We start from the raw sequence: 72,089 nt of genomic DNA, 5'->3' as shown, positions 1-72,089 counted from the left end.
GCCTTGCCTTGTTACTTTGGGAGAGTGATCTAAACACTTGGGTTACAATTTGGGTTGGATTTGGTCTCGGTTTTCATGTTGTCTAACCCCTAATCCATTTATTTTGCCTCGAATTTGAGTGTTTTTGTTGTAGGAATCATGGCAAGTTCATCAAATGCACCTACACCAAACAAAAACAATACATTGATGAGATTGCTTCGGGATTTGGAGTTGTCTAGGAAGGAAGCCTTTGAACAATTGAGAAAGGACAAGGAGCAAAGTGACCTAAGAATCCAAGAGCACATTCAAAGGCTTCAAGCTAAGGAGCAAGAAAGAGAGGCTAGGAAAAGAGGGCATTCTAGGCGCAAACCATCACAAGAGAAGCAAACTCCAAAGATTCCTAAGTTCAAAGGAGAAAATGACCCAAACATCTACATTGAGTGGGAACAAAAAGTGGACCAAATTTTTACCATTCATGTAGTTAGTCATCAAAAGCAAGTAGATTTGGTAGTCTTAGAGTTTGAGGATTATGCATGACTTGGTGGCATCAATTATGTATGGACAATATTAACCAAGAGTCACTCGCGACTTCTTGGAGGGACCTTAAAAATTTGATGCGCACTAGATTTGTTCCTTCCTACTATAGGAGGGAGACTCTTTTGAAGCTCCAAAGGCTTCAACAAGGGTCCATGTGTGTGGATGAATATTACAAGTTAATGGAGTCCATGCTTCTAAAAGTAGGACTCCAATTTGAAAGTGAAGAGGAAAAGGTAGCTAGATTTGTGAGTGGGTTAAGGAGGGACATACAAGATTTAGTAGAGTTATATGAGTACCCCTCTCTTGACAAAGTTTTACATTTGGCCATCAAAGTTGAAACTCAATTGCAAAAGAAAAAAGAGGCCAAGAGGAGTGGTTCATACAATGACTACTATTCTAGTACTTGGAAAGATAAAGAAAGAAAACATGATAAATCACCACTCAAGAGTTCCCAAGACCCACCTCTTAGGACTAATTCGTCTAGGTCTTCTAATGAAAATCCTAATTCTTCTCAAGGCACAAGGACAAGTTCTATAAAATGTTTTAAGTGTTTGGGATATGGGCACATGTCTTCAAATTGTCACACCAAAAGAACCATGGCCTTAAACCTTAAAAAAGAAGTAGAGAGTGAATATTCTTCTCCTCCTTCCCCCAAAAGTACTTCTTCCCACACTTCTTCTTCAAGTAAAAGGATTAAACCCCTTGAAGGTGGATTATTAATGATAAGGCACCAATTAAGACAAGTTTCCAAGGAACTTGACCCTTCTCAAAGACAAAACCTCTTTCATTCAAGGTGTCATATCAAAGACAAACTATGTCCCCTCCTCATAGATAATGGAAGTTATGTAAATGTGGCTAGCACAAGGGTTGTGGACAAGCTTGGCTTGAAAACTATCCCTCATGCCAAGCCCTACAAGATATCATGGCTTAAGAAAGAAGACATTAAAGTAACTCAACAAGTCCTCATTAACTTTTCAATTGGAAATTTTAAAGATGAGGTGTTATGTGATGTTGTGCCTATGGAAGAAACTCATATTTTGTTAGGTAGGCCATGGCAATGTGATAGAAAAGTCTTTTATGATGGCCATGCTAACACCTATGCTTTCTCCTTCCAAGGCAAGAAGTTCACACTCCTACCTCTATCACCCAATCAAGCAAATGAGGACCAAAATAAAGTGAAAGATAAGAGAAAAGATGAAAAAGAAAAAGAGCAAGTTACCTCCAAAGTGTTACTTGCCTCTAAAAAAAGCTTTCCAAAGCAAGATGGACATCACCATTCTTTCTTCTCTTGCAAGGCTCAAAAGGAAGACCCAATGCGCAAGCATGAGAAGAAGAATGGTCTAAAAAAGAGGGATGGCCTAACCAAAGCTAGGGGTAGTACCCTTAGAAAAGATGGAACAAGAGCTCATAAAAGGGAGGCGCAAAACCTTCCCCAAATCAAGTCAAGCTCCATCTACAAAGGCTTAAAGAATTTGTGGTCAAATTCTCTCCAAGAAGGGGAGGATGATGAAGGATTGACCCCAACCAAGGATGAAGGCACATGCTTAAGAAGACTAAGCATGTTTAGAAAGGAAGTTCACTAATCCTTCATCCATTTCATTTGTGTTTGTTATTTTTGATTCCCTAAGTTGACTTAGTTGAATCAACTTTAGTTGACTTGTTGACCTTTGACTAGGTTTGACTTGTTGACTATAGTTGACTTGACCTAAGCCAACATGCTAATCTATGTTTATTTGCTTTGTAGGTTAATTAAGAGTGAGAAAGCAATGCTAGGTGGTGCATTATGATTGGGGAGCATAAATGATGTGGATGAGAGAGTAAAGCAAAGGCATAAAGCATAAAGTAAAAGGCATAAAACAAGTGTACCTATGTACCTTTGGTCTCCTTTGTTTTTAGCACACTTTGGCCACTTTTTGGAGACATATGAGACACATTCTTTGTCTCCTTTTGTGCTAGAACGAAATTAGCCTTGCACACACCATAGTTGGCTCTTTTGTCTCTCATTTTTGTAACCTTATTTGACCTAGTTTCTAGAAGCTAGTGTTAGGTTTTTGTAGAGACATCCTTAGGTGTCTTTTATTTGCTTAGAGGCCCTTAAACTCTTCTATATAAGGGGTGCTCCTAGACATGTAAAAGGGTTGAAGATTTTGAAGTAAAAACACTCTTGTGTCTCAACCATTTGTGAGAGTTTCCTCCCTTGGGAGTGAAACTTTTAAGCCTTATCTTGCATAGCAAGTGGCGGCACACATCCACTCATCTTCAAGGTTGCTATGGCTTCTAGCCTAGCCTTGTAGTGGCGTGCTTCTCACATTTTTACCATTTCTTTCCTTTCCATTTTATGTTTTCTTCTTCCTTTAATTGTTCTTGGTTTTCTATGATTTATGTGCTTTCCATTTCCTTTTCATTTTGAATCAATTCATCATCTTCTTCTCTTGAGCTTTGTGAAAGGAACCTTCACATCTAGATAGTTTGCTATCTTAATGTCCAGTGGGGATTTCACTTAGCTTTCTTAATCAACTCACACCATATTCAATAATCTTAAAAAGGAACAAGATAATCCTTCATCACACTTGCCTCATGCTCTCTTTTTGGCTCCAAATACCACATTCTATATCATTTTTCCCTCCATTTTTCTAGACCACTTGGCTCTCCTTTTCTACTATAAATAGAGAGCTTAGGACCCTTGTATTTTTATTCATGAATATAGTAGAGAAACTCTGTTGAGATGACTCCAGACTCTTCTCTTTTTGTGAATCAAGTTAGGCTAGAGTTCTCCTTCTTGGTTTCCTCTAGCCCCCTTCCTTGAGTGTTGGCCCAACCTCACTTGAGAGCTTCTCCAAACACCATTGCAGCACCACTTTTCCTCTTATCTTCTAACTTCCACACCTTCATCCTTCTCCATGGAAGCTTCATCAATTCCGCATAGCTTCTCCTTGGCTTCCTTACTCTTGAAGATGGACTCATCATAGCCCGCTTGCGACTACAACTTCTAAAAAGCCCGGTTTCAATCCAGGGAAGAAAAAGGAAGTGGAAGTGCATGCAACGTCCACAGTACCAAGGTGGGAAAACCAAGCCCATACTCAAAATTATCAACGACAGGTGAATCGACATCCTTATGTGACTCATACAACAGCTGCCACCAATCACAATCTCCACAACAGGGATTCAATTAGTCAGTCACTACACACCTCAAATAACACTTGGAAAACTGAGACTAGCACAAATCTCAACCAGCCTTTGGGGCAAATTGCTAGTCCCAGAAGGAATCAAGAATGGAATTTTGTTCATTTCACTCATATTCCTGTGACTTACACAAAGTTGTTGCCAGATCTACTCTGTAATGCTTTAGTAGCCATTTGCCCGATGAAGCCCTTGCAACCGCCATATCCTAAGAATTTTGATATAAATGTCAAATGTGATTATCACGGAGGAGCCATTGGACACTCTACCGAGAGATGCTTGTCTTTCAAACACAAGGTGCAAGCTCTAATGGACTTAGGGTGGTTAAAATTTCAAGATGATAAACCCAACATCGAGGCCAATCCCCTCTCTAGGCATGGTAATGCTTCAATAAATGCTATTGATCTCAATGGACCCAAGTTGGTAAAGAATGTGAGCAAAATTCGGAGTTCACGAAGGGATATTTTTGAGGTGCTACTAAAAGCAAAATTGTTGGAAGGAGAATATAACTTGAATGAGGCATGAGGTTTCCATCCAAGTGCTAAACACTCCATCGAGTTGTGCAACAAGTTTGAGAACTTTTTGCAAAATCTGATCAATAAGAATTTCGTACAAGTATGTCATGGGGGTAAGGAGGAGGAAGTTTTTGCACAAACTAGTGAGAAATCTGTCATGTCGCCACCAAAGCCATTGATAGTTCATTTCGCTAGATCCACTCTTGCACTAACATCTCCGAAAAGACAATTTGTTGTCATCCTATCACCTTCACCCTCCCATACAAAGTGAGAAGGCGGTCCCTTGGAAATACGGTATACATGTGTTAGGAGAGGGACAACAAACAAAGAATCAATCAGTCGATGGGGAGCCAGTTGGAGAAAATATATCAAGCACTGGAGGAATGACAAGAAGTGGTCGTATCTTCACACCACCCATTTTAAGGAAGGACGTAGTTGGCAACGAGGGAATCACAACAGGAGAAATTAAGGAACTCTTGAAAGAAAAGGACGTGCAAACACAGGAAGGATCTAAAAAAGAGGAAAAGCAAGAAATATCTTATGTAGAGGCTTGTGAGTTTTTAAAGTTCATACAACAAAGTGAGTACAAAGTAGTAGAACAATTCAAACACATGCCTGCTCGGATTTCCCTTTTGGAGTTACTTATGCATTCAATTTCCAATAGAAAGATGTTAATGAAGATACTCAACAAAGCTCATGTGGATCAGAATATTTCCCTAGACAAGTTTGAGGGAATTGTTGGGAATATCACTGTTAATAATTACCTCACCTTTACTGATGACGAGATACCTGCTGAAGGTAGAGGACACAATAAGGCATTGCATATATCTGTGAAATGTTTGGACCATGTCATTGCAAGAATTTTAATTGATAATGGTTCCTCATTAAATGTGATGCCAAGATCGACGCTAGAAAAATTGTCATGTGATGGTATGCACATGGAGCCGAGTGCCATGATTGTAAGGGCTTTCGATGGAAGCAAGAGGGAAGTAATGGGAGAAATAGAGTTTCCAGTTCAAATCGGTCCTTGTATCTTTCAAATAATATTTCAAGTCATGGATATTATTCTAGCTTACAGTTGCTTGTTGGGCCGCCCTTGGATCCACTCTTCAGGTGAGGAGGATCTCCTTGTGAGTGGGCCCTCATTATCTTGTTACATTGAAGCAGTAGAGGAAGCCTTTGAGATAACTTTTCAATCACTAGAAATTATGGTGAACGCATATGTTGAACCATTTTCGATGGTCCCACACATGTCTTGTGCTTCCCTCATGATGGCCAAGGTTATGCTGAAAGAGGGTTACCAATATGGAAAAGGGCTTGGTAAAAATAACCAAGGGCTAACTTTCCCCTTAGAGGTCTTTGAAAACAAGGGTAGATACGGTTTGGGGTACAAGCCTACTAAAGAAGACAAGAGGAGGCTATTAGAAGAGAAGAAGGAGCGAATCTTGGCTCGCGTAGAAGGTCGAGAACGAAAGATAGGGAAGATTCACATTTGCGATATCAAGAAAAGCTTCCGCAATGCTGGATGGGTTAATGTAAGACCCACTAAATTTAAATAATTAAATAAATAATTATTTAATAAATGCGGGTAGGAGAAGCCTTTATGGCATTAAATGTTAACCCTCATGACGTGGAAAAGTGCTAGCTCAAATGGTTGAGAGTACTTTGATTGGGTGAGAGGACTTGGGTTTGAGTCTTATGTATGCCAATTATGTGTTATTTATGTGATTTTATATTTTTATATATATAATCATGTTGGGGAATGATATTATAATTAAATTATATTAGTTAGCATGAAACATGAATGGGCATGATGGTTTGGTATTGACTTGAGATTTTAGGGTTATGGGTTCAAGCCTTGGGGAACCCAAATTGAACTTCATTTTTTGGCTATTTTGGCTTTGGATTGGAATTTGAAGGATTAAAGGAAAACTCTAATGGACATGGCAGCCAAGAGTGGCTGAAAAACAGAAGTTAATTAGGATATTGAATGGTAATTAACTTAGGATTAATGCCATTTTCGTTTTCTCACATTAAACCCACTTTAAGACCATTTTAAAAGGGTATTTTGAGGTAGGAGAGAAGGTTTGGTTGGGCTGTAATTGTGGTTGCAGAAGAGAGCACGAAATTGTGAGTTTTGGTGAGCGTTGAGTGAGGTTGGAGGCTGAGTTGGAAGAAGAGCAAGAAGGCTATTGGCAATCAGGGAGGAAATAGAGAACTTATCAAATTAAGCAAGGAATATAGGTTAGGGGAGTTCTTATTGCTTGTTTTTATTTTGCTATCGTTTGAATATATGATCTAAATCATGATGAAAGAGTAGAACATGTCTATTCTTGATTTTCTTCACGTTTCTGGATTCTCCAGAAACCGCCTGGCGGTAGTTCATGCGCTGCCAAGCGACACATGTGTGTAAGCCCTATTTTTCTGGGTTCCCTTGAACCGCCTAGCAGTTGTGCATGGCCCGCCAAGCGACGCTTCTAGCTTTGGCCAATTTCTGGTTTGTGGTGAATTTTGTGGTATTTGTGATGTTGAAAATAATCATGTATGAGTGCAAAAATGCGTTGAAGGAAGAAAATCTGCTTGTGAATTGAATGGTGTGTGAAATTGGTATGAATTGGGTTTCCATGTGGGGTTGAGGTCTATGGGGTGTGAGATGATGAAATGTTGTGTCGAGTTTGATTTGTTGGATTGCTTATATGGTAATGGTATTGACATAAACTGACTTAGACTCGTGTAATGGAATCACTCATATTTTGATTAAAAATGCAGATTGGAATCGGTAGTACAATTAGGGTGTGGAAGACATGGCAGGTGCGAACAGACCTACGGAGAACCCAATTTTCACACACCGCCTGGCGCCACATCAGACTAGCAGAAGAGTTGTTGTTGGGTGTTCGCATTATGGGAATGGTTGAGCAGGGAATTAAATGCGTTATGGTATATGGTAGACTGGAATTAGTAAGCATGGTAAGGTTAACAGGTTGAATTGTAATGGGGAATGTGAAGTAGAATGGCGTTCACAGTTAATTAAATTGTATGTTAAAAATTGAGAAAAAGATAGGTGTCAAAAGATACGAAATGAGTTGGGTATGAGTATGTGTTAATGGGGAGATATGCATTAAACTAAATAAGGATTGTAGGTAGAAACATAATAAGGACTATATTTATATGGGAACCAGTAATTAGGATATAATATGATGTAATTGGATGATTATGAATTAGTCAAATAGTAAAATGATGAACAGGGAATAAAATGTGTAATTTGATTGTTGTAAATATGATTGTATGAAGAAGATTGATATTTGGAAAGCGGGCGATATTGCATGCTTCACTGTTTGGGTGTGTAAGGGATATGTGCTATAACGAAAATTATTAGTTTCATGAATAGATTATGTGGATGATAAAGTAGTAATAGAACCTTAGTTGGAGTGCCATAATTCTCCTATAAATTGGTGTGTTGTATGATTGAGATCCTTTGTGGATCTGTTTAAGTGCCTATAAACCAGTAGTAGTGCGCTACTGGTATGGCGCCTGGCGGCGTGTGCGAGCTGCCAGGCGAATGGGACACCAACCTGTGACAGTGGTCACAGTGTGAGCAGGGCGCCTGGCGGTAGGGAGGGTTCCGCCAGGCGAAATGGTGCAGTAGAGACCCTGATGGTGCGGTGGCGCCTGGCGGCGCGGGGCAGGTTCGCCACACGGTGGCGGTGAGTGGCGCCCGACAACATGGTGGAGTCCGCCCGGCGGTGACGGTGCAGTGATGATGCTGCATACGCGTGGTGCCTGGCGGTGTGTGATGCTCGCTTAGTGGTCTGGACCGAGTGTTTGCCTGGCAACGTGAGATGTGCACCAAGTGGTTTTGGTTCAGTGATGGTGCGCGAGGAAAGGTTTCTACACAACTTTAGGTGATGTTCATGATGCGAGGCTTTGGCTGGGCGTCCAGTTACGAGTGTAACCCGTATTGGATTAACACGTGACCCCTCTAGGTTGTAGCCTGGTGGTTTAGGAAGTCCAGTGGAGTGTGCGAGTTGTGGCTTGTACGGCGAGGTTCGGGTGATTGCTATCTTCAGAGTATTTTGATAGAGTTTTGGTAGTCTGGAACAGCTACAAACTTTATGTTTGTTTTGGGGAGCTCTACTTGGTGTCACGGTGAGATGTTATGACAAGGTTATTCCCACGTGTGGACTATCAGGTGGTGGCCTGTAGTCGGAGGGGCAAGTAGACACTCGTGCAGCAAAGATCGATCATTATTCTCACCTAAAGGGTATAGAAGTGATAGACGTCTAATGAAAGTATTGGAAGTGGAAAAGTAAGGAAAAAGGGAGAAGAATACTAACCCGAGTTTAAATGTTTTGATGTTGTATTTAATATTTTATTGGTTGGTTTTATTTAAATGAGCTCACCCTATCTGTGTGTGTGGGGCGATGATCATGTAACTTGTTACATGGGAGTAGATGTTGATGCAAGTGAGCGGACAGGTGCATAGAGACGGAGTGGGGATCTCTTGGGGAATTTTCTCACTAGTTTTTTTATTGGACTATGGTGTTATTGTAATAATTTTATAGACCATTTTAATTGCATTACAGTATTAATACGAATTATTTTATCTGTGTTGGCGCATCGAACTTAAGGTTTTAAATATTTCCCGCATTTTGAGAAATTGTTGAATGATAAATGAGGTTGTTTTATTGAATTTTATTTTTGTTTTATTTTAATAAGTAATTTTCGGCTAGGACGTTACATTTAACACTTGTCAGATATCAGCTATCGAGGGTGGAAGTGGATCTGAAAGCTTGAACTTCGTGCGATCTTGTCCTCCAGACGTGCAACTGAACAATTGGGAGATAACAAATTTACTAGTGATGTTTAATTTGGAAAAAATGTAATAGCTTTAGTTTATCCTTTTGCTTTACTCGTAGTTTTAGGATTCAAGACTTTTTTAGATGATCGTTTTTATTTATTCTTTAAGTCTTTTTTTATGCTCAATGTGACAATAAAATCATTTATAATTGGTGTTTTTGTTTGTTTTGTTGTATTTATCCATTTTATAAACTCAAAAATGTAGATATGATGATGGATGTTTTGAAAATGTTAATGTCGATTTTCCTAATTTTGAGCACCCCGTTGATAATATGGAAGGTGATTATGAGGATGAATGGGAACCTTCCCTGAAATGTTGAGATTAGTGAAACAAGAAGCTAAAGAGATAAAACCCCATCAAGAGAATGTTGAAGTGCTCATTTTGGGAGATGTAGGAGAGATAAAAGAAGTGAAAATTGACACTAGTGTAAAGAAACAAATACGGGAACAATTGTGTGCTCTACTAAAGGAGTTCAGGGACGTTTTCGCTTGGTCATATAATGACATGCCAGGACTAGATACTAACATAGTGCAACATAAACTCCCTCTCAAGCCAGAGTGTCCTTCCGTCTTGCAAAAGTTGAGGAGGATGAAACCAGAAATGTCCTTGAAAATTAAAGAAGAAGTAAAAAAGCAATTTGATGTTGGTTTTTTGGTTGTGGCGAGATATCCCCAAAGGGTAGCAAACATTGTACCTGTGCCTAAGAAGGATGGGAAGGTTCGAATGTGCGTTGACTACTGAGACTTGAACCGGGTCAGTCCAAAGGATAATTTTCCATTACCGTATATCGATACATTGGTCGACAATACGGCCAGATTTTCGTTGTTCTCATTTATGGATGGTTTCTCGGGTTATAATCAGATCATGATGAAGGATTCACCCCAACCAAGGATTAAGGCACATGCTTAAGAAGGCTAAGCATGTTTAGAAAGGAAGTTCACTAATTATTCATCCCTTTCATTTGTGTTTGTTATTTTTGATTCCCTAAGTTGACTTAGTTGAATCAACATTAGTTGACTTGTTGACCTTTGACTAGGTTTGACTTGTTGACTATAGTTGACTTGACTTAAGCCAACATGCTAATCTATGTTTATTTGCTTTGTAGGTTAATTAGGAGTAAGAAAGCAATGCTAGGTGGCACATGGTGATTGGGGAGCATAAATGATGTGGAGGAAAGAGTAAAGCAAAGGCATAAAGCATAAAGTAAAAGGCATGAAGCAAGTGTATCTATGTACCTTTGGTCTCCTTTGTTTTTAGCACACTTTGACCACTTTTTGGAGACATATGAGACACATTCTTTGTCTCCTTTTGTGCTAGAACGAAATTAGTCTTGCACACACCATACTTGGCTCTTTTGTCTTTTATTTTTGTAACCTTATTTGACCTAGTTTCTAAAAGCTAGGGTTAGGTTTTTGTAGAGACATCGTTAGGTATCTTTTATTTGCTTAGAGGCCCCTAAACTCTTCTATATAAGGGGTGCTCCTAGACATATAAAAGGGTTGAACATTTTGAAGTAAAAACACTCTTGTGTCTCAACCATTTGTGAGAGTTTCCTCCCTTGGGAGTGAATACTTTTAAGCTTTATCTTGCATAGCAAGTGGCGGCACACATCTACTCATCTTCAAGGTTGGCATGGCTTCTAGCCTAGCCTTGTAGTGGCGTGCTTCTAACATTTTTACCATTTCTTTCCTTTCCATTTTATGTGTTCTTCTTCCTTTAATTATTCTTGGTTTTCTATGGTTTATGTGCTTCCATTTCCTTTTTGTTTTGAATCAATCCATCATCTTCTTCTCTTGAGCTTTGTGAAAGGAACCTTCACATCTAGATAGCTTGCTATCTTAATGTCCAGTGGGGATTTCACTTAGCTTTCTTAATCAACTCACACCATATTCAATAATCTTAAAAGGAACAAGATAATCCTTCATTAGATCAAGATGGCGGCTGAGGATATGGAAAAAACTACCTTTATTACATTGTGGGGAACTTTTTACTATAAGGTGTCAGTCTCAAGAATGCTGGGGCAACTTATCAAAGGGCAATGATAGCTCTTTTTCACGACATGATGCACAAAGAGATTGAAGTTTACGTGGATGATATGATTGCTAAATCTGAATCTGAATAAGAACACCTCGTCAACTTAACAAGATTGTTTGAAAGGTTACAAAAGTTTAAACTCTGATTAAATCTGGCTAAATGCACATTCGGTGTGAAATCAGGAAAGTTATTGGGTTTCATTGTTAGCCAAAAGGGGTTAGAGGTTGATCCTGACAAGATGAGGGCAATAATAGAAATGCCAATTTCCAACACAGAGAAGGAGGTGTGAGGTTTCCTGGGCCGACTAAATTACATTGCTGATTTATCTCCCAGTTAACCGCTACCTGTGAACCGATCTTCAAATTGTTGCGTAAAAATCAAGCTCTATAATGGAACGAGGATTGTCATACTGCTTTTGATAAGATCAAACAATAATTACAAGACCCGCCAGTACTAGGACCACCGGAATCCGGAAGACCCCTTATTCTGTACTTAACTGTATTAGAGGAATCGATGGGTTGTGTGTTGGACCAACACGACCAAATCGGAAGGGCAACCGAGAATGATAAGAGAGCTTTAAGAAGACTGGCTGCTAGTTTCATTTTAAATGGGGATGTCTTATACAAAAGAAATCACGATATGGTTCTCCTAAGATGTGTGGATGCAAAAGAAGCCGAAGTGATATTGAAAGATGTTCATGAGGGCACTTTTGGCACACATATGAATGGGCATTCAATGGCCAGAAAGATTTTGAGGACTGGTTATTTTTGGTTAACCATAGAAAATGATTGTTGCAGGCATGTGAGGAAGTGTGAGAAATGCCAAGTATATGTTGACAATATTAACATGGCACCCACAACCCTAAATGTTTTGACATCACCATGGCCTTTTTCAATGTAGGGAATAGATGTTATTAGAGCCATAGAACCAAAAGCATCAAATGGACATCGCTTCATTTTAGCAAAAAGTATATGTTTTGGTATCGGGGCCCTTTACGTGGTAATGGTCGCCGAATCCTTTAGATGTAGACCCTCTTCTCGTGATTGGTCTAATCTTTCTCAAAAGGTTTTAGTTTGCAAATAGTTTATGACTTTCTGGATCAAGGCCCTCTAGGCCCTCTACGTGGTAATGGTCATTGAATCCTTTGGAAGTGCGGTTGTCGATTTGTGACCTTTGATTTCATGTTTCGCCTTTATTTCTTTTGAAACTGGACGAAATTAGTATCTTTATCTTTACTTATATTTCTTGGAGAATATGAAAATGTAAAATTCTCATATTATCAAGGAAAATCTAAGTAAAGAGGGGCAACTGTCAACACCCAATTTTGTTCGGCTAAATAAATAATAGAATAAATAATAATAATTTGTTCTTTTAAAAAAAAGGTATAAAATATAAAATATAAAATATAAAAAAATAAATAAGTTTTCTCTTTCGTTTTTTTTCTTTTTTTTTCTTTGTCTAAATAATAATAATAACAGGATAATAATAATAATAATAATAAATAAATAAAAAGAAAAATTTTGTTTTAATCTTGTATGTATTTTTTTTTTTTGAGGCTTTGTTTCTATTTTAGCCCAAAATACTCTTTATACCCACACCGTTTTTCTTGCAACTAACGGCAACCCAACATTTAATTTTTGCACCCCCACTCTATGCTTTGTCGTTTCTGCTCTAGATTAAGAAGTTAGTCTAATAATTAGAAACAGAATATGTTCTAATATTTAGAATTATTTACTCTGATTTTGTGCTCTGATTTTATGATACCTCCTTTTCCAAATGAGGAAAATATTAATATGTTTCTCAAGAATATCTTTTTTTGTAATTCTAATTAATCTGTCCTGATCACGTTTGATTTTGTACTCTGATTTTATGACACCTCTTTTTTCCACATAGAGAAAGTAGTAATATAATTCAAAACAATATCTCTTTTACTAATTAGAATCAATTTTGCTGATCACGTTTGATTTTGTGCTCTGATTTAATTCCCATAATGTGATAATATTAAGACCAATTCTTGCTTTTTAAAATTTGTTGTAATTAAGACAAACCTTTATTACGAGAGTACATTAGATTTATAATGTTGTGTATATAAACCCACAAAAAAGGATTCTGGGCATGATTTTTCCCTCTTTGATAACCCTAAACACATCCACCATCTGGGCTCTCTCTCTACCGAGACTTTCACTTTTTACAGCACCGAAAAGTTGGTTCGTGTGTTCAAAATTAGATTTGGGTGTTGGAACCACAGTGCATCGTTTGTGTGGGTCTTCTTTTGCTTGTGAGTGGTTACGAAGTGCATAAGTCAGGTTTTTGTGCCTTATCCCTTTTTATTGTTAATGTCATATCAGTGATGTTATATTTTGTATTGTTGTTTAATTAATCTCCGCATATGGATGTTCTGACTTTTAGTTTTCAATTACTATATTTATTTCGATGTTGCCTGGATGCCTTGGTGTGAATGATTAAATGCCTGATTATTTGTTTGTTTGGGGTATGCTTGTCAAGGTTGAGATATGTGTAAAAAATGAAGATATTTTGGTTATATTGATTGCTGCTTTCTTGGTTTCATTTTTTTCCCCTATTAAAAATGCAAAGCTAATTGGCGATTAATGTCTTCCACATAATTAGGATAATAAGTCATGTTTGTATTTTGATTCTTAGTATGCGTGTATAATTTCTAGACCCATTTGAAAAGCTAACTGTTTTTCTTGGGGTTTAATCTTTTTTTCTTTTTTCGTTTTATATACATAGTTTTTTTTCTTTTCCTTTGCTGAATCCACATAAAATAAAATGATGATAAAAAATAACATTTAAGTGGTAAAGTATATAAAAAAATAGAAATTTACAATTTAAGGAACAAGTTATTTTCTTACTCTAACTATTTGTTCGGCCGCTCGCGCCGCATCATATTTATTTTAAAACTTTTCTTTTTTTTCTAAAAAATGTATATATAAAAAAAACTATAAGGAATATTTTTTTTAGTTTATCCTTAGTGTCTATATGGCCACTCGCGCTACATGACATTCGCTTCTGATATTTCAAAATACTAAAATCATAAGAAGACTTTTACATACAAAAATAATCAAATCAACAAGTTCTCAAAATAATCATAAAGAACTACGTGACCTTGATTCTCCATTATGAATGGAGATACATAGGAACAAACAGTAATCCTTGTCAAGCCCAATAAACAAAAAAAAATCTTTTTTTGTTTCCTTTGTTTTCCTTTGTCATCTCTATTTATTTATTTATTTTTATTTATTTATTTATTTTTATTAATTTATTTTTATTAATTTATTTTTATTAATTTATTAATTATTTTATTTTATTTTATTCATTTATTTTTTTATTTTTTTATTTTTATTTTTTTAAAAAAAATAAACATTTAAAGGAGACCACATCAATTTGTCTTTTAATTAAAGGTATCGTCTTAAGATGGGCGTTGTAGGGTGCTAACTCCTTCCCTACGCGTAATTAACTCCCGTACCCCCAATCTCTGTTTTCGTAGACCTTGCTCCTTTTTATCGTTTTCCATAGTTTCCTATAATAACTATGGTGGCGACTCCAAAACTCTGTGTTTACAAATTTTATTTTTTTGGTTCGTCGTCCCGTCGTGATTTTGGTTGTTACACAAAGAAAACTCAATTTTATCCCAAATCGATATAAAATTTGCCATGTTTCGATAACTAGAGTAAAAGTTATGACTGTATGAAGTTTTACTAAAAACATACACAAATTTTTCACTACAGAAACTAGTACACACTATCACAATGGGCATTGCAAAGAAAATTCAATTTTATCCCAAATCAATACCAAATTTGCCCTATTTTGATAACCAGAGCAAAAGTTATGGTCGTTTGAAGTTTTACTACAAACATACACAAATTTTGATCTACAAACACTACTACACAGTACTATAGTAGGCATTACAAAGAAAATTAAATTTTATCCCAAATCAATAAAAAGTTTGCCCTATTTCGATAACTAGAGCAAACGCTATGGCCGTTTGAAGTTTTACTAAAAACATATACAATTTTTTTACTACAAAGACTACTACACTACCACAGTTGGCATTGCAAAGAAAGTTATATTTTATCCCAAATCGATATAAAATTTGCCTTATTTCGATAATCAGAGCAAAAGTTATCGCCATTTGAAGTTTAGCTAAAACATACACAAATTTTGCACTACAAACACTACTACACACTACCACAGTAGACGTTCAAAGAAAATTCAATTCTACCCCAAATCGATATAAAATTTGTCATGTTTCGAAAACTAGAGTAAGAGTTACGGCTGTTTGAATTTTTACTTAAAACATACACAAATTTTGCGCTATAAACACATTACACACTACCATAGTACGCATTGCAAAGAAAATTAAATTCTATCCCATATCTATATAAATTTTGCCCTGTTTTTATAATCGAATCAAAAGTTATGGTCATTTGAAGTTTTGCTAAAACATACACAAATTTTGCAATACACACACTACTACACTACCACAGTTGGCATTGCAAAGAAAGTTATATTTTATCCCAAATTGATATAAAATTTGCCTTGTTTTTATAATCGGAGCAAAATTTATGGTCGTTTGAAGTTTTGCTAAAACATACACAAACTTTTCAATACAAATACTACTACACACTACCACAATAGGCATTGCAAAGAAAATTAAATTCTATCCCAAATCGATGTGGAATTTGCCTTGCTTCGATAACTAGAGCAAAAGTTATGGCCGTTTGAATTTTTACTATAGCAGACACAAATTTTTCTCTACAGACACTAATACACATTACCATAATAGGCATTGCAAAGAAAATTCAATTATATCCCAAATCCATATAAAATTTGCCCTGTTTCGATAAACAGAGCAAAAGTTGAGGCCGTTTGAAGTTGTACTAAAAACATATACAAATTTTGCACTACAAACACTACTACACTACCATAGTAGGCAGTGCAAAGAAAACTAAATTCTATCCCAAATCGATATAAAATTTGCCCTGTTACGATAATTAGAGTAAAAGTTATAGCCATTTGAAGTTTCACTAAAACATACACAAATTTTGCACTACAAACACTATTACACACTACCACAGTAGGCATTGCAAAGAAAACTCAATTCGATCCCAAATCGATATAAAATTTGTTCTGTTTCAATCACCTGGGCAAAATTTATGGTCGTTTGAAGTTGTACTAATAACATACTCAAACTTTTCACTACAAAAAGTACTATATACTAGCACAATAGACGTTGCGAAGGAAATTCAATTCTATCCCAAATCAATATAAAATTTGCCCTGTTTCAATAACCAGAGCAAAACGTATGGCCGTTTGAAGTTTTACTAAAAACATACACAAATTTTTCACTACAAAAACTACTACACACTACCATAGTAGGTATTGCAAAGACAATTAAATTTTATCCCAATTCGATATAAAATTTGCACTGTTTCGATAACCAGAGTAAAAGTTATGGCCGTTCGAAGTTTTACTAAAAATATACACAAATTTTTCACTACAGAAACTACTACACACTATCACAATGGGCATTGCAAAGAAAATTAAATTCTATCCCAAATCGATACATAATTTGCCCTATTTTGATAACCAGAGCAAAAGTTATAGCCGTTTGAAGTTTTACTAAAAACATACACAAATTTTGCACTACAAACACTATTACACACTACCACAGTAGGCATTGCAAAGAAAACTCAATTCGATCCCAAATCGATATAAAATTGTTCTGTTTCGATCACCTGAGCAAAATTTATGGTCGTTTGAAGTTGTACTAATAACATCAACTTCTTTTATTCATGGTTGTGTGATGTTTTTAGAAAGCATATGTTTTGCAGGTTATTTTTCTTAGTGCTGCTTTAATTTTTCCTTTTTTTTTTGTGCATGGGATTGTTCACGTTGGAAGTGGTCAGTTTCAGGATTTTCGTGTTGGTTGTAGTTTTGATTTGTTCATGTGTGTAGGTGCTGCGAGGTGAAGAGAATGAGTGTTGTGAGTTAGTGGTGTGGCATGTGAATGACATTGTGGTAGAGAATGTAAAGATGGGGTGCATGCATGAGTTAGCGTGGGTTTGGGTTCCATGAGTTGAGGTGTAGGTGAGTGGTGCCTGGGAATATTTGCATTGGTGCAGGGCATGCGTTTCTACATGTTTCCTGGAGGCAAGTTTCGTTTCCAATTTTGGGATGTGGGGGCTGGTGTTTTAATGTGAGGAGTGTAGCTTTGGATGCTTTCATTAATAGTAAAGGCCATGGGTGCTAGTTAGAGAACCATTAATCTTAATGTTAAGCTTCTGTAGTTTTGATGGGACAAGCCTTTTGTGGCGGTGTTTACATTTGCATAAATGCATGGTGTTTCCATTCCTTCTTTTGGCTTAGGTGTAATGCCTTTGGCTTTTCATTTTATCTTGATGCAATACGTATATCACGATTTTGTTTGTGCATTGGTGGGAGGTGGTGTTTAGTTGAGATAAAAATCATGTAGCCATAAATTTTAAGTGGGGCCTTGGTGAGAATTCTTCCAACCATCACGTGCTATAGTTTCCCTAGTTTAGGATAGGTTTTTGTCAATAGAAAAAGAAAGGGTTTCTTTTCATATGTAGTAAGTTGGTAAGAAGACTATGGCCCACATGCAAATGCAATTTCTCTTTCTTAAAACTTTTTGGTGCCTACCACACATAATATTACATGGTTTGTTTATGATTGGTGCATGCTTTATTATAGACACGAGTCCTACTTCTTTTAAGTGGTAGTTTTGTTTTCATTGGACAAAACATATAAACTTACTTTTGTTTCTTCTCAAAAGTCATGCAGTTGTTTCCTTTTCATATGGGTTCACGGGTTCCATTAGAAAGAATGTATTTTTGTTCTTTACTTTATCCATATAAAATGCATGCAAACATATCCTTGTTCACGGTTCTCTTCATGTATGTATAGTATTTTCAATGTTTGGATTCTTTATTTTTGGTTTTTAAAAAAATATGCTCAATGCACAGGAGTTGCATGTCAAGGTATTTTAAATGATGGCCACATTGACTTGCTTCATTCTAGTTAGGAACTTCTAGGTGTAGTTTCACATGCATTTTTCCATATGTTTTCATGGGTTGCATGGTTATAAAGTTTAAGTGGTGGTTTACGGATAGTTACTTGTGTCTGATGTTATGTTGGTGTTTAATGAATGTCGCTTGTAGAGTTTGTTGTATGAATGTATTTTTTGATAAGTTGATGGGTTTATGTTATGGGACTTTATTTTTCAATCATGATGTGATGGTGTGTATTTAGTTCAATATGAAATTCTCATATGTTGAGTGTTAGGAGTGTTTTGCCTTGCTTGAAGAATCTTGAAGGAATTAAATGTTGTGTGAGGTCTTTCGTACCTAGGAACCCAGTGAAGACTATTTCACCTGTGTGAAGTAGTGGAAAGGGGTCCTCTTCGCCTGTGTGAAGCAGTGGTAGATGATTGGTTCGAGTGTTGTACCCTCTCGGTTGTGTGAAGCAGTGTGAAGCAGTGGGGAGGGGAAAGATGTTTCACCTTATTTCGGCTTGTTGTGAGTATAGTGCTGATGTGCGATGCATCGACGTTTTTACTCATGATTCCTTGAGGAATAAGGGAGATAGTCTGGCTGCGATAGTGGGACACATCGAACTATCTGTTCTAGGAAACTAGATGTTGTTATGGGGTGAAAGGCCGCAGAAAACCAAAAATTTATTATAATCACTATGTTTGAAGATTTTAGATGAATGTGATGTTATGTTTGGTTTCGTATGATTGTTTTGATTTTGGGGTTGTGTGGTCAACCCAAGGATTGATTTTGATCATAATGCTTAAGTGTTACTTGAATGCGACGATCAGTATTATTGCAAATGTATTATTTATGAATTTCTTTTATATACCATTGTTTATGGTTAGCTTACCCCTATTTGTTTGTTTGTGTGTTTGTTGCATGTGCGATGATCGTATAATGTGTGTTTTATACGGGAGCATATGTTATTGCAGATTATTTTGGCATGGAGTAAATTGGCGAGAGGCTGAGATGATCTCGGGAGTTTTATAATTTGTTTAGTTGTTTTAAATCAGATACTAAAGTATATGTAATTTTATTTTATTCACATTTGTTATTTGAATATTTTTAGACAAATTGACATTTTGAATTATGTAATTTAAAGGAAATTAAAAGTTTTTTATTAGTACATTTTCAATGATAATCCTTTTTTTGTTAAACGCGCTCGTTTCCTAACTTTCTATGACATCCCAAAATTTGGGGTGTTACACATTGCATAAAAAATTCAATTCTATCCCAAATCGATATAAAATTTGCCCAGTTTCGATAACTAGATGTTATTTTGATTCAGTGGAGTGTTAAGCTTCTTGGGTTGGTTTCCCATTGTAATTTCATTATGGATTTTGAGGTTATAATGAAATAATTTCTTTGTTCTTTTTATTATTGTGATTTTCATACATCTATGTCTTTTGTTTTTGAATCACATAAAAAGTTATGACTTATACATGCTAGCTAATTAACGAAGTGTTTAAATCTATATACATGCTAATCACATGAGTCGAAGAGCTTTTAAATGTAATTAAGACTTTACTTTGATTTTGTTTAGAAACTTTCATGTGATGAAATAAGTTTTTACCAATAATAGAGACTTTACTATGGTTAAATGTACTTACTCTAACTAAAAGTAGTCGAGGCTTTACTTTTATTAATGAAGTTTTTTATTTGGTAAAGAGATAAAAGAATAGACATTATTAGGCATAGTAAAATTTGATTGAGACTCTAATTTGGTTGAATTTACTGTGGATAATCTAAAAGTTCTCACTTTAAATTAAGATTGTACTTTGATTAAAAATGAGAACGCCAACAAATTGATTAAGACTTTACATTTATTAATTTGCAAATCTACAATAATAATTAATTGAGTAATAATCTTTAGATAACCGATGATGAAGCTATTTTGAGAAAGCAGTGCAATTAATCTATTTTCTTTATCATCGTTTTTTTATATCTTTTTATCTTTATCTTCTTCTGTTATTAATCTACTGTGGATAATCTAAAAATTCTCACTTTTAATTAAGATTGTACTTTGATTAAAAATGAGAACGCCAACAAATTGATTAAGACTTTACATTTATTAATTTGCAAATCTACAACAATAATTAATTGAGCAATAATCTTTAGATAACCGATGATGAATCTATTTTGAGAAAGCAGTGCAATTAATCTATTTTCTTTATCATCGTTTTTTTATATCTTTTTATCTTTATCTTCTTCTGTTATTAATCTACTATGGATAATCTAAAAGTTCTCACTTTTAATTAAGATTGTACTTTGATTAAAAATGAGAACGCCAACAAATTGATTAAGACTTTACATTTATTAATTTGCAAATCTACAACAATAATTAATTGAGCAATAATCTTTAGATAACCGATGATGAATCTATTTTGAGAAAGCAGTGCAATTAATCTATTTTCTTTATCATCGTTTTTTTATATCTTTTTATCTTTATCTTCTTCTGTTATTTTTCCCAACTTTGTTTGACTAACTCTTTTATATAGTTTTTATAAGAACTAATTTGCTATAAATCAATTCCGTGTTCGTTGGGAGACGACTAAGGGTTGACTTTACCCATACTAATCTTTTGGCTATTTTCTTAACAATACTGAATTTGTTATTGTTCCTGCGGAGAACAAATAAGAGATGTCAGGCACAAATATCACCTTACCTCAATCCGCAATATCCCTAGTAGGCTCCCTTCCGGCTTGCATGTGTTATCTGTTGGTATCTTGTTTGGACCGACTTGGACCCAAGAGGGGTTACTTGTAGAGAAGACACCAACGCTCAAGTCAGCAAAGAAATCTCAGAAAAGTCAAATCTCGTGATTAAGGGATTAATGAATGCATATCTTTAATTGTTGGGGTCCATGCGTATTTATAATTTATTAATTATGTCTGGCCACGTCATGGGTTGGGCCCTTGTTTGGGCTGCAAGTGGGCCTGAGCCTAGCCCATGCCCCCTAGTTTGATCAATGTGGGCCCTAGGGGCTTTGTTAGTAATGCTTCTAATCCGTCAAGTTCTCGTTTCATTTGCTGAAGTAAGCGGCTTAGGCCGCTTACTTTTGTCCGTTTAGCTTTATCTGGTGATTACTTGCGTCTTTGGGGGTTATGCATGTGGATTTTACGGTTATAGTCATGTTAGGTTTCCTAGGTGCAGTACCGTTATAGATAAGTAGTATTAATTTGATCACTTCACGACAACGTTTTGGATGACCAAAGATAGGTCAATCACACTCCAAATAGCCCTCACAAAAGTGTAACAACAATATGTTCATTCAAATAAGGCGTCCAGTTGAAACTTCCACTAAGACAATTGCACAAACATGTGGATTGCATCCGTTTGAATCACACTCACTAATAGCAAAGACAACATCGAAGGTTATTACTTAGTACACGAAGAGAAACCAATAACACCGAAAGGACTAAAGGCTATATAGTTTCCTCGAATTTAATCTTTGAATCATACCATTCTAATTACTCCCATGCCACAAAATTTTTTTGTTGAAAGTCGTTGAGTCCAAACTAACTTATGTTTCAATACTCTTCATTGAGTCAATAATAACAACACATAGGTTGCAACCAACCAACCAGACCAATTCAAGATAGCACTAAACAAGCCCAGTCTCGACATTACTAGTGTGCGACATCCAAAGAACAAATGCATAACCTATTTTCATTGTGCCACTTCAAGCTTATGGAGAAGTCAAACCACTTGAATCACCCCTTTGTAGTTGTTTGCGTTACACATAAGAAGGGTTTGCACCAATCAACTCCAAATAAAAACCAAGGACTATGCCGCTTTAGACAAAACTACTATAAAAAAATCCCAATCAGACAAAGACGAACAAGAAACAAATGATAGAGATGCATCCAAAAAAATTCTCCGGAAAGGATAACCAAAAATTCGTATTGAAACTTGAAAAATACGAATTGAGCTTTCATTACTAACTAATAGAGGCTTCGTTTACGATTGGGTGTGGATTTCATCTTGCACAGCAATGGATATGAACCCTAGAACGAAAATCAACGTTCGGGAAAATGGAAGACCTCGATTTGGGGATTTGCGAAATGAGAGGAAGTCACGCCACTTTGAGGAAATTCAAAGATAAGTAAGGAAGATCTGCCACTTTGAATCGGAGATTCAAAGATAAGGATTGGTGGTTCCAAAAAGAACCTCGAGACTTGAGAGAAAAAACTCAAATTTTCATTTACTCAAATCCATCTCAAACGTATCTCACAAAGGCTTATATATTATGCTCCAAAATCCCTATGATGGTTCTAGTCATGCCTCCATCATACTCCTTTGATCAAAATGATTAAAAAAGGCATTCGAGTTAGGGAACATGTTTCTTTAAGCTCTTGTTTACTTTGTGTTGAATCCATGTGCTTTTGCAATGCTTCCCTACTAGAGGAAGATGGGAAATGACCTCTTTTGACTCTCCACACAAGTTTTTGGCCTCTAACATTAGTACTTTTTTTGGGGCAGTAGACTTGTGTGTGCTATTTTGATACTTATAACATTAGATCTCCCTTTTGTGTGTGTAGGTGTCATGATTTTTCTTTTTATCTTTATCTTTTTCTCTTTCATTTCTCATTTGCACTTGGTCCTTTTTCACTTCAGAAGGAGTGAAAGGATGAAGTACAAACTTTTTCTTCTTCTGAGTAAATATTATTTCATTAGTATGGCCATTATGTATAGATTTATTTTCAAATATTCAAGGCCTTCACAAGCTTCCATAGGGACTATGTAACAAAGCACAACATCTTTATAAATCCCTATGGAGAACTTGACCTCCACTAGTTGATTAAATACTATGTCCACATCATTATTAATCCATTGAGGTTTGTAAGGTTGGGGATGGGATAAGATACTTAATGCTATCTTTTTAACCAACCTAGTGCTATAGCAATTGCAACATGAGCCACTATCTACAATGAGAAAACATGTATTTTCTAAAACTATACATCTTGTGTGGAAGATGTTCTCTCTTTGAGTTAGTTCTTGTGGACTAGATTGATTGTAAAGAGTTCTTCTTACCATATGAAGATCTCAATTACAAGGGTAGAGATCCTCACTTTTGTTCTCACATTCATCCTTATTCTCACCAAAGCTCTTTTTATCTTGGTTACCATACATATCAACACTCGATTAATATCATGATTATTTTGGTGGGGCATTGGGATAAAACATGACCTCTACCAGGACACCTGAAACACTTTATGTCACTAGTGTGAGTGTGTCCCTCCCTTAGAAGAATCTTCTTCTAACACTTGCCTACCCCTACCCCCCCCCCCCCCCTCCCCGATACTCTCTTGTGGTCTTTCTTAACACTAAAGTTAGAATAGAGATTTTTCAAACCTTTTCTTAAGAGTTGTTACTCTACTTTTATGCAAATTTGCACTAAATCATTCAAGTTTTGGTCTCACAGCAATTCCACCCTATATCTAATCTCAAGATTGATACCACTAAGAAAGTTAGAGATGGTTGTATCTTCTTCCTCTATAATTTCAACCCTCATCATATATAACTCTATTCTTTGTATATACTCCTCTACACTTATGTCTCTTTGTTGGAGTTTTATGCCTTCTTCTCAAGGCACTTCTCAAGTCATCCCAATATTCAACTTGAGGAAACTATTTAGTCTTCTTTCCCTCTCTAAGGATGTCCACCAATACAAGGCATTAATTTGAAAACTTAGGGTGGCTAAGGGAACTTTTCTTTCCTCACTTACTTGGTTCAAAAAAAGAAAAGTTGTTCCACCTTCATCTCCCAATCTATCTAAATAAGTCTCTACATATTCTTTGTTATGGAAATGATGGAGGTTTACTTTAACTTCTTTAGGAGTAGGTTTTTAATGATCATGCTCTCTCATAACTCTTCTTGGTGGAGGAGGTTGATAGTATTGGTAGACAATTTTACTATCCTCTTCATAGTGTGGGAGTTTTGGAGATTTTCTTGGATTGGCTCCTACTCTTAATTTTATTTTGGACTCTTTCTCTTTTTTTTTTGGTTAAAAAGCCTACGTTTTTTTTCTAGGATAGCAAGATGGTCATCTCTTTCTATTTTCTCTTTCTCTTTCAAAATTTCCTCTTACTTCATCCAAATTTTTAGTATTTTAGTTCTTCAGCTAGTTGACTTAAACCTTTTGGTGCCTCCTCACTAGAATCACTATTAATTTGGTAAGAAGGTGCTCTAGATATCTTAAAGGTTTTCTCGATAAAAAGAATAAACCAAACTTGAATTTCAAAAAGAATTCATTAAGAGACTTAACTAGGAAAAAGAAATTCAAGTTCACAAAAAAAATAATAATTACTTAATAACCATCTTTTTCCTAGCCAAAGTTTGCCTATAACAAACGAAAAGCTAGAAAAATAAGTATAAAAAGATAAAAAACAATACATGAAAAATGTACACTATGATCACTACTACCACTTGTTTTTTGTGTGTTTAAGTTGGTTGAAATTGAAATCTTTTTGGTGCAGTAAAAACTATTTTTAAAGTATCTATGTTTTGGCGTTTTGAACAAAAGTGAGTGGCTTAGTGCATCGTTAGTTCATGGCTTGCATAAACAAGAAGCACAAATTGTTTTCGATTTTAGTTCTTAGGCTAGTTGAGTTCCAATTTTTGGTGCCTCCTCACTAGAATTACTACCAATTTGGTAAAAAGGCGCTCTACACATCTTAGAGGGTTTCTAAATGAAAAGCACAAACAAAACTTTAATTTAAAAAGAATTCCTCACCCGACTTAAGGAGGCAAAAGAAACTCAAGTTCACTTCCAATAAAGAGAGGTGACTCACAAATGATTACTTAATAACCACACCTTTCGTAGCCAAATTTTACCTCAAGCCCTCTTTCACCAAACCTTAAGAGTGTGTTTGGATAGAGTATTTTAATGAAGCAATTCATTTTTTTTGAAGAATTTAGATTTCTTTGTAATGAAATGCTTTGTTTGGATAGAGAAATTAAAAAGCATTTCAAATGCAAGCCTTTTTTTTTGAAGGATTTCAATTAGCTAAATTAGTAGAAATTCAAATACCCTCAAAATAGGTTGAATTTGAAATTCTTCTCACTCAACCTCACATTCTAGACGATCCGGACAGGCACGACGACTCGGACGTACCCGACGACACGGACAGGCCCAACGACCCGAACGTCCCGACGACTCGAACGGGCCCGACGACCGGGACGGGCCCGACGACCGGGACAGGCCCGATGACCCGGACGTGCCCGACGACCCGGACGGGTCAGACAACCCGGACAGGCCCGACGAACCGGACAGGTTGACGACGCAAACAGGTCCAATGACCCAGACAGGTCTGACGACCCAAACGATCCAGACGGGCCTGACCTAGACGGGCCAAACAACCCGGACGAGCCCGATGACCCAAACGAGCTTGATGACCCAAACTAGCCCTTCCAAATCGTTGGGCCCGACAACCCGGACGAGCCCGACGACTCGGACGTGCCCAACGACTCGGAAGTGCGGGACAACATGGAGAGGCCTGACGACCCGGACGAGCCTGACGACCCGGACGAGCCTGACGACCCGGACGGACCCAACGACTCGGACGGACCCGACGACCCGGATCGGCCCGACGACCCGGACGGGAACGATGAACCGGACGATCCCGATGACTCAAACGGTCCCGACGATCCAAACGGTCCCGACGACCCGGACGAACCTGACGGTTTAAGGGGCCCATACGAGTTGTCGGGCCCATTCGAGTGTCGGGCCCTTCTAGGTCGTCGAGCCTGTCTGGGCCGTCGGACGTGTCCAAGTCGTTGGGCTCATCCGAGTTGTCGGGCCCGTCCAGGTCCTCTAGTCCATCCTAGTCGTTGGATTCGTCCAGGTCTTCGGGCTCGTCTGGGTGTATGGGCCCGTCCGGGTCGTCGAACCCGTTTGGGTATTCGGCCCCGTCCGGATTGTCGGGCTCGTCCAGCTTGTCAGGCATGTCCATGTCTTTGGGTCCGTTCAGGTCGTCAGGCCCTTCTTGACCGTCGGGCCCGTTCGGGTCATCGGACCCGTCTAGAGCATTGGGCCAATGACCTAGACAGGTTGGACCGGGATATATTGACAAACTTGACGGCACAATCATGCAGTATGGGCTGTCAGGCCTCTAGATCATCGGGCCACCTAGCCTGTTTGGGCTTCCCAATCAGTCCAGCTCGGGTGGATCGTCGGGTCTAACCAATCCGGTTGCATAGTTGGATCTACTCGACCCATCTGGTTTGTCGAGCATGTTTCCAAATTTATCATGAACTCAACATAATTAAGCGTAAAATAAATATTGTTAAAAATAAATTTTATCTCACAATATTCAATTTTTTTTTTCAAACAAGAAATTGAAATGTCAGGTATTTTAATTACAAGCAATTCCAATACAAAGCATTTCAATTTCTAAGCATTGTTGTTGTAAGACCCACTTTTATTGAGTGCCTTAATGTTAAAGGCTACCACACTGTTGGGCCTAAAGGACTGGCCCATAGGGTGCCAAGGCCCCTAAAGCAGCCAAGATCCCTCAATTGCAAGTCATTCTGAAAAATCAGTGCCCTAACTCACCCATTTTCTCTCCACAGAACCTCTGCTAGGCTTTGAAGATCTACCCAAGTTCAAGTGAGCTCAACCTCCGTTTCCCGTTCACGTAAGTTAGTTCTCGAACCTAGCCTTTCTAAGTTGTCTTCGTGGTTTACATCAGGAATCACTGTGTGAATCCAATCTCCTTTGTCGTGCCACTGTTTCAGTTCATAGATTTGTCCTTGGAGCTACTAGTTTCGCTGGCTTAAGAGACGAAGTCCAATATTAGCCCTTTTCCAAGTAAGGGAAGCTAGGTTCTTTTTCGCGTTTTTGAAACATGTGGTTTGTTTTCGTTTCTGTTTTATGCTTAAATGATTGGAAAACGTTCGTTTTGGTATATTTCTGAGTTACGGGTTCAAATATTAATGAAACTGTGATGTTTGACGTCATTTCTCGTATTCTGATGCGTCGCACAGTCGTTGGGCGAGTTCCTTGGCTCACTGGGCGACCGTGTATTTTTCTAATATGCGCAGTTTTGGTAAAATTGACTTTCCTGACTCATTAACCGTTGGATTGAGCTCAAATTTTGACATGTGGCTCATAACATGCTATTTTATGGTTTGACCGGTTGGATCGTCGATTAGATGTCTGTAGCTTGAAAAATGTGTCACGCATTACTGCAATGAGTTTGGTTTCGTGATAATAAATTTTTTTGGGAATTTTGGTGTAAGAATTATGGTTGTGGGTTGTGCTTGATTGTATGGAATTGCAAGTACTTAAACGTTGACACTCATTTATTTGGGATGAATACTATTTTGTGATATATGTATGTCTTAATATGCATTTATAAAGTATGAGATGAATGAATTTGCATGAGTGATGTGATTCATGGATTGTGAATGATGAACGTGGATAAATCTTGGCATGCAATTTCAATGAAATATTGGTTATATATGTGGTCATGAATTCGGTATGAACAATAATGTTACATTGATGGCGTGATATTGGTATGAGGTGAAGTTCTATATCCCCGAATTGAGAAGAATGCGATGGTATGAAATCAACATGGAATATGAATGAGGATGGGTTACAAAGGATGCCGTGAGGTGTTAAATGCATGATCAATATTATTTGTTTGTTTGGAATGTGATTGGTATGTTGTCAGTACATAAATCCATGAGTCTCTAGGTGAGACTTCCTGGTCGTGCTTCAGTGGTCGGGACGTAATTTCATGGCCCCTGTTAGTGGGTGTCCATGGTGGTGCCCCATCTATATAACTTGGTAAGGATTCAAGGTAAGGATTGCATCCTAACACTCTAAGGAGTCAGTTAGTCTCACTTAGAGCGGACTAACTCCTATGGTGAGAGTAACATGAGGCCTGAAACTCATCAAGGGCTAACCTTGTGTGTGAGGGAATTGATTCATTGTAACACTTGTAACACATAGCTCGGGGATGAGTAGAGGTATCCACCACAAGTGCAAGCATCCACTGAATCCGACCAGGTTATATGTATCCGGATGAGTCGAGTTGATTCTTAGTGTATTGATTTGAAGGTCATAACATGCTTGGATGATCTGTGTATATTGGACTGTGAAAGTATATCTGATTGCATGATGAAATCTTTTTAGCTCTAGCTTACCCTTTGTTTGTTTGATTGCCTTGTATGTTGTTCTTCTACCTTTTCGATGATCATCAATTTGTTGATGGGAACAGATGCGAGAGGTACATGTGGTCAACAGGAGAGAGATGACTTCGCTGCATAGTCTACTTGGGCTGGACTTCACGTTTTATTTAGGCTTTTCTTTAGGGCTAAGGCCCGTGTATTGTATTGTCCCTAAGACTTTATTTTGAATACTAGCTATCTCTTACTCCTTTTGGGTTGTAGGCATTGTAGTGAGCTTTAGTATTTTCTTTTAAGTACCTTAAATAACTATAAAGAGTGACCTTATACTCCGCAACTTGGCTCTTTATATTATCCGGTATAAGATTTCATTTAATTATGTTATTATTTAAATGAGATGTTACAGTTGAAATGCTCCATCCAAACACAAGATAAGGGAACCTCAGATTGAGTTCATCTATTCCAAACTTGATACATACAATTTGTATGCTCTAACTTAAGGAAGGTATTAAAATAATTACATTTATGTATCATCTTTTAGCCTAAGTAAGGTGTAGTGTGTTATACAATTTAATAGTCGTACGTAGTTTTGCACCTAGGTGTCTAATGCAGTCCCTTTAGCTTCCATGTACTGTTGAATTAGTTTTCCATTATAAATAGAAAATTTATAAATAAAAAATTATGAGAGGGGTGTGTTAAACCCTTCAAAATATATTTCTCTGCTTTAATCTTAAGTAACCCATTTGTCAAAAGAAACCTTATCAATTCCATCTAAGTCCACCATTGTAATTAAGAATATATATATATATATATATATATATATATATATATATATATATATATATATATATATATATATATATATATATATAAGTGATGGAACAAAACTAAGCTTGTAAAATTAACATGGACATGGTGTTTCTTTAGGGTCCTTGTGTGAGTCTCTGCATTTCATTATGGTCAGTGAGAGTCTCCGTGAGAAGGGTAGGTGCATATTGGGCTGTCCCTTGGTGCTCTTCAGAATCCTGGCAGAATGAAAGGACTATGGTATCAATTGACATCTCCACAACAACAAAGAAAAGGGTTGCAACAATGTATCCAAGAGCCCAACAAATCTGCATTACACAATATAAGGTTAACACAATTGTTCAAAATTCACATTTGATGGTAAAAAATACTATAAACTTTTCTATAAGCTAAATTAACTTATGCATAAATCATAAATAAGTATGTTAAATAGTAAATATGAAAAAAAAACTACAAACTAATTTATACATAAACAAATTTTAGATTAGGGAAAAACTTAATTCAACCTTCTCTTCTTAAAAGATTTATGAAGAAATTTATCTGCACATGATTTTATCCATGGCAACGTCGAATGCAAGAGTTGGTCACTTATACTGTGTTTTTGTTTTTTCGGATCTCCATCTAGCCAGTGAACAATCAAGTAAAAGCAACAATTGGTTGCTTCTTGCTAGATATATTGCGTGTATGTTAATTAGGGAAATATAACATCTATTGTTTATTAAGGAAACATAGACATTGTTTGATATTGCTAGATGTTGTTGATATTGTTTGTACTAATATCTTCTATTTACCATATCTATGTTTGGTTACCATATATACTTGTATCACTCTTTATTATAAATACATTCACCCTATGTGTACTTTAAACACAAGGGAGATTAACCTTATATAGTTTTTCCTTTATATTTAACACGGTAACTAGAGCTTAAGGTTCTTTGCTTGTTTCTTGCTTGTCTTTGTTGGCTATCCTTTGAGTTTGTTTATTACATCCATCACTTGATGTTGTCCTTGCCTCAATTTGAGCTTTTATTGTGTTTCTGATTTGTACTCTCACGCAACAGTTTGATTTGCACTTGGTTCTGTTTTGGATTCTTTGCATCTCACTGTTTTTGGCAGCCTTGTAGGTGATAACCTTCTGAAAGGTGCCGTTGTGGTGAGAAAAAAACAAATTGAGTGGCCACCGAGAGGAAAATGGGGTGAGTTGGGACCTTCAAGGAGGAGTGCAAACACTTGAGGGTGACACACTTTGGAGGCTGGCCGAGAGAGACATAGATTAGCCAGATTCTTTTTGCATTATTTCTGTTTTATATCACAGATTTTGGGTGTATTTTTTTTAGTTTGTTGTTTCTTTTCCCTTTCATTTGGCTTAGGTGGGAAAATGCTTTAGAGCAATCCCATCCTTAGCATTTAATTGTAACACTTTAAGCGTGTAGTGTGAGGTTCAAGGGGTTCTAAAGACCACTTGTATGTTGAATTTATGTTTTACGTCACCGTGATATCTAGGTGCAATGTGTTAACACCTAGTTGACCTTCTTTTGGTCTTTAGGTTTTTCATTTGTTCACAAACTTTGTCAAATGGTTTTTCACACAATCTGTTTTCATTTGTATTTTTATTGAGAATTTTTGTGAAAGAAATTTAGAGATCTTTGGCTAGGAAAGGCTTGGTTTCTAAGCTTGTCCATGAGACTCACCTCCCTTTCCTGGGAGTATCTCTAGAAATCTTTTCCACTATTTTCTCTTTAGAAATTCATCAACTTCTTTGTGAAAAATTGTTTTGCTAAAAGTGTTTCAAAATGAGTTTTTCTTCTAGTTGTATGCATGTAGATAGGCATAGTAGTGTGCATTTAGGTAGGCATAGTAGTCATGAGTTGCATCATACCATTCATAGTGACATTCCATTCTTTGGGGAAGATATAGGACCAATTTCATTTAGAGATTGGATGTGGAATACAGAGAAATTGGTGCAACCAATGTTTAGTAAATATAGTCACATAGGCATGTTACATCTAGGTTTGTAGGACGTGCATCTGAGTGGTGGCAAGAGAGACAGTATAAAGTGAAATAGGGGAGAAAATCATGCATCAATACATTTTATGAATTAAAAACATGCATGTGAAAACATTTCATTCCCCCTTCATTTAGGATCACAAAAGAGCAACAAGCTAGGATATAAGACTTCATTGACATTAGGGATGCATTCATTCAAGACATTGCTAAGTTTTCTAGACTAGAAAAAGATTTTAAGCACAATTTGAACTTGCTCTTGAGTGAACAAAGAAAGAGAGAAAAATATAAGAGTGAGCAAGCAAAGCTTGAAAAGCTTCGAGAGTATGAAAAGAAGAGAGAAAAAGAAGAGTTTGATAAGCTTTGTGCTAAAAGAGAATAAGAGGAACAAGAGATAAAAGAGAGGAAGAAACGAGATAAGGAAGAAAAGGCTAGAGAGGAGAGTCTAAGAAAAGCCAAAGAAGCGAATGAGACAAAAGAATTAGAGGAAAGAGAGAAAATAAGACAAGAGAGTGAACTTAAAATCTAATCTAAAGTGGTAGAGTTAACGCGCATTTCAAAAGCAAAAACAGAACTCGGTGTTAGGGATTTGGTGATCAATCATTCACCAATTCCTTACATGAAGATCCCATTTCCAAAGGGAGGATTTCGAGTAGATCGTGTACCTTTGCAGATGGCAATGGGCCAATTCAAATCATCATGATCAGGAATCGTGATACCAGGTGATGATGAAGAATGACCTTCAAAAGAGGACTCACTTTGGAGTATTGGTCTAGCCATTTGGTTCCTGCGTTGATAAGTAATAATGGGTGGCGACAACGGCTCAGTAGGATCGGGTACGATATTTTGGACTATCGGAGCCGGAGACTCAATGAAGTGAATAGGTAGAACATGTTGGATAGAATTTGAATCACAAGTAGCAGTAGGGAAGAAGGTAGATTGCTCAACAAAGGTGACATGGGTAGTCATGTAGTACTTCTTGGTCTCGGGAGAGTAACATCGATATCCTTTTTGAAGACGAGAATAACCCAAGAAGACACATTTGATAGATCTTGCTGAGAGTTTGTCTAGACCTGGAGACATGTCATGGACAAAACATACATAACCAAAAACACGTGGAGTGATATGAAAGAGAGGCTCTTTTGGAAATAGAATGGAATAAGGAACTTTATTTTTAAGAGAAGAAGAAGGCATCCTGTTAATGAGATAACATGCAGTTAGGATAGCATCACCCCAATAATGAATCGGCATATTTGCACCAAGCAATAAGGTACGAGTAGTTTCAACTAGATGTCTATTCTTCTTTTCTGCTATACCATTTTGTTGAGGTGTATGAGGACAAGTAGACTGATGCAAAATGCCATGTGAGTTTAAGAGCGTGGATAATTCAGAGGAAAAATATTCTTTAGCATTATCGCTTCTGAAAATTTTGATTATTTTCCCAAATTGATTTTGAATTTCATTTAAAAAGGATGTAAAAATTTGCAAAAGTTCAGAACGATCCTTCATTAAATAAATCCAGGTACATCTAGAAAACTCATCAATAAAAATAACAAAATATCTGAAGCCAGAAGATGACACACGGCTTGGCCCCCAAATGTCAGAATGGATAATAGAAAAAACAGAATCACATCTAGATTCAAAATGTTTAGGAAAAGAAGACCTCACATGTTTCCCTATTGACATGATTCACATTCCAAAGTTTGGAGACTATTGAGTTCAGGGACCATCTTCTTTAGTTTCGTCAAATGAGGATGTCCTAAGCGGTCATGTAGCAATTTAGGAGATGAAGCAACACAAGATATAGATGGGCTAGAACCAAGGTAATAAAGGCCTCTAGATTCATGTCCTTCGCCAATCATCCGACCCGTACCACGTTCCTGTATGACAAAAGAGTTGGCATCAAAGGTTACTGATCAATTTAATGATTTTGTTAATTGACTTAAAGAGATGAGACTAAAGGGACACTCAGGAACGAAAAGAACAGATTTTAAGTTCAAAGAAGGAGAAAGAGAAACTTGACCAATTCCTTGGGAAGCTACTTTGGATCCATTAGCAAAGGTTATGAAATGAGATGTTTTAGGAAAGGAGAGAGAGGAGAACAAGGAGATATTACCAGAAATATGATCAGATGCACCTGAGTCAATAATCCATGGGTTGTGACTCTCCGTAGATTGTGAAATGCAAGCAGTTGACAAACTAGGAGTTGTAGATGATTGAGCTAGGTTGCTGGATTTCAACTTTAAATATTCCTGATATTCTTCTTCAGAGAATTTTGTCTCAGAACTTTCAGCTTTGGAAATATTGGTTGTCTTTCTAGGAAAGCCATGTAGTGAGTAGCAATTCTCTTGAATGTGGCCCATTCTTTTACAATATGTGCATTGGGGACGCCCTCTAGCACCACGCCCTCCTCTAGCACCACGATTTCCTTTACCACGAAATGAAATCATAGCAGAAGACTCAGCATTCTCTTGGACATTTCTATGCTTAAGGGATGGAACACGAAGGAGACGTGTTATCAGGTTCGGACTTCTTGACTAGTTAGAATTTGATCCCTAATATGATTAAATTTCGGATTCATTGCTCGAAGAATCATAACCATGTAAAACTTATCCAACTTTCCTTTTATTTCTTCTAATGAGTCCACTTCTAAGAACACCTTTAATTCCTCAACAGCAGATTGAGCTTCAGCCATAAAAGTTACCATATCATTGTCAGATTGCTTTAAAGAAGATAGTCGATTAGCCGAATCGTAGAGCCGTTGGATATCATTTGCGAATATATTTTGGGCCTTCTTCCAAAAAGAATGACATGTTTTAAAGGCCCTAAGCGTACTCAAAATATTAGGCTCTACTGATTGCCAAAGTAGAGCACAAAGCTGAAAATCAGTTTTCTTCCATTGCTAAATTTGATCTTGTGGCACTGAGCTTCCATCTTCTTCCAAATGATCATGAAACCCTTGACCAAGGAACCAAAGTTCCACAGATGCAGACCAAGACAAGTAATTTTTTCCATTTAATTTTTCCAAAATTATGGAAGCAGTGCCCGAAAAAGATGGAATACTCCTTGAAGACATGATAAGTTGACAGTAGCTGGTGGACTATCCGAAGAAAAAACAGCAGAACCGAACAAAAAACAGGGGTCAAGAAAGAATCTTAGGGTTTTAGGAGAGAGAACCCTAGGAGACTCACCAAAACGCTGTGAAACCAGAAACAAAGGACAGATATGGACTCACGGTGCTCCGACGAGTCAGACGAAGGTGGTCTGGAGATGATCTGGCGACGGGACGGCGGCGCGTGAGACCCACGCGCCTATGGAAGCAGCGGCGTTGAACGACGCGTGGCGGCGCGTGAAGCAACGTACGGAGGCGCGACCACCGGGGTTGGATTGCGCTCCTCGAGGCGACTCAAACCCAGGTGCTGGATGGCAAAAATACGGCGGTGGACGGCGGCGGACGATGGAAGACCAATCCTTTGACATAGACAGGCAGAGCGGGATCGACCCGCTCTGATACCAACTTGAAATTAAAGAGAAGAAGATTTTAGAGTGAATTTGAGAGTGTGTGTTCTCTCCTCTTAGGTTTCAATATTTATAGTACATTAGATACAATGGATGAGAGGAAAGAGGAGAATTCTAGAAGATGCTCCTAGGAACTAGAACTAAAGCATGCTCCTAGGAACTAGGACTAAAGCATGCTTCTAGGAACTAGATCTAAAGCATGCTCCTAGGAAAATGAATCTCCTTTAAGACTATTTATTCTAACAAGAGGAAAGAGAGAAAATAAGACAAGAGAGTGAACTTAAAATCTAATCTAAAGTGGTAGAGTTAACGCGCATTTCAAAAGCAAAAACGGAACTCGGTGTTAGGGATTTGGTGATCAATCATTCACCAATTCCTTACATGAAGATCCCATTTCCAAAGGGAGTTCTCCCATCTTTAAACTCTTCTCACTTTTTCATTAAAACTTTTGTTTTGTTTCCTTCTCAAATTTTTTGTTCTCCATCTCATTCCCTTATTTCATCCTCCTCCACATCTTGTGCAAACACACTTTGACTTTAAAATTCTTTTCAAAAATCATCTTAGTCAAAGTGTAAGCCATTGTTTTTTGAAGTGGGCCTAATACCAACTTTTTCAAAATTTATAAGCCAACTTTAACACATTCCCCAATCAATTATGTTGCATAGTCATTATGATTTTCATGTCATTTTGTTTGATGACTGTTGCAGATTTGTGTTTGATCCAGGTGGACCATTCAATTTAGTTGTTGTGAGCCTTTCTCAACCCTCTTGATCTGAGGACAGATCCTCTTCAAGAGGGAGGGGATTATATGACCTCAATAAGGCTTATAGCATTGGGCCAACGCCTAGGCCTATTCTTTTTAATTTCTTTAAATTTCTTTATTTTCAGTTAAATAAATATTGTTTTAATTGAGCTTGTTTTGCTTATTGCAGCCTTTTATTTCCAAGCTGCCAATTGATATTGGGCCTGGGACCCAATTCACCACACCAATGTGGACAACATGCTTTTTCTTACTGGCATAGTGAAGCCTTGCGTCTCTGTTGGGCCAATCTACGCGTGCAGCCCAATTCTTCACCCAACCAATACTTGCAATCAGCGTGCATCATCATATGAGGTCGAGAAGCCCAATTCTTCCAACGTCCGTTTCTGCAGAGCATCATGAAGTATGGAATAAAGCTGGCATAATGTTGGAATGTGGAAGCTGACTATTGGGCTTTGTCTTTACTCAGCCCAATCACTTTGCATTACACGGATCCAGCCACATGCGCAACCCAACTGTTCTCTTTCATTTCTGCAGATCAACCAACACGCGTTCTCTTCCTCTTAGAGCACCGTTAGGGTTTCGTCATGCAGCCTCACTTCCCATTTCAATCTTTCCAACCAGTCTTTCTTCACGAGAAAGGCGTGCAGCTAGGGTTTCTTCACACACCTTCAATTTCTTTGCTGCACAGCTTTCTCTTTCTTTTGAAGCCAACCTTGCTTAGGGTTTACTCACACGAGCATCCCTCTCTTCCTGCTTCACGCCTTTCACTGTATCAGTTAGGAATTCTATTTAGGCCAACCAACCCTTAGTTAATAGAGTTTATGTTTTCACGTTTTCCTTTCATCTCTATGTTTTTTTGGTTGCCTTTTCACCTATAAAAAGGAAAGCCAACCTCATGTAATGGTTAACTTAGATGAATGTTAAATAGATTGGTTGAGAATACTCCCACTTTCGTCAGCTCACCCTAAACCCTAGATTAGGTTTTAACCTCGTTAGGGTTTACCAAACCAGTGAGATTCGAGCTTAAACTCCATTTCCGAAATATTCCACTGCGTTTCCCTCGCACTCCGCGAGTTTCAATCGGTGGAACGCTGATTGGAGAGCTTTTCCGGCGAGTACCATGACGCAAGAGCCTCATCATATACATTGTGGATATTGGTAGATATTGTTGATATTGTTTGTAACAGTATCTTCTATTTAACTTAGAGCACCGTTAGGGTTTCGTCACGCAGCCTCACTTCCCATTTCAATCTTTCTAACCAGTCTTTCTTCACGAGAAAGGCGTGCAGCTAGGGTTTCTTCACCCACTTTCAATTGCTTTGCTGCACAGCTTTCTCTTTCTTTTGAAGCCAACCTTGCCTAGGGTTTACTCACGCGAGCATCCCTCTCTTCCTGCTTCACGCCTTTCACTGTATTAGTTAGGAATTTTGTTTAGGCCAACCAACCCTGAGTTAATAGGGTTTCTGTTTTCACGTTTTCCTTTCATCTCTATGTTTTTTCGGTTGCCTTTTCACCTATAAAAAGGAAAGCCAACCTCATGTAATGGTTAGCTTAGATGAATGTTAAATAGATTGGTTGAGAATACTCCCACTTTCGTCAGCTCACCCTAAACCCTAGATTAGGTTTTAACCTCATTAGGGTTTACCAAGCCAGTGAGATCCGAGCTTAAACTCCATTTCCGAAATATTCCACTGCGTTTCCCTCGCACTCCGCGAGTTTCAATCGGTGGAATGCCGATTGGAGAGCTTTTCCGGCGAGTACCATGACGCAGGAGCCTCATCATATACATTGTGGATATTGGTAGATATTGTTGATATTATTTGTAACAGTATCTTCTATTTACCATATTTATGTTTGGTTGTCATATATACTTGTATCACTCTTTATTATAAATATATTCACCCTATGTGTATTTTAGACATAACGGAGATTAACTCAATACAGTTTTTCCTCTATATTTAACAATTCTTATAGATATTTATATGTTTTGAATGTATCGTGTGTCAGAATACACAATATGTATTTATACTATTGAAGAGAATCAACTACAATAAAGACACCTAATAATTAAGAATCAATCATACTAATATCCAATATTATGTAATGTTTGATTTCCTAAAAATTTGTAATAGCTAATTATATTCTAACACTTCTCATAAAGTTTCTTTGGAACATGAGTATATTGAGTCTAATGTGTATTGTACCGTGCAATTAGTGGTGCAGCTGCATAGCCATTGATTCATGTACAATCCCAAGATATATACAAGTTACGTAAATAGCTATAGGTTGCAACACAGTGATTTAACATAATGATTTTAAAATATAAATAATATATATATATATATATATATTATATATATATATATATATATATATATATATATATATATGAAAACTGTATGTAATAACAGACCATTTTATTGGCACAAAGAGCTATCAAGTTTAATAATATAAAATAAACAATTTGAAAAGCTTTCCCCTGTTAAAGAGTGAAGAAGAATTTTATGTGTAATTATTGAATTGCGTATTAATGACCCTGGAACATAGAAAACATACCACAACAGGTAAGAGTGGAGACGAGGTCTTGTTAAGAGCAGATCTGTATTTGTGAGTTTCTAACATGAGGAACGCAAACAAAGCACATGAGAGGCTGACACACAATTTTCCAAGGAACAAAATGACATCTCCGATCACATTAAGACGACCAATCTTCAGAATATTATTCATTATCAGGTCTGCTGCAATGGAAGAAGAAGTAAAGAAACTTTTGCCTGTTATAGCAATCTGCAGGTGCCAAAAAGACACTTTTAAAAGCCAAGTAAAAAAAGGTAACAAAGTCTGTAGAAACTTTTGCCAATTATAGCAATATGCACGCATCAGGAAGTTACTTGAGATTCAGCGTCAGAATAAATCTAAAGCAAGATGCATTATCCTAGGTAAAGGATGTCGATTAGAATTATTTTAATGATAAATCTGAGGCAGCAGCAGATAAGACAATATAAGGTAAATAACTTTTGCAAGACACTTTTATCATCACGTTTTACCTTTTTCACAAAACTACAATAACATTTTCTCGATGCAGCCTACAAGAGTATATTGCTCTAGTACATGTTTTGCTTTCTATGAAGCAGACCTTAAAAAACACATCCAAAGCAGGGAAATGAAATTCAGTCTCTACGGAACGTGATAGAACACTTGAGGAGGGGCTGATACAACATGAGAAAGATGGTGAAGAAGGCCATGTTAGTGGAAGGCCCAAGATATGGAAGGTTTAGTCTAGGAGGAAGAAAACAGGCCCAGGGAATATTAATTAGTTAGGAGGGTAATGACGTGGCAAAAGGAGACAAGTATTTGAGAAGGGAGGAAAGAGAGAGGGGAGAGACGGGAAGTTTGTTATGAAATAGGGTAAGGAGAGTGATCTCTCTGGAGGAGTCATAGACTCTGGAGATATTCTATATTGTCATACCACCGTTTTGCTCTACATTCAATAATACAGTTTCCATACACTATCATTTGCTGTGCTTTTTTGATTTGTTTTTGTGGTCATAGTTCTATCACTGGTCCGACCTGCCGGAAACCTGCGAGGAGAGCTAGCGGAGTTAAGCTTTTTCCATGCCACCGAAGATGTCAGATAGAGTGGAAGCATTGGAGGAGCGTTTGACGGCAATGGAGGCTTCAATGCGACAATCGTTGGTGGAGTTTCGTCAATCTATGTTGGAGGAATTTGCTAGATTGCATACTGCAAGAAGTGAAGAGCGGGTTTCATCGTCTCCAGAAATGGAAGCGTCACCGGAGGAAAGGATGACAGCGAAGAAGGTAGAATTGCCTTTATTCGACGGAACTGACCCGGTGGGATGGATTACGCGCGCAGAGACTTATTTCGAGGTTCAGGGGCCACTATCCATTGGTTCAATCTTCTCCGCGACTCTGGAGAGGGGTTGACTTGGACGAAGTTAAAACAAGAGCTGATTGGGAGATACGGAGGTGGTCGAAGTGACAATCCCTATGAGGAACTTAAGGACTTGAATCAAACAGGAAGCATAGAGGAATACCTGTCGGAGTTTGAATTCATTTCGTCCCAGGTATCACGATTGTCGGAAGAACAATATTTGGGATATTTCATCAGTGGTCTTCGACCGGAGATTCGAAGACGTGTTCGCACTTTCAATCCTATCAACCGCTTAGAGGCTATGCGAATCGCGAGGAACGTAGAAATTGAGTTATATGGGGAACAAAGTGGTAGAGGAGTCGGAGGACGCATGGGAAGAGGAAATCAAGGATGGGTTTCGAAGAACCCAGATAGAATTGGTATTGGGTCGGGTTACAACCCAAATAAGATGGGTATAGGAGTGGGTCCAAGTGTTAGAGCCCAATCCAAAGGGTTCTCAAACGAAAGTGTGGCCCAAGGAGGGGCGAGAGCTGCTAGATCACCCATACAACGTGCTAATAGCGATCGATCTTCTCCATCAGAACGAAATAGGGGTACTAAACATCTCCCTTATTCTGAATTAATGAATCGTAAGGCACAAGGGCTCTGTTTCAGATGTGGTGAAAAATATCATCCATTACACAATTGTGCAGAACGACAGTTGAGGTTGCTTGTGTTGGGTGATGATGAAACCGTGAATGAGGAAGGAGAGATTATCGCTAGTAAGGAGATGGAGCAAAAGGAAGAGTCCACATTGGACTGCGGAGCTATGGGAATGTTTGGAGGAGTGGAGATAGGTGGAATGAAAGGATTATTCCTTCGACCTTACGCTTGGAAGCCTCTATTAATGGAGTTTTTGTGGTGGTGTTGGTTGACAGTGGGGCGAGCCACAACTTTATATCTCCTCATGTACTGGCAGCTTTGGGATTGGAAATGGAGAATGAAAAGCCTATTGGAGTGCAGTTGGGTGATGGCCATAAGATACCCACTTTGGGTAGACGCAAGCCCGTGAAAATCCAATTTGGAAATTTTCATACTGTTGTAATACCGCATGTGTTGGAATTAGGAGGGCTGGATATGATATTGGGAGTAGCCTGGTTACAAGAATTTGGTAAGGTGACTTTCGATTGGAAAAACAGAGTTATCAATTTTAACTGGATGGGATACCCAGTGGAATTACAGGGGCAGAAAATAGAAAGGAGATGTCAAACAGAAATGGTGGCTTCTTTGCAAAGTTTAATGGCCCAAAGAACACAGAAAAATTATCTAGGTATTGACAAGGGCTTGTCTATTACACAATTGAATGAAGTGCAGCAAGTGTTGTCCACTTTTCAAGAAATTTTCAAGGAACCGAAAGGATTACCTCCAGCTAGAAAGATTTCTCATGGTATTGAACTGTATAAGGAGGTCGGACCTGTGAGTGTGCGACCTTACAGATATCCGTATCATCACAAAGAAGAGATAGAAAAACAAGTGAGTGAATTGTTACATCAAGGAACTATTAAGCATAGCACAAGTGCTTTCTCAAGCCCAGTCATTTTGGTTAAGAAGAAGGATGATTCATGGAGGATGTGTGTGGATTATAGAGAACTGAACAAGGTAACAGTGCCGGATAAATACCCGATTCCTATGGTGGAAAAGCTATTGGATGAGTTGCATGGAGCTGCTTACTTTTCAAAACTAGACTTGAAGTCCGGGTATCACCAAATTAGAATGAGAGAGGAAGATGTGCACAAGACAGCTTTCCGCACTCATGAAGGCCATTACGAGTACTTGGTAATGCCCTTCGGGTTAACTAATGCCCCAGCCACTTTTCAATCAATAATGAATCAAGTTTTCAAGCTCTATCTAAGGAAGTTTGTCTTAGTATTCTTTGACGATATTTTAGTGTATAGTCGAAGGTGGCAAGACCACTTAGAGAATTTATCTCTAGTGTTGCAACTGTTACAGCAACAAGCTTTTGTGGTGAATCAAAAGAAGTGTGTGTTTGGCAGTAGACAAGTGGTATATTTAGGCCATGTTATCTCAGAACAAGGAGTGGCAATTGACCCTGAAAAAATTCTAAGTGTAGTAGAATGGCCTATTCCTCGCAATGTGAAGGGAGTGAGGGGTTTTCTTGGGTTGACGGGATATTATCGAAAATTTATTGCGGGGTATGGAAGGATTCCCAAGCCTTTGACAGAACTAACTAAGAAGGATGGGTTTAAATGGGACTCAACGGCTTTAACAGCATTTGAAGAATTAAAGAAAGTCATGACACAAGCTCCTATTTTAATTCTCCCAAACTTTACGCAACCATTCGAGATTGAATGTGACGCTTCAGGACCGGGAATTGGTGCAGTATTGATGCAAAATCGTAGACCTATTGCTTACTTCAGCAAGGCTTTATCACCAAATAATTTGAGTAAATCCGCTTATGAGAAAGAATTAATGGCTTTAGTGCTAGCTGTACAACATTGGAGGCCATATCTTTTGGGCAGAAGTTTCAAAGTTTATTCTGATCAACGTAGTTTGGGGTATTTGTTGCAGCAACGAATAACTACAGCGGAACAGCAGCATTAGATAGCTAAATTGTTGGGATATCAGTTCGAAGTGGTTTATAAACCGGGCCCCGATAATAAAGTTGTTGATGCTTTGTCACGGGTGTTTGAAGATGGCGAATTAAGAAATATTATTTCTTTTCCTATATGGTTGCAGGGAAAGCAGGTACAGGGGGAGCAACAATCTGATCCGTTCCTTAAAAGAGTGGTGGACAACATTCAACAAGATGTTAATCCTAAGCAGGGTTTCAGTTGGCAGCAGGCATATTGTTGCATAAGGGACGATTAGTTTTGTCAGCATCGTCTCCTTTGATTCCACTCATCTTAGAAGAATTTCATGCATCTCCTACAGGAGGACATTCAGGTTTTCTGAGGACATATAAGCGGGTTGCTGGGAATCTATATTGGGTTGGCATGAAAAGAAGGGTGCAAGAATTTGTTAAGCAATGTGATATATGTCAAAGGCAAAAGTATGCAGCAACATCTCCAGCTGGGCTCTTACAACCATTACCCATTCCTGATTGTGTTTGGGAGGGTATTTTTCTTGACTTTATAACGGGGTTGCCCAAATCAAAGGGATTTGATGTTGTGTTTGTGGTAGTAGACCGATTGTCAAAGTATGGGCACTTTATACCTCTCAAGCATCCATATACGGCAAGAAAAGTGGCTGAAATATTTGTTAAGGAAATTGTGCGTCTCCATGGGATACCCAATTCAATTGTAAGTGATCGAGACCCCTTGTTTATGAGCTAATTTTGGCAAGAGTTGTTTCGTATACAAGGTACTGTGCTAAAGATGAGTTCATCTTATCATCCTGAGACGGATGGTCAAATAGAAGTGGTGAATAGGTGTTTAGAGACTTACTTGCGGTGTTTTGTTTTGGAACAACCTAAATATTGGGTGGATTGGATACCATGGGCTGAATTATGGTACAACACCACTTTTCATGTGACTACGAGAAAAACACCCTTTGAAGTGGTATATGGGAGAGCACCTCCTCCTTTGGTTCGCTTTACACAAGGAGAAACAAATGTGGAGGCTGTGGCAACAGAATTAGTGGATCGTGATGAAGCTCTGCGACAATTAAAATATCATTTGCAGCGTGCTCAACAGCAGATGAAGAAGTATGCAGATAAGAAACGTAAACAAGTGGTGTTTGAAGTAGGAGAATGGGCATTTGTAAAATTACGACCACATAGGCAACAAACAGTGGCACGATGCATTTATCCGAAGTTGGCAGCCCGTTATTATGAAGGGGAGGATGATGAAGGATTGACCCCAACCAAGGATGAAGGCACATGCTTAAGAAGACTAAGCATGTTTAGAAAGGAAGTTCACTAATCCTTCATCCCTTTCATTTATGTTTGTTATTTTTGATTCCCTAAGTTGACTTAGTTGAATCAACTTTAGTTGACTTGTTGACCTTTGACTAGGTTTGACTTGTTGACTATAGTTGACTTGACTTAAGCCAACATGCTAATCTATGTTTATTTGCTTTGTAGGTTAATTAGGAGTAAGAAAGCAATGCTAGGTGGCGCATGGTGATTGGGGAGCATAAATGATGTGGAGGAGAGAGTAAAGCAAAGGCATAAAGCATAAAGTAAAAGGCATGAAGCAAGTGTACCTATGTACCTTTGGTCTCCTTTGTTTTTAGCACACTTTGACCACTTTTTGGAGACATATGAGACACATTCTTTGTCTCCTTTTGTGCTAGAACGAAATTAGCCTTGCACACACCATAGTTAGCTCTTTTGTCTCTCATTTTTGTAACCTTATTTGACCTAGTTTCTAGAAGCTAGGGTTAGGTTTTTGTAGAGACATCCTTAGGTATCTTTTATTTTCTTAGAGACCCCTAAACTCTTCTATATAAGGGGTGCTCCTAGACATGTAAAAGGGTTGAACATTTTGAAGTAAAAACACTCTTGTGTCTCAACCATTTGTGAGAGTTTCCTCCCTAGGGAGTGAATACTTTTAAGCCTTATCTTGCATAGCAAGTGGCGGCACACATCCACTCATCTTCAAGGTTGCCATGGCTTCTAACCTAGCTTTGTAGTGGCGTGCTTCTCACATTTTTTTACCATTTCTTTCCTTTCCATTTTATGTTTTCTTCTTCCTTTAATTATTCTTGGTTTTCTATGGTTTATGTGTTTTCCATTTCCTTTTTGTTTTGAATCAATTCATCATCTTCTTCTCTTGAGCTTTGTGAAAGGAACCTTCACATCTAGATAGCTTGCTATCTTAATGTCCAGTGGGGATTTCACTTAGCTTTCTTAATCAACTCATACCATATTCAATAATCTTAAAAAGGAACAAGATAATCCTTCATCAGATACAGTGTTGCTACAGAGCCAATTTCCTCATCTTCGCCTTGAGGACAAGGCGATTTTGTGAGGAGGGAATAATGATAGAACACTTGAGGAGGGACTGATACAACATGAGAAAGATGGTGAAGAAGGCCATGTTAGTGGAAGGCCCAAGATATGGAAGGTTTACTCTAGGAGGAAGAAAACAGGCCCAGGGAATATTAATTAGTTAGGAGGGTAATGACGTGGCAAAAGGAGACTAGTATTTGAGAAGGGAGGAAAGAGAGAGGGGAGAGACGGGAAGTTTGTTATGAAATAGGGTAAGGAGAGTGATCTCTCTGGAGGAGTCATAGACTCTGGAGATATTGTATATTGTCATACCACCGTTTTGCTCATTTTCACACATTCAATAATACAGTTTCCATACACTATCATTTGCTGTGCTTTTTTGATTTGTTTTTGTGGTCATAGTTCTATCAGAACGCTTCGATCACAATACAACAAGTACAAGCGAATCACCTTCCACTTGCATTTTTCATGGAAGACCCCAGGCCAAGCGATCAACAACTAGAACTAAGGCCCGAAGGATACAGTAAGACTAGGCCTCCACGGGTCTCAATAGGCCCAAATTACTCTCATCATGGGCCAACCATAGTGTAATAAATTCTATGGAGTAGGAATACACAGGCTCGTCTTGCTAGGGTTTCAATTGCACTTGTCCAAGTCCAATAGAAACCCTAGGCCAGTCACACATGGAGAGACACACCTAGCTTACACATTTTGCACATGTAAGCAAGTGTGGAAAGTATGAGTAGACAATTGTCACTTGATCCACTCATGGTGCTGGAGTTTTAGGATCATATGAAGGAAATCAAATTTGAATTTTCCCCCTTTTTTTCTCTCACAAAGCCGAACCTAGCATCTATAAATAGGACCTCCTGTCTTTGTAAAATCAACTTGGAATGACTATTGAATTGATTCCAAAATTGCATCTCAAATTTGTTCCTGAGTTCTTTAGGATAGTCTCCTAAATCCAACTCTCCTAGCCTCTTCCTTGAGAGTCGGTTGAACCTCTCTCAAGAACACTCATCCTCCTTAACTTCGCTTTTTTCAATCATCTCTTCCATCAGTCTTCCACCATCATTCTTACAATCTTCAACGTATTGAAGCAACACTCCTTGAATCAACTTCATCAATTTGCCATTACTATACTATATCCCCATTCTCAATTAATGTATTGCACCACAATAACAAAACAAATGCCATCACATTGAATTAATAAAAAATCTTCTTTACCGTAGATTGACAAAATTTACCATGATGTAAGCATTTCGATTTACTGATTTGATGGTCCACTCAATACACTTGAGAAAACATTGTGAAGATCGGTATGCAGCCTTGCCTATGCAACTGTCATTGCCATCACTTGCACCTTTTAGCTTGCGACGAATAGCTTCAAGCAGAAAGCGTATAAATTCTACAAATGATACAATCAGAGATCCAAGAGCCATAGACCCAAGATTATATCGCATAAGCCGCTTCATGGAGGAAAAGACAGAAAGAAAAGGAATTTCTGACTGCATTAGGAAATGTGAATCATATTAAGCAGCGTAGATAAAAGAACTTTGTATGCAAAAACCAAAATACTTAATAGATTATCTCATTCATATACATAAACCAAGAAACCACAAACGTTTGCAAGTTAGGTCTGAATTATGCTTTAAAAAGCTGTGAATCCACCTTGAGTTCTTCACATTTGATACAAATAGTTAAACACAATCCTGCACCATATTATTGTTTTATTTGATAAAATGAGTCATGTCTGAATAACTCATCACGCTAAAACTTATACTGATCAGGAACCAATTCTGAAAAACAATTAATTGTGGAAAATACTTAGGCCAAGACCACAATTCATTCAATATAATTAAATAGTTCTATTGACTGCATGAAAAAAAAAAAAAATTCACTGAATTCTCTAAATTGCATTATGCATTATGGACGAGGCATACAACTTACAGATGTTTCACCATGGGCCCAGTAATAAGCGGCAACAGACCCAGCAATCACTGTCGAGGAGCAAGCTATGAAAAATTGTGTAGCCCAATAACACCCAAATAAGTGGAAAAGGATGGCAACTCCAATATTTGGTGTGTAATGAATGCTATAACCACAACAACGATCACAGTTTACCCGTTTTGCAATAAGATCATATGTGCAGCAGTTAGAATTGCAATTATTCTGAACCACCTGGCCAGAGCTGAACATATGAAGAGAAGCTGATATCCAGAACATGTAAAACACAACAAGGATACTGTATGGTATGAGTGGGAAAATAATGAGTGCTTGAACTTCTCCTATCACTTTTGCAGCAACCTGTGAACAAGCATTAAATCAATTAAATTGATTGACACTGTAAAGTAAATAATTAAGCATTATAATTTCAGGCTTACTGCTTTCTAGCCTACGCATTGTGACAACAGGATGTACTAACATTACACATCATATGGGAGTAAAAGTCACAAGTGTGTGGGTGAAGTGGGTAGAGATCATTCAATGAGGATGAGATGTGTAATATGTCTACACAAAAATGTATTTTGGTTTATGAAAAGTACAATTGTCAGAGAGGACGGCAAAAGTTGCAGGATTTATACATTGTTAAAAATAAGAGGAATGATAGGTTAAATCCATATGGCCATAGTTGGATAAAGCTTTCATACAAAATCAGCAAAATTAGCACCGGCTTTGAAGTCTTATTTTCCCCACACAGATCTGTAAATGTACCCCAACTGCTCCTCCGTAGCCAATAACACCATACTTAGAGTGCGGTACTATGCGTATTAATATGATTGAAGGTTATTGATAGGTTCCTTTCTTGAAAACTAGAGAAAAGAGAAGAAAATACATAAAACACGCCAACTCAATGGTAGGTGAACTACAATATGCAATAGAAGAAAATGGAAAGCTTACAAAGGAGAGATATGTTCCTTTCCCACAGTGATCTCATCGGCTCAAATGATTAATTTGCAGAAGTGTTAACCAATCCTTAAGGAAACCTCAAATTGAGTTTATTTGTTCCAAGCTGGTACATACAATTTGTATGCTTTACCTTGAGGCGAAGTGTTACAATAAGTATTAAAACATCATAGAAAGTAGTTGTTTTGGGAACTACTACTATTGTACCTAGTTCTATACATAGATTTCTAGTTCAGCCTTTTGATCTTTCATCTTCTCATTGTATCAAATTTCTATCGTTATAAATGAGATTATAAGAGAGGTGTTTCAAGCCCTCAAAAATATATTTTGTCCCTTATTAAAAGAGTTGGCATCAAGGGGTAGGTTACTAAACAATTTAATGATTTGGTTAATTGACTTAAAGAAATTAGACTAAAGGGATGAGCATGAACAAAAAGACCAAATTTTTGGCTTAAAGAGGGAGAAACTTGACCGGTTCCTTGAGAAGCTACTTTAGATCCATTAGCTAGGGTTATGAAATTAGGTGTTATAGAATAGGAGAGATAGAAGAGAACAAAGAGATATTACTAGAGATATACTAGAAAGAACTAATATAAAAGAAAGAAGATTTTTATTCAATTGATTCAAAATAGTACATTCACTTCTATGTATAGAAAACTCAAATCCTAAAGTAATAATTACAAGACATCTCTAGAATCTTCTAACAACTTCTAGTAATTTAATATCCTACCAACAACTTTCAGTATTGCATTTAATATCCAACTAACAACACTCCCCTAAAGTTAGTTGTAGGAAGTAGTGATAAGGCCACTATCCAACTAACTGAAGCCTAAATGAGACATAGGAAGTAGTGATAAGGCCATTATCCAATTTATCTTTAATAAAGTGTCAATCTATTTGTGTTTAGTGCAATTATGTTGAACTGTATTGTGAGCAATGCTAATAGCTGACACAATCAAGGATCATAGGTTTTTTCACATGCCACCTTGAGATCATTTAGAATAATTCTCATTCATAATAATTCACACACCCCAAGGAAGTACTACAACTTTCCTGGATCCTTCATTTCAAATTGAGCGACAAGTTTTTCTCTCAAGATTTGTTTCTCTTGTTCATCATCTCCTACAACAATCATATCATCAACATAGACTAAGAGTAGTACAAGTTTACCTTTTGGGGAATGCTTGGTGAACAAAGTATGATCATCTTGACTCTGTCGATACCTCATGGAGATCAAAACATGAGTGAGTAGACCAAACTAAGCACGGGATGACTGCTTGAGTCCATACAATATTTTCTTCAACCTACATACATTATTCCCTTCTTCAGTAGGCCTAAAATCTGGGGGAATTTCCATATAGACTTGTTCCTCTAATTGTTCATGCAAGAAATCATTTTTCACATCAAATTGCTACAATTCCTGACCAAAATAAGCTATCAATGAGAGAATGACTCTAGCTGTATTCATCTTTGCCACAGGAGCAAATGTCTCTTCTAACAACTTCTAGTAATTTAATATCCTACCAACAACTTTCAATACTGCATTTAATATCCAACAAACAACTTTCAGTACTGCATTTAAGATTTGTTAGATATTGTTTAGATATTGTTTGATATTATTAAGATATTGTTAGATATTGTTAATCACAATATCAAACAATATCTTCTATTTACTCTATTTATTTTCAGTTACTCTTTTTAATTGTACCTCTCTCTATTATAAATAGATTACCCTATGTGTGGTTTATACACAAGGGAGATTAATCTCAATCCCTATTTTCTTTATTCTCAACATGGTATCTAGAGCTTAAGGTTTTTTTGCACTGCTGCTGCCTCCGTCTTTGCCGCCACCGCCGCTGCTGCCACCGGAGCCGCCGGCGCCGCCGGCGCCGCCGCCACCGCCGCCCGCCGGAGCCGTCGCCATAGCCATCGCCGGAGCCGCCACCAACGTCGTCGCCGAGCCGGAGTGTTAGTTCCGACCGACGACCATATGGTTCTGATCGTCCCTCACGCGCCGTTCAAAGCCGCGCCTCTTCCAGTTCCTCCATTGGAGAAATTAAACACCTTTGTGTCTCAACCATTGTGATAGAAGGTAAAGGATTAGGAGAGGATAAAGAAGAGAACAAAGATTTGTTACCATTAATATGATCAGTAGTTCCTAAATCAAAAACCCAAGGACCAGGAGAAAAAGATTGGGTCAGACGGACAAAAGATGTACCTGTGTGCGACACACATAGTGGAACTAGAAGAGTGTTAATCCTTATACCATTTGAGAAATTTGTTGAACATAGTAGATGTATCAGATGAAACAGAAGAAGGATCCCAGCAGACGAAGGTGGGGAAAGGTCAGTCCGAACAACTGCAACAGATCGAGGAGGACGACCATGTAATGCATAACAATTATCAATCTTGTGGCCTGGCTTGCCACAATGTTCACACTCATGTAATGCATAACACTTGTCAATCTTGTGACCTAGCTTGCCAGAATGTTCACACTTAGGACACCATTTTCCCTATTTGCGACGGCGAGTCCGATCATCACAATGAGATGCCAATGCAGAAGAATCATCAACAGAAGCAGGTGTATCAGTGTTGGGTTTTTCCGGTACACACAAAAAGAGTAATGTAGATCGAAGTCAAGATGGGGACAACCGGGAAACCCAAAATTTGATAACGAATATGTGAAAATTTATCAACAAGTCCGTGTAATGCCCCTAGCATGAAAAACTTAGATCGTTGCGCGATCTCTATGGTAGGGTCGAGGGAAGGAGACAATAACTCATTGAACTCATGAAAAAGAGCATGAATTTTCCCATATAATCAGTCATAGAGTCTTGATGTTTAGAGGCAATAAGATCTGCAAATTGAAAACAGACATCATAGAGATGTTGAGTATCATTGGTGTATAATAACTTGGCATGCTCCCAGATTTGAGCACACATTTCGTTGGAACGAAAAATTTGCTTTAATGAAGGATCAAGAGTACCCTTGAGAACCACACATAATTGAGCATCAATTCTATCCCAATAGTCATCCTCAGCAGGAGTGAGAATAGGTGCTTTCGAGGCAAGATGGTCAAGATACCTCCGACTCTTAAGCCATAATCTGATGTCTGATGACCATGTGGCATAATTAAGGCTAGTTAATTTGTCAATGGATAAGTGAACATTAACATAGTTAGTGTAGACGGAAGGATGAGATGCAGCACTGGCAGAAGTGGAAATAGTAGAAGAAGCGGAAGAAGTCATGAAGGGAGGTAGAAGAAACCCTAAAAATCCAACGCCTCAAAGCAGAAAACAAAATTGCAATCAGGTGAAACCTGAAAATTTGCAAAAGAGGCTTAGGGCTTAGGGCTAAAGGCTGAGAATTTAGGAAAGAGGAACTACTGCAAGGATCCCTTCTCAATCATGGATTGTTTAGTGCTCTTGGTACCATGTTGAATATAGAGAAAATAGGGTTTGAGATTAATCTCCCTTGTGTATAAACCACACATAGAGTAATCTTTTTATAATAGAGAGAGATACAACTAAAAAGAATAACTAAAACTAAATAGAGTAAATACAAGATATTGTTTGATATTGTGATTAACAATATCTAACAATATCTTAACAATATCAAACAAAATCTAAACAATATCTAAACAATATCTAACAACTTTCATGCCTAACAATATCATTATCAAAAAGCCAATCAATTAGCTAAATATTAGAGGCATTGGATAATGATCGCAAAAATATTTTGAGCCTTTTCCAAAAGGAATTACATCTTTTGAAAGACTTGAGAGTTCTCAAAATATTGGGATTTACTAATTGCCAGAGTAGAGCACAAAGCTGAAAATTAGTTTTCCTCTACTATTGAATTAGATCCGACCGTAGTGAACTCCCATCTGTCTAAATGATCATGGAAACCTTGGCCAAGGAACCAAAGTTCCACTAAGGCACAATTAACTTTTTCCATTTAATTTTTCAAAAGTTCCACTTAGTATTACTATAAATGTGATTGAAAGCATTTGCGTCAGTTACGCATGAACTTTGACATTCCAATGTTTGAGAAATACAAGCTTTTGAGAAACTAGTGAAAGGTTGTGCTTGGTTGTTGGAATTCGAACTTAAATATTCTTGATATTCTTCCCTAGAAAAAAGCTGTAAAACTTATCAAGTTGAAAGGTGTTTGTTGTTCTGCTAGGAAAAACATGAAAGGAGAAGCATTTATCTTGAGTGTGGCCAATTCTCTTACAAAACGAACACCGGGGACATTTGTATCCACTTTGAGTAAAGGAAGGCAAATTGAAGGAAGAATTCACTAACAATCAAAACTACAGCAACAATCTACAAGCCACAATAAGTGCCAACTGTAAAAGACAGCAAATAGTGGTGGAGGAAGTGTATGAGAGATAGAAGTCTTTCAACAAAAGTTGAAACCGTAGAAATAAGGATCGAAACAAGCTCCAACAGATGTTATATTTAGGTAATTAATGTTGTAGGTACATATAATAGTTTTCCAATATAACCACTTACTACCTATATTTAATACCTATTCATAGTTGGATAAAGCTGTCAATATTACCATTGCAAGATCGAAAATAAACAAAATGAGCACTAGCTTTGAATTCTTATTTTCCCTGCACAACTCTATAAATGTACCCCAACTGCTCCTCCATAGCCAGTAACACAATACTCATAGTGTATGGTACTTCATAAGGTCTAAAAGTTACATGCAATTGCCATTGGATATAAATTAAGTGACTAAAAGTAAACAAACCAATCATAGTTAAATAATTCCATATTATAAAGTGATGCTTGCCTTCAGGACAGATGTTGCCATAAGGATGCGTCGAACAATAGCAATTGATGTAAGAAAGGCAACAACCATGATAAAGGTCATAAGTATAGTGACAGCCCGTATATGAGTCAGCTCCTAAAAGTGACAGTTTCATTAGATCTACAACAAAAATTTATCAATATAGAGAGACAAAGAAGACTCACTTAGGATGTTACTTACCCTCCCATATACACTAACGTAAGGATCATGTTCACCAATGATGGGAGAAATAGCATCATTTCCAATCCATCCAGCTGTTTATTAAGAAAAACTAATTCAGTACTATTGACAGAATAGGTGGCAACTAAAATCACCATAGGTGGCAACTAAAATCACCAATAAATATAAACTTATTGAGAGAACAGTATAAGATCTAATCAATAATTCTTTGGTCAACATATCTCCAGGAAAACTCAGCAATATAGCACTTTCTATACTCCATATTCATATATTTCATAAGAAATGCATCCTAATAGTTTATGTGCTTTTATGTAGTACATTGAAAGCTAAGTATTTTACCAAAACATGTGTAGAATCGGTCTGGCCTATCTCTTGCCTGGGAAGCTATTCTTTATTTATTGTAAGTCATAAACAATGGCTTTACCCTTGCCACACAAAATCCAAAAAAGAATTTTCTTGTTGATAGGATATAAACAGTATAGTTGATACAAGGGCACAACAAGCTCAAAAATTGAGGCTATGCTGCTAGAGCAAGCATTAAACAAATAGAATGGATAAAGTGGGGACAAAAGGACATTAATCCAAAAAGAGTACTCGTACTTTTTCAACATTTATATAATGATATTTCATAAAAACACTGATATTTTATTAAAAAAAAAAAACTTTAACAGCCAAAGAGTTACTGACCTTTTAGGTAGTAGAACATTGTGACAGATATTATTAGAACATTAAACAGAACAACTGTTATCCAAGGCATTGCAGCAACAAAATGTCGAATCATCATCAGCCAAATCACAGACAGAAAAAGAGGCAAAATCCCTCCACAAACAATCAGCACAGGCCATGCCTTTCCTATGTCTGCCATGTACCTCTGCAAATATAGATCATGTCACATTCAAATTCCACAGCACATAACACACAAAATACTGAATGGCACAACATAAAAAATAAAGACAATCAACATTGGTAGGGAGGCACAGTTGGAGAATAAAATTGAGAAAGTAGGAGATGAAAATAGATATGTTATACAGATTTCACACAAAATGCATATCTACTAGCATCATAATTTTTACCCTATCACTGAAAAACTATTAGCAGTTTCAATCCAAACCAGATGCTTTCCTTCTAAGCACTGCCCATTCGGCTAATACAGGCACTGGGAGATGATATTGTAGTTTATGAACTACACAAAGCAGCTGTCATTTGAAATAGAATAGAGAAATGCTATAATATGTACCCAGATAGAACATGGATTTTGAGTGATAATACTTCCTATGAACAAATCACAATCACTACCAATAAATAAATAAATAAGTAGAAGAAAAATGTTAACCTTTAAAACAGCAGATCGAGAATTAATAGACTTGTGAATAGACTTATCAATAATAATGTCTTCATTGATTTTGACTCCGCCCATCTGTTGCCAATGCTTCAAAGACGTGTTTGATGGTCGAGCAATAAATTGGCAACTCCAGTAAACTAGACAAAAATAAGCATTAAGAACCAGGTACAATATAAATTCAATATATAGGAGATTGACACCCACCCTCCAAAACACGCAAAAAACATTACAAAAGGTGCATATAAAAGAAGAAGCGAGAAAAAAATAAAATGTCTTTCGCACAAGGGGCCTACATCCATCCATGGTGAATAATCAAAGCTATGCATTCACAACCATTTGCTAGCATACAACATATGCATTTATTAATGCATCAAAAATGGAATACTTTGCTCACCATTTACACTAGGGAATATGACAGGATAACATGGACCCTGAAGTTGAAGAGAGGAATTTCTCATTTCGGGTGTAAGGAACTCGAAATAATCATAGTTCCTATTAGCCCAATCCGTCATGGAAAGACGAATATCTCCTTCTGGATAATCACACACCCAATTAAGGGAATCTTCGGAAGGTATAGGGCACTCAGACAAGCATATACTGCGGGCATCCCCCAGTTTGAATTTGCTATCCTTCAGTCCACTCTCATAAACCTGATTAGGATTTTGCCAATATCTGAGCTCCAATTCACTGAGGCCAGGGTGGGCATGCTTGTCGCCGCACAAATTCCCTTTGTAGTCCAGTCCATAAGTAAGCCTGGTAAATCACAGTGGCAGTAATCACAAGTTACATAATGATAACAGAAAAAAGGAGAACAAAAGTAATGGGCTTAATGCTACTACATATGCATGTGTCTGTTATCAAAAGTGAATGATTTGACCCACCTGCTATCTGAAAATCAGAATTTCATGTAATCTGAACAATCCCTTGCACAGAAACGAGAAAACCCATTTTCCAAGAAAATGACATTATTTTTTATAAATGCATTCGCTACGAATTTCACCAAACAGCAAACACCCAGATAAAGTTGGAAACTTTATATTACTCACCTTAGTGGGTTTCCTTGGTTGAAAGCAAAGCTGGAGTTGACTACCATTGCCACCGAAAAAGCTATGAAGATCACAAGAACAGTGATGTCCCTGCATTGCCTGTTGTGTCTTATGATTCCACCCATTTGGGTAACTCCATCACTTGATGGGAACCTACCTATTACTGCACCCAAAGGACCCCTCATTCTTCAAGTATGTGTACCTCTACCAAGTTGCAAAATTTGATTCAATTTAGCACTGGGAGAGTGGGGAAGAAGGGCAGCGGAGCATAAAGAAGCTGGGGAGCGTGAAAAGGTGTTTGAATAAGCAAGTGTAGATTTGGGTTTATAATATAATAATAATAACGTAAAGTTTATGACATGCTAAGACAGATGTTCTAAATTAGGTGTTATTTTAAGGGCATGTTCTGTGGCTTCTCGAAGACAAGACTCGACATGCTCGGCTCCAAGACAAAAAAGGAAAAGAAAAAGGATGAAGATTCCTTTTACAGCAAACATGAATTGAGAAAGAATGTAATATATTCATTTTTTCGTCAAACTAAATTAAATTTACGATATATTAATTTTCTTATATATATTTAGTGCGATTTGATTTCTCGTCCAGAAGACTTATAACGTCCTAGATAAGTAATAACATAATTAAATAAAACATTACGATGAATAATAAAATGGGTAAAGTCATGGAGTATAAACGCTACTCTTTATAGTTATCCAGAAAAATATTTAGAAGGAAAACTAAGGCACATCACGATACCAATAACAAAATAGCGTAAGGGATCTACAGTATCCAAAATAAATGCTCAAGGAGCAAACAATACATGGATCACAGTCCTAAAGTAAACTCTAAAAAAGTGGAATCTGACCCAAGACGGACTAAGCAGCGGAATCTCCATCACCCTCATGATCACAGGGAGTTCTCACATCTGCTCACATCAATAAATTGATGATCATCGCAAGAGGAGAAAACCACACCCAAGACATACAAACAAGCAAAAATGGTAAGTTAGAGTAGAAAAATGTTTTATCATACCATTGCATACAATTCTATAGTCAAAGATACATACATCAACCAAGCATGTGATCACTCACAAACAAGACAGTAAGACTCAAGACACGAATTATCCGGATACATATAATTAGTCGGATTCACTGGATGCTTGCACTTGTGGTGGCCTTTACTGCTCTGCAGAGCCAATTGCCAATGGGTTTCACCCTACCACTCACAAGGTTAGTCTTCAAACATCTAAGGCCATTATCCTGCCAAAGACTAGGGCCTCCTACTGCTCTCACCACTTGAGTCAGTACGCTCTACGTGAGACTATCTGACTCTTTAGAGTGTCATGATGCAATCCTTACTTGAATCCTTACTAAATTATATAATGAAGCACCACCACGAACTTCGTGGAATTACGCCTTAAGCATGAGACACCACCATGAACTCCCACTAACAAGGGTTATGGAATTACGTCTTGACCAATGAGGCACCACCACGCAACCATCGTGAAATTACGTCCTGAACATTGAGGCACCACCATGAGATCTCACCTAAAGATTCATGGAATTATGTTCTGACCAATTACGCACCCCCACGAAACCTTCGTGGAATTACGTCCTGACCATACCAACATCATATTTCTCCAACCAACATAAAGTCATTATATTTGCCAATTCCATATCAACATTTATAACCAACCATCCCATTCATGTAACATGCCAAGATCATGTCAAGTTCATCAATTCCAGCCCATAAACCATTCAATACATACAAAATCACTCATTTCATGCTTTAACATAGTAATTCAATTAGACATGTGGCAAACATCCAAGAACAAAGAAGAAAGAAGAACCTGAGCACATTCTCCCTCAAGCGAGAGGGTTCTCTCGCTCAAGCGAGCTCCTTTCGCCTAGGCGAGAGCTCGAAAAGGGGAACAGTGGTGCTGTCACGTTCTCTCGCTTAGGCAAGACCTTCTCGCCTGAGCGAGATGGCTTCTCGCTCATGACTAGAGCTCATCGCCTAGGCGACAACTCGCGCAACACTTGGGAAGGTTTCTGATAATCTCGCTTAGGCGAGACCCACTCGCTTGGGCGATATTATCAGATCCTCGCATGCCGCCAAATAGATTTATCTAAAATAGAGCACAGTACATGTTCATAATAATTTAAACACCACACAATCACCCAAAAGCACAAGACAGAACTGAAACACAAGTAAAATACATTTAAACACGAAACCCTAGCTTCCCTTACCTAGAAGAGCTACTGTGAGGGTTTTGAGTATGAGCAGAGAAGCACCACAACTCCTAGGACAACTTAGTGAGCTGGAAAAATGACAGACAAATGGAATGAGGTTATCATGACGAACCTCAGTTGGAATCACGAAAATCAAGCTAGGAATGGAAGAATATGAGTGAGATACAACTTACGTGGAGTAGAAAATGGTTGAGCTAACTTGAGTATGAGCAAGCTCAAAACCCTAGCAGAGTGTCGTTTGAGAGGAAATGAGAGAAGTAAGGTGGCTTTTTTTTCTGAAAAGTGAAGTGAATGAAATGGCTAGGACAGGTTTAGGGGTTTGGACATCCTATGGGCCTACCTTAGGCCCAACTAATCAGGGTGGCCCCTTTAAAATTAGGGCAGCAATTAAAGTGGGCCTTACAAGACTCGAAATCAATTTTTTATGCATATAAAATTATGAAAATCACATTATAGATTGTTTGGCTATTTTACAAAATCAATTTGAAGGTAGCGGATTCACATTCTCAAAGAAGTCACTTATTCTCACTTTTTCTTCAATGAAAATCAATTTGGAGCTTTCGTTTTGTCATATTTATTTTTGTACACCTTGTTTCTAAAGGGTTCTTTGGTTGTTTGCAGGTAAAAGTTGCAGAAGAAAGAAAGAAGAAGACATGAGAGATAAAGGAGAAGAACTTTTGACGGGGAAGAGTTCTAATGACGCGGTTGGCTTGGCCATGAATCCAAACGTAGCAATTGCGTAAAGATAAGGAAAGGGTGATTTTTAATTTCTAGAAGACCCAACCTTCATGAAAGCTTTCTTTAGAATATGGTAAACAAGAGTTGGCACACAAGTTGTTCGATAAAATTCCACATAGGAACGTCTCCAATTTTGTGGACAAGTTACTAATGTAATCACATCCCATATGCATTTATGAACCTTAAAAATGTTAGATGACCGACCACACTTACAAAATTAACACCTATCTTTTTGTGTTTAGTTCATTTTTTTTCTACTTATGAACATAGTTTCTTCACATCCTTCTCATACGGACAAATCTTAGAAAAATTATAGTTACTTTAACATTAAGTGTGAATCTTTTCTTTATTCTCTGCAGGATTTGGTTGTTGAAAGTACTAATATTTCATTAATTCATTCCTATTACCAAATTTTGCGAAACATTGAAAAGAGGTTACAAATTTCTTTATATATTCATTATTCTTGTTCTCTTTGCTCTCACTAAAGTTGCTCTTCGTCTTTCTATTGTTCAAAGTAAGTTGTCGTTTCTCTTTAGTTATTTAAATTTGTTGTTGTTTTTATTGAATAATTTATACATTATTTATAGATAGATATATTCACTCTAAATTTATTTGTTATCCAAAGTATATGCTTATTAATATGACTAGAAATATGTTCATGTTTAGAATCATGAGTATAGAAATAGAAAAGGCAGTTTGGGATCATAGAGCAAATGAGAGTTTTATCATATCATGCTTAGAGCAAGTGACAAATGGTGAACGTCTTGGCACTAGTTTTACTAAGAAAGGGTGGCTTGGAATTTCAAGCAAATTTAAGGAGTTAATTGGAAGAGATTATTGATGAGTGCGTATTTTTGCCCTCATTCAGTGTTTAATTCTAGGTATTTAATTGAATTTGTGTGTTTAAAGATTGATTTAATTGGGATTTCCTATAATTGGGTTTATTGAGCATGAGATACAAAAACATGTTAAAAATAGCTTTTTAGTTGCATAAATGTTCTTTGGATATTTTGAGGTGTGTTAGTGCAGCTGCAACTAAGTTGAGCTCATGGAGGTGTGGAAATAAATTGATTAAAGCTTCATGACACCTTAAAGATAAATCCAAGAATAAGAAATTATCAAAAGCACAAAAATCCAAGCCAAGCATTAAATGAAGACGGCAAGAAAAGCTTGAAAAAGTGAAGAAGTTTGGCTAAACCAAGAAGAGAGGAAGGAAAAATTGGACCTTGCGGTTTTCTTTATCTTTATGATAGAAGATAATTTGGGAAAAATATATCTTTAAATATTTTATTTGATATTTTTAAATAATTATCTTATTTAATTATATCATAAAATATTAAAAGATATTAACTACCAAATCTTTTTAAATATGACAAGATTTTCTGGAATCTTTTTAGATCCACAACAAGCAAATATATCTTGAAGATATTGGATTATTTAGAAGATAATTTGAGGAGATTGCAAAGGGTTGATTTGGAAAATTAATACAAATATTAATTGGTGATAATTTATCATATATCTTTAAGTAATTAATTAATTTAATTATATTAGATATTGATATTATCAACCAACTATATTTGTCAAATACTCTATATCTCTCCAAATATTTTTAAATATTTATATTTATCTTTATTTTAAAAGATATTTGAGAGATTTTAGCAACCGAAAAGCCTAGTCCAATTCCTATATAAAGAGACCAAGGGAGGAGCAGAAGAACGCAAGCTCGGGACTTCGGAGTTTTGGAACCCTTAGGGGTGCCTAATTTCGTTTCCTTTCTCTCTCTTTTCTTCTCTCTATTCTTCTTTTGTATTCCATGGATTGCTAAACTTCTTGGGTTGATTCCATTGTAATTTCATTATGGATTTTGAGGTTAAAATGAATTAATTTCTTTGTTCTTTTATTATTGTTGAGGTTTTAATTCATCTATGTCTTTTATCTTGGAATCTCATAAAAAGTAATGATTTTAAATCTATATGCATGTTGATCATATGAGTTGAAAGATTTTTAAATTTAATTGAGACTTTACTTTGATTTTATTTAGAAACTTTCATGTGATTAAATGAGTTTTTACCAATAATTGAGACTTTACTTTGGTTAAAGGTATTTACTCTAATGAAAATTAATCGAGACTTTACTTTGATTAATTAAGTTTTTTATTTGGTGAGAAGATAAAAGAATAGACATGATTAGGCATAGTAAAATTTGATTGAGACTGTACTTTGATTGAATTCACTATGGATAATCTAAAGTTCTCACTTTTAATTGAGACTGTACTTTGGTTAAAAGTGAGAACACCAACAAATTAATTAAGACTTTACATTGATTAATTTGCAAATCTACAACAATAATTAATTGAGCAATAATCTTTAGATAATCAATGATGAATCTATTTTGAAAAAGCAATGGAATCAATCTATTTTCTTTACTATTGTTTTTATTTCTTTTTATCTTTTAAATTTTATTTCTATCTTTGTTTATCTTAATCCGCTATATTTTTTATTTTATTTGACTAACCGCTTTGTATAGTTTTATAAGAACTAATTTGTTAAAAATCAATTCCGTGTTCGTTGGAAGACGACTTTGGGTTACTTTACCCTTTCTATTTTGTTGACTACTCTCTTAACAATACTAAAGTTGTTATAGATAAGTAGTATTAATTTGAACGCGTCAACGACAGCGTTATAGATAAGTAGTATTTGTATTAATTTTCCAAATATAATTAAATTAATTAATTACTTAAAGATATATGATAAATTATCACCAATTAATATTTGTATTAATTTTCCAAATCAACCCTTTGCAATCTCCTCAAATTATCTTCTAAATAATCCAATATTTTCAAGATATATTTGCTTGTTGTGGATCTAAAAAGATTCCAGAAAATCTTGTCATATTTAAAAAGATTTGGTAGTTAATATCTTTTAATATTTTATGATATAATTAAATAAGATAATTATTTAAAAATATCAAATAAAATATCTAAAGATATATTTTTCCCAAATTATCTTCTATCATAAAGATAAAGAAAATCGCAAGGTCCAATTTTTCTTTCTTCTTTTCTTGGTTTAGCCAAACTTCTTCACTTTTTCAAGCTTTTCTTGCCGTCTTCATTCAATGCTTGGCTTGGATTTTTGTGCTTTTGATAATTTCTTATTCTTGGATTTATCTTTAAGGTGTCATGAAGCTTTAATCAATTTATTTCCACACCTCCATGAACTCAACTTAGTTGTAGCTGCATTAACACACCTCAAAATATCCAAAGAACATTTATGCAACTAAAAAGCTATTTTTAACATGTTTTTGTATCTCATGCTCAATAAACTCAATTATAGGAAATCCCAATTAAATCAATCTTTAAACACACAAATTCAATTAAATACCCAGAAGTAAACACTGAATGAGGGCAAAAATACGCACTCATCAATTATCCCAAGTCAAAGTTTAAAAATAGGTATGATAACCTTAGAAGAGATTGGAGAGCATGCTATAAATTATTTGGTAAAGAAACAGGCTTGAGATGGGACAACATGAAGAATACAGTTGATGCACCAGATGATTGGTGGGAGAGAAAAATATTGGTATGTACTAAATAAGTATGAATTTTAACACATACTATGTTTGTGCTTAATGTTGTTATGATAATAGATATTTTGGGCTGTAAACATGCAAGAAAATCCTCAATATGGAAAACTTAGGTATAAGGGACTTGCATTTGCTCACCAATTGACCACACTTTTCAAAGATGTTATGGCTAATGGAGAGTGTGAATGGACTCCCTCAATTGGAATGTTGCCTACTAGTCTTGACATAAATGTTAATGATGTGTATTGTCCAAGTTTAGAAGGCATTGGCCTTAATTTGGAGGAAGGTTCAGGTGATAGTAAAGATGGTAGTGTTGGGGCAATAAATGATATTGAAGGCCTTAATTTTAATGTTTCACAAGGAACTAGTAGCCAAGGATTAGGAACACAAAAGAATGGGGAGAAGAGAAAAAGAAACAATAATGTTGTTGTGAAGGGTAAAGAAAAAGGCAATTGCCTCATCAAGGATAGCTGACAGGATAAGTGTAATTGCGGAATCATGCAAATCACGTGTTGATGCTACAAGTAGTGCATCCATTGGTGATGTAGTGGCCGAACTTAGAAATATTCCTGCAATAAATGGTGATTGTGTTTTCCGAGGAAAGTGTTGTCAATTGATGGTGCAAAAGTCAAATAGAGAAATGTTCCTTGTATTGCGAGATGATGTGGATGTCTTGATGGATTGACTTATGATTATAGCAAATAACCCAAATGATTTAACAAAGTGATTATTGTGTAGTGAAATCTAGTTTAAGAAAATTTGAATGCCTTGTTGTATTTGCTTTATATGTATTGAACTTTGGCTTATGGATTGGAACAAAGAGGTATCATGAAGTTATAGATATTTAATATTGTATCCCTATTTGACTGGCTCTTTGATGTAACACAGAAATCAGAGAAAACCACAGAAGTAATGATATTAGTCTTCTGTCACTTTGACCATGAGCTTCACCACATAATGCATACTTTAAAGTTTTGTGTTCTTTAAACTAAAGGAATACTAGCAACTAGTGGTGTGATCTCATTACAATAAATGATAAATGCAGATGGCAAGTAAAAAATTCAAAGGGTTTTGCTAGAATTATAGATAACAAATATAATGAATCCTTAATTATTGTAATGCATTAATGACACCAGATATGTATTGTACAAAGTTTAAGTAGAAGGGAATTTATCTATGTTAGTTGTACCTGTAAACCCAAATGATTAAACCTTTTCAGTTTGATTCCATGGTTTGTGAAAAATAAAATACAAAACGGTGGGTTTCATTTGGAGACAATGATCATTCTGAATGAATAAATGATTGATTTGGGAATATTATAACTTTTTCTGAACTTGTATAATTATCTGCGGAGTGATATTTTGAGTCTCAATGCAAAAGACACAAAATTCTCCTAATGACTGTTGTGGCTTTTATATGTCTTTGACACCTAGGATGCTTCTAACCTCCTCCGAACTACTTTCAGTGAGCTCTATTTGGATTTCTTCTACTGTCTAGTTGTATGGTGTTAAACTTATGTGCATTATGAATTAAATAAATTCAAACTTACAAACTATAATGTCATCCATGACATACCCCCTTTCCCAATTATAATGTTATCCATGAACTCGACCCTTATTTGTGATCATTTACATTATTTTCTTTTACAATGGTTTGTTGTGTTTTACAATTGAATATTGAATGTCTGGGATATGAACTAATCCAGTGAAAACTAATGGTTTGGTTTACGTATGTTTCCGAATAACACTTTCGTCATGAGTTAAATTTAACTTACCTTCCAAGCTTAATTCATTTTATCTTTTTTTTCTTTTGATGAGTGTTTATTTAGAAGTTTACTCATAGAGTCTAACTGGTTGGTCGTTAGTGCACTGTTGCTGCATCTCATGGTTGTTAACAAATGACAATGTGGGCTAAGAAATTGCACTGTGATCAAATGAATGATTTTTTTTCTTGTCGCATGTCTGGATTTTTTCAAGTGTTGGGATCGTTGTTCTAAATCTTTCGTGCCTGCATGAATAGGTAAGCGGAAGCTGTTTACCAAGGAGGAGAAGGTTTTATTGAATAAAAGCGGGTGCCATACTTGGAAACTGCTACTTCAGTAAGTTATATGTTAGAAGGAAATTAAAAAACGACTGTGTTTTTTACTATCGTTATATTTATCGTTATATTTTTGCTGATGTTGTTGAGTACTCCATCTTATTATAACGTTATCATTGACGCGATCAAATTAATACTACTAAACTATAACAACTTCAGTATTGCTAAGATAATACTCAAAAAAATAGAAAGGGTAAAGTAACCCTAAGTCGCCTTCTAAGGTACACAAAATTGATTTTTAACAAATTAGTTATTATAAAACTATATAAAAGAGTTAGTAAAATAAAATAATAAAAATATGAGAGATAAAGATAAAAAGATAAAATAAGATAGAAACAATAGTAAAGAAAATTAGGTCGATTTCACTGCTTTTTCAAAATAAGATTCATCATTGGTTTCTTAAAGATTATTGTTATTGATTTCTTGTTTAAGACTTCAAATTAATCAAGGTAACTTCTCAATTAATTTGTTGGCGTCCTTACTTTTAATCAAAGTAACTTCTCAATCAAAAGCAAGAACTTTGTAGATTAATCTTAGTAAATTTAACCAAAGTAACTTTTCAATTAAATATTACTAATCCTAATCATGTCCATTCTTTTATCTCTTATATCTAGTAAAAGGCTAATTAACCAAAGTAACTTCTTGATTGATTTTAATCTAAGTTTTCACCTCTAATTAAAGTAACTTCTCAATTATTAGCAAAAATTCATTCAATCATATGAAAGTTTCTAAAATTAATCAAAGTAACTTCTCAATTAAAATTTAAAAACCCTAGGACTCATACGATTGTTATGTTATGTAGATTTAACATCGTGCTAACTTGCTACAATGTAAAAATATTTACTTTTACTAAATTAAGAACCAAAAGACATAGATGAAAATAAATCTCAACGAGAATAAAAAGAACAAACAAATTAATTGATCTAACCTCAAAATCCAATTAAGAAATTACAATGGAATCAACCAAAGAAGTTTAGCCTTCCATGTAAGGATGGCAACGGGGCGGGGTGGGTACGGGTTTCACTATCCCATACCCATCCCCGCATAAAAAATTCATCCCCATACCCAAATCCAACGGTATTAAACTTTTGTCCCATCCCCATCTGATGAAGGATTACCTTGTTCCTTTTTAAGATTATTGAAGTGAGTTGATTAAGAAAGTTAAGTGAAATCCCCACTGGACATTAAGATAGCAAGCTATCTAGATGTGAAGGTTCCTTTCACAAAGCTCAAGAAAAGAAGATGATGGATTGATTCAAAACAAAAAAGAAATGGAAAGCACATAAACCATAGAAAACCAAGAATAATCAAAGGAAGAAGAAAACATAAAATGGAAAGGAAAGAAATGGTAAAAAATGTGAGAAGCACGCCACTACAAGGCTAGGCTAGAAGCCATGGCAACCTTGAAGATGAGTGGATGTGTGCCGCCACTTGCTATGCAAGATAAGGCTTAAAAGTATTCACTCCCAAGGGAGGAAACTCTCACAAATGGTTGAGACACAAGAGTGTTTTTACTTCAAAATGTTCAACCCTTTTACAAGTCTAGGAGCACCCCTTATATAGAAGAGTTTATGGGCCTCTAAGCAAATAAAATATACCTAAGGATGTCTCTACAAAAACCTAACCCTAGCTTCTAGAAACTAGGTCAAATAAGGTTACAAAAATGAGAGACAAAAGAGCCAACTATGGTGTGTGCAAGGCTAATTTCGTTCTAGCACAAAAGGAGACAAAGAATGTGTCTCATATGTCTCCAAAAAGTGGCCAAAGTCTGCTAAAAACAAAGGAGACTAAAGGTACATAGGTACACTTGTTTTATGCCTTTTACTTTATGCTTTATGCCTTTGCTTTACTTTCTCATCCACATCATTTATGCTCCCCAATCATCATGCGCCACCTAGCATTGCTTTCTTACTCCTAATTAACCTACAAAGCATATAAACATAGATTAGCATGTTGGCTTAAGTCAAGTCAACTATAGTCAACAAGTCAAACCTAGTCAAAGGTCAACATGTCAACTAAAGTTGATTCAACTAAGTCAACTTAAGGAATCAAAAATAACAAACACAAATGAAAGGGATGAAGGATTAGTGAACTTCCTTTCTAAACATGCTTAGTCTTCTTAAGCATGTGCCTTCATCCTTGGTTGGGGTCAATCCTTCATCACCATCCCCACCGGGTAACGGGTATAATCTCGTACCCATGCCCGTACCCGTGTTCTAACTACTTCAATATTATTTTTTATAAAAGAAAAAATATTACGGTAAAGAAAACATAATATTATCAAATATTCAATATTAGGAGAATGATTGTTTCTTCCATATCAAATACTTTGAAATAAATTATAATTGTCTACATTTTAGATTAAAATACCAAATAAAATTTCATGAGAACCAAAACATTTATTAAATTTGCAAACTACAACATTGATGAACTTAGTTGATAAAATTAAAAAATACTTCAAAAAAATATAAAAGGAAAACAAATATTCAAATTAAAATATATTTTAAATGTTTGTTTACTTCACTTTTTTAAATTCTAATGAATCTCTTTTTTATATATTAATAAAAGTTATAATACATCACTTGATCAAAATAACACAAAGAACAAATAATAAACATAATAATAAAATTTTGACATAGATTTTGTATCTTTTTAACTTCAATATATGTTAGATAGTGACAAAAAAAAATCATAGCAATTACATTAAATTTTTATATTGTAGTAAATAAAAGTTATTTATACAATTAAAGTGAAAAAATTACAGTATGATTAATAATGAGTTATAAAATAACAAATAATTATATGGAATATATCGAAATATTATTCTACATGATGAAAATAAACAATAAATAAAAATATTAAAAACTAACAAATGTGTGTTTTAGAAACAATTTGAGAGACTATTGAAAGAAATCGCATAAAGAAAATTGAATGTATAATAAAGGTATGATAAGATGAAAAATACCTTAGAGAACTAATTATTAAATTATGTTTGAAGTGGTTAAAATTAAATAGATATATCATTAGTGACCAAAAAATTTATCATTAAATTACAAATAAATTAGTAATTAAATTGGTTACTAAATCAAGTATCGATTCGATCATTGAATCGGTCACTAATTTAATCATTGATTCAGACAATAAATCAACTACTACCACCAATGATGAAAAATAGTGACTGATATGGGTTACTAACTAAATCAGTCACTATTTCATGTTTTTCTTGTAGTGAATTATCATATATTATTCCTAAATATCATTATATATATATAATTTTAACCACTTCAAACATAATTTAAAGTGAAAAAATTACAGTATGATTAATAATGAGTTATAAAATAAAAAATAATTAGATAGAATATATCGAAATATTATTCTACATGATGAAAATAAAAACAATAAATAAAAATATTAAAAAACTAACAAATGTGTGTTTTTGAAATAATTTGAGAGACTATCGAAAGAAATCGCACAAAGGAAATCAAATGTATAATTAAGGTATGGTAAGATGAAAAATATCTTAGAGAACTAAGAAAACTTTTCAAATATCAACATATATACTCAATGGTTGAAAAATAACAAAATAATTATTTTAATGAAACAAAAGAGTTCTTCAAATTAAACAAAAATTAATAATAATAATAATAAGTAAATAATTTTTTTTTATATTACCTTAAATTGAGAGTATAAACATTCTCATGTGAAAGGAAAATATATAATAAATAAAAATATTAAAAAATAACAGAAATATTCAAATGTGAGGCATAAAACTTTTTTAATTAACATACATCATTTTAACATAATTACATAAAGGTTATGATAAGATAAAAAATATATTGGAGATGCGAATGAGTTTCATGACAAACCAAATAATTAAAAGAAATAAATATATATATATATATATATATATATATATATATATATATATATATATATATATATATATATATATATATATATATATATATATATATATGTGTGTGTGTGTGTGTGTGTGTGTGTGTGTGTGTGGGGTTACTTAATTAATTGTGAATATTTTAATAATTTAAACGAGAATGGAGATATGGCGGGGACGTGTATTATGGCGGGGATATATACATCCCCATACCCAATTGAAAAAGTCGGGGATTCCCCATACCCATACCCATGCCCAGTCAATGCGGGGATTCCCCGTCAAAACGGGGACGGGTTCGGACAATACCTACGGGGACGGGTTTATTTGCCATCTCTACTTCCATGGAATGCAAAATAAAATAAAAATAATAGAAGAATGGAGAGAGAGAAAGGAAACGAAATTTGGCCCCCCTAAGTGTTCCAAAACTCCAAAGTCCCGAGCTTTTTTTTTTTCTGCTTCTCCCTTGGTCTCTTTATATAGGACTTGGACTGGGCTTTTCGGTTGCTAAAACCTCTCAAATATATTTTGAAATAAAGATAAATATTATTTATCTTTATAGTTAGTTTAAAAATATTTGGACAGATATAAACTATTTGACAAATATAGTTGGTTGATAATGTAATGTCCCATTTAATAAATAAACTTACTTAAATGACACGTCACTCGATATAATATTATGAGCAAAGGGTCGGAGTATAGAATCACTCCTTAAAGATATTCAAGAATTCATAAAAGGAAATCCTAAGACACACCACGATGCCAATACAAGATAGGTACAAAATCCAATAGTGATCCAATTAAGATTAAAAGACAAACCAATACATGGGCCATAACATAAAAAGAAAAGCCCAATACGCGGAATCTAGCCCAGGCGGGCTACGCAACAAAGTCACCGTTCCCCTGTTGACCACGAGGGTTTCTTGCATATGCTCACATCAATAAGTTGATGATCATCGCAAAAGAGAAAACCACACCAGACAAAACATACAACAGAAGGGTAAGTTAGAGCCAAAAAATGGTTTATCATACAATTACATACAATTTCATAGTTCAAGATACATATGTCAACCAATCATGCTATGACTTGCAAACAATACATCAAGACTCAGACACGACTCATTCGGATACATATAATTAGTTGAATTCAGCGGATGCTTGCACTTATGGTGGACTTCCCTACTCTACTAAGCTACTCTACCGAGCTAAATGTTACAATGTCTCATCCCCCAACATAAGGTTAGCCCTTAATGAGTTTCAGGCCTCCTGGTACTCTCACCACTAGAGTCAGTACGCTCTATGTGAGACTAACTGACTCTTTAGAGTGTCAGGATGCAACCTTACCTTGAATCCTTACTAAATTATATAGATGGGGCACCACCATGAACTCCTACTAACAAGGGTCATGGAATTACGTCCCGACCAACTAAGGCACCACCATGAGGTCTCACCTAGAGGCTCATGGAATTACGTCCTAACCAATGAGGCATCACCACGAAACTATCATAGAATTACGCCCTAATCACATACAAATCATATTTCCAATAATCATATTGAATCCTTTATTCATGCCATAACCATGTCACTTTGATAACCAACCATCCCATTCAAGTCACATGCCAAGATCATATCAAACTTATCATTCACAACCCATGAACCATATCACTCATGCATAATTATTCTTCTCATGCTTTTAACATAACAATCCAATCAAACATGTGCCAACCATCCAAGAACCGAGAAGCAACAAAATAGAAATGCACCCTCGCCCAGCTCCTCGCTCAGGTTGAAAGGTCTCGCTCAAGCGAGAGGGTCTCTCGCTTAGGCGAATAGTGGCTTACGCGTTCTCTCGCTTAGGCGAGACCTCATCGCCTGAGCGAGATAGACTCTCGCTCAAAACAGGAGCTCGTCGCTTGAGCGACAACTCGCGCAAACAACATCGGCAAGTTGTTGCAAATCTCGCCTAGGCGAGACACACTCGCTTGGGCGAGAAAACCAGAACCCTCCACTGTTCACGCATGCCAACATCAATATTCCATCAGAGCAAAGCACATATTTCATTCACAACATTGTACACACCATACATACATTAGAAATATGAAACATGCCAAAAATGGTAAATAATCGATTTAAACTAAGAAACTCTAGCTTCCCTTACTTGGGAGGAGCTAGCAGGAGAGTTCGACACCAACAGTGGAACACAATAGCTCCAAGAACATATTAACGAGCTGGAAAAGAATAGCGGAGCGAGTTTTAAAACAAGCTTACGATGAAACCCTAACTGGATATATGAACATACAAATGGAAAAGAGAGGTATGAGCTGTAGAATACTTACACGAAGTAAGAAAACGGGACTGAGTGCACTGGATCGAGATTGGGGTTAAACCCTATCAGAGCTCTGAGGAGAGAAAATAAGAGTGTGAGTGTACTATTTTTGCAAGAATGACAGAAGTGAGAAGGGTGTGGCTGCCTTAGGGGCCTTGGACACCCTATGGGCCAACCCTTAGGCCCATTAGATTTTTGGGGCAGCCCTTAAATATTTGGGCTGAAATAAGAGTGCCTTACAGATAATATCAATATCTAATATAATTAAATTAATTAATTAATTAAAGATATATGATAAATTATCACCAATTAATATTTCTATTAATTTTCCAAATCAACCCTTTGCAATCTCCTCAAATTATCTTTTAAATAATCCAATAAATTCAAGATATATTTGTTTGTTGTGGATCTAAAAAGATTCAAGAAGATCTTGTCATATTTAAAAAGATTTTGTAGTTATTATCTTTTAATATTTTATGATATAATTAAATAAGATAATTATTTAAAAATATCAAATAAAATATCTAAAGATATATTTTTCCCAAATTATCTTCTATCATAAAGATAAAGAAAACCACAAGGTCCAATTTTTTTATTGCTCTCTTCTTGGTTTAGCCAAACTTCTTCAGTTTTTCAAGCTTTTCTTGCCATCTTCATGCAATGCTTGGCTTGAATTTTTGTGATTTTGATAATTTCTTATTCTTGGATTTATCTTTAAGGTGTCATGAAGCTTTAAGAAATTTATTTCCACACCTCCATGAGCTTAACTTAGCTGTAACTGCACTAACACACCTCAAAATATCCAAAGAACATTTATGCAACTAAAAAGCTATTTTTAACATGTTTTTGTATCTCATGCTCAATAAACCCAATTATAGGAAATCCTAATTAAATGAATCTTTAAGCACACAAATTCAATTAAATACACATAGATAAACATTAAATGAGGGCAAAAATACGCACTCATCACTAATGATGTTGCCAGTCCTATTGGATTGGATACTCTGGTCATAGAAACCTTGTTGCCATTTGATTCACTTTGAGGGGTTCTGATAACGCTGTCATTGACGCGATCAAATTAATACTACTAAACTATAGCAACTTCTGTATTGTTAAGATAGTAGTCAAGAAAATAGAAAGGGTAAAGTAACCCTAAGTCGTCTCCCAACGAACATGGAATTGATTTCTAACAAATTAGTTCTTATAATAACTATACAAAAGAGTTAATCAAATGAAATAAGGATCAAAGAAATAAAATTGGAAAAAGATAAAATAAGATAAAAATAATAGTAAAGAAAATAGATTGATTCCACTGCTTTTTCAAAATAGATCCATCATCGGTTATCTAAAGATTATTGCTCAATTAATTATTGTTGTATATTTACAAATTAATCAATGTAAATTGTCAATTAATTTGTTGGCGTTCTCACTATTAACCAAAGTAAATTCTCAATCAAAAGCAAGAACTTTGTAGATTAATCATAGTAAATTTAACCAAAGTACATTCTCAATTAAATATTACTATCCTTAATCATGTCCATTCTTTTACCTCTAAAATCAAGCAAAAAGCTAATTAACCAAAGTACATTCTTGATTAATTCTAGTTAAAGTTTTTACCCCTAATCAAAGTACATTCTCAATCATCGGCAAAAACCCATTCAATCACATGAAAGTTTCTAAATTTAATCAAAGTAAATTCTCAATTAAAATTAAAAACTCTTGAACTCATATTATTGATATGCATATAGATTAAAACATCTCACTGATTAGCTATGATGTAAAACCAATTACTTTTCACGTGATTCAAAGATAAAAGACATAGATAATTTAAAACCTCAACAATAATAAAAAGAATAAAGGAATTTTTTCATTATAACCTCAGAATCCATAATGAAATTACAATGGAATCACCAGTGTAATAAGGGCTTTTGGCCTCGGTTATTTTCGTCATTTTGCCTCGGTTTTAGAACCGAGGCATATTGGGGTGAGGCCAAAAGGGGGTGCCGTTTGGCCTCGGTTATCACCCGAGGCCATAAAAACACTTTTCTACTTCGGTTGCAGACGGACTGGAGCCATAGATTCACAATATTTTTTTTTAATTAAAAATTTTGCAGAGCCTTTGGCCTCGGTTATGGTAAGAACCGAGGCCATATAGTCACATCTTCAACCACGTCAGTACCCACTCGCCAGTTCTGCAAAACTGTATCCACTGGGATTTGCTTCTCAAAGAAGGTGTATGCGTAGTCCACCTTCTGTGCTACTGTTCCACCATTAACTTGGATCTCCATCAAATGTGTATCACCTTGTCTTCTCCCGCACTCGCCAGAAACCTCCCATCCAAACTTAACCTTATCGTCCAAATCGACCCCTCGTGCCCCTGAAGCTCCTGACACAGATGCAATGCCGACACCTCCTTCTGCGACCTCCAGCTCTGCCGCACTCACACCCACTGACTACTAGAACATTAGATCCAACCTATGGAACATAATGCTATTCACATTTAACATTACCAAATGATACATTACAGTCGGGTGAATCTGATTAAAAAAAAAGCTTTATCTCCCTTATCGTGCACAGTAACCACGACCTAGAAGCGGGACAAAACACCCTATTTGTGTGAATACTTAGTTGTTGGAGCTGTGACATTGGAGAAACATTGGTGG

General features: G+C 36.3%; 2 protein-coding genes and 1 long non-coding RNA gene across 5 annotated transcripts; 2 read left to right on the top strand and 1 right to left on the bottom strand.

The window, feature by feature from the left end:
* Nucleotides 1–28,956: 28,956 nt before the first annotated feature.
* Nucleotides 28,957–54,936, bottom strand: LOC114170677 (choline transporter protein 1-like). 3 transcript variants are annotated; one of them, XR_014986538.1, is made up of 11 exons: nucleotides 54,543–54,922; nucleotides 53,891–54,249; nucleotides 53,488–53,633; nucleotides 52,842–53,025; nucleotides 52,155–52,228; nucleotides 51,957–52,070; nucleotides 46,197–46,553; nucleotides 45,494–45,754; nucleotides 37,963–38,190; nucleotides 29,186–29,428; nucleotides 28,957–29,125 (listed from the first exon to the last, which is right to left on the bottom strand). XR_014986538.1 is itself a non-coding variant. In XM_028056204.2 (10 exons), the coding sequence occupies exons 1-10, from the start codon at nucleotides 54,725–54,727 to the stop codon at nucleotides 29,237–29,239; spliced, it is 2,100 nt and encodes a 699-aa protein (XP_027912005.1). In that variant the 5' UTR covers nucleotides 54,728–54,922; the 3' UTR covers nucleotides 29,141–29,236. The 3 variants fall into 3 exon arrangements, 2 of the variants coding, with proteins under 2 accessions (XP_027912006.1, XP_027912005.1); XM_028056204.2 differs by lacking the exon at nucleotides 28,957–29,125 and having other exon boundaries at nucleotides 29,141–29,428; XM_028056205.2 differs by lacking the exons at nucleotides 28,957–29,125; nucleotides 37,963–38,190 and having other exon boundaries at nucleotides 29,139–29,428; nucleotides 54,543–54,936.
* A 2,250-nt stretch (nucleotides 54,937–57,186) lies between these two features.
* LOC146881597 (uncharacterized) lies at nucleotides 57,187–57,775 on the top strand. The gene is made up of 2 exons (XR_014986221.1): nucleotides 57,187–57,280; nucleotides 57,413–57,775. It is a non-coding gene; the product is annotated as an uncharacterized LOC146881597 (long non-coding RNA).
* Nucleotides 57,776–61,192: 3,417 nt separating this feature from the next.
* LOC114170216 (uncharacterized) lies at nucleotides 61,193–61,585 on the top strand. The gene has a single exon (XM_028055703.2). The coding sequence runs from the start codon at nucleotides 61,193–61,195 to the stop codon at nucleotides 61,583–61,585; it is 393 nt and encodes a 130-aa protein (XP_027911504.2).
* The last annotated feature ends 10,504 nt before the right edge of the window (nucleotides 61,586–72,089 follow it).

This window comes from Vigna unguiculata, chromosome 11 (assembly GCF_037176805.1).
Source record: "Vigna unguiculata cultivar grain cowpea cultivar isolate G323 ecotype 2 chromosome 11, ASM3717680v1, whole genome shotgun sequence".
Classification (NCBI taxonomy): Eukaryota; Viridiplantae; Streptophyta; class Magnoliopsida; order Fabales; family Fabaceae; genus Vigna; species Vigna unguiculata.
This window is presented reverse-complemented; position numbering and strand designations above follow the sequence as displayed.

Coding starts and splice junctions, on each gene's coding strand:
- LOC114170216 (XM_028055703.2), top strand. CDS start 61,193: ATGCAAGAAAATCCTCAATATGGAAAACTTAGGTATAAGGGACTTGCA.
- LOC114170677 (XM_028056204.2), bottom strand. CDS start 54,727: ATGAGGGGTCCTTTGGGTGCAGTAATAGGTAGGTTCCCATCAAGTGAT. Junction 53,026..53,487: donor CTCGATCTGCTGTTTTAAAG/GTTAACATTTTT, acceptor CTATATTTGCAG/AGGTACATGGCAGACATAGG. Junction 29,429..37,962: donor CTCCACTCTTACCTGTTGTG/GTATGTTTTCTA, acceptor TGTGTAATGCAG/ATTTGTTGGGCTCTTGGATA.